Source organism: Heloderma suspectum, chromosome 5, assembly GCF_057233095.1.
Source record: "Heloderma suspectum isolate Gila_16-S chromosome 5, 16-S_ref, whole genome shotgun sequence".
Classification (NCBI taxonomy): domain Eukaryota; kingdom Metazoa; phylum Chordata; class Lepidosauria; order Squamata; family Helodermatidae; genus Heloderma; species Heloderma suspectum.
Window position 1 is genome coordinate 32,571,999 of NC_139462.1, and position 72,089 is coordinate 32,644,087.

Below are 72,089 nucleotides of genomic sequence, written 5' to 3' on the forward strand. Positions count from 1 at the left end.
AGAAAATCCAGCCTGATAAATTACCACAGCAATGAATGTTTCCACAAGTGTTTTCCGCCACTTTTTATCATATTTTGCAAAACGTGAATTGAACCAATAAAAAATCCCTTACAGAGAGGAGAGGCCTGTTTTCAAAAGTCTTGGCAAAAGCCAGTGATGTAAAACAGAAGCATATTTTACATCACTGTTAAGTCTTTCCTTCCATTTGCTAATTCATCATTTAATGAGAATGTTTTTGCACGCTGTGATTGGTAAAGTGAAAAGAAGGCGAGAACATGAGGGAAAGTTTTGGGCAGCCACTCAGGGTGCAATCCTATGCATGTTTAGACAAAAAAAGGTCCTACAACTCCCAGCATTCCACAGCCAGCTGTAGGATGTTTTTCTGTCTAAGTATGCATAGGATTCTACCCTTAGAGAGGGAAACATTCAGACTGTTGTCAGGTCTCAGGCTTTGGCCCTGAGAATCAGGCTTTGGGATGCAGTCTTAGGGCAGAAAATTACATCTCAGGATCATAAGCTAATTTGGCACACTGGCACACTTGATGGCTGCTTCTAAATGCACAGGCATGCCAGGCTAGTTAATGCTAAGGATGTACTGATTGTGTGAAATCTGTTCTGTCTGTGTTTCATGGATTGTCAGGCATGTTTCGTTCCATCCTCTGCCCATCACCAAAATTGATTTTTTTGTTTCCAAATTTGTACACATGCACATTAGCACAATTTTGCATATAAAAATGCGCAAATTTCCCCCAAACGTGCATTTTCATGCCTTAGCCTATGGGGGAAATATGCATTTTTGGCTGGTTTTTTTATTTTGAGTATTTTTCTACAACAGAACTTGCACAAATTTGGCAAAGTTAGAAAAATGGTCCACAAGTCTGCAGAATTCACCCAACAGGGGAAAAGCCAGTCCACTGCAGAATCCGCAGGTTAGATTCATGAAAATCATTTGGTTCCATTGTGGATTTCTCCAACATCCCTAGTTGATGCATGCCTACATCTGGTAATTATTGTACATGTGACCTGCACATGACACACCAACTGTTATATAAATAAGTAATGTTTTTCTCCTGATGACCCCATTTTTCTGGTCCTTGATATCTCTAGCCCTAACCATGTTCTTGAAGTAGGATGTGTCCTGCTCTAGACTGAGTCATGGCTCTTTGCAAGCAAACACAGGGAGCTATGCAATAAAATAGTCAATTTAGCAAGCAAATGGTCAAGCACACAGGTTTCAGTCCAGTTAGGGTTAGGCTAAGGCAGAAGTGGTCAAAATCCAGGCAGAAGTCAGAATATAAGGATAAAGCAACAACAGGCATGGTCAAGGAACAAACAAGAGGTCAAACACAGTAAATCAGCCAGGTATCTTACTCAGTACAGAAGCAAGGTCAAGAAATAGCCCAAGGGTCAGTAACACAGAGTATCCATCACAGGGCAAGATAGCAAAGGTATTATTTCCAGCAGCTCTCAAGTTATCAGTGAAAGGCAAGCTGATATAGCAGAAGCTATTAGAGCTCCACCCAGTGTTCAGCTGCTTGCTGTTAAGAGGCTTGTCAGATGCCCTCCTCATGAGGAGGGCCCAACACATGAGTAGCCCTCTTCAGTAAGCGAGTGCTCCTTCAACTGGCAACCAAAATCATGGACCTTAAAGCGCTGATGTTCTCAGGAGCTATGTGGCGGCCCGGCATCTTCCTCTGCCTTAGACGCTGAACTCTCTACCCCTCTTGGAGGCAGATTCAAAGGCATCACCCCCTGGGGGTTCCAGACTGTCTTGGTTAGGGCCAGGGTCCTAGGCACATTTAGACAGAAAAAAGTCCTAAACATGAAATATTATTTATTTCATTTCTATATCGCCCAATAGCCGAAGCTCTCTGGGGGTTCACAAAAGTTAAGATGGGGACCAACTTCAATTACTATATAAATGCAACACATCCAACTAGCCAAAAGGAACATGCATAGGATTGTCCTTTTAAGCAGAAAGACACTACATCATACCATAAGACTGTGACCAAGTGACATGTGTACCTGTTCAGTCTGCTGCCCAGGTGAGGGGCAACTTGAAGGACTCTGCTCTCCCTTTTTGTGGTTCATTATCCTTAAACCAGACTTGGGATGGACACCCCTTGAAATGTAAGACACCTTCAAAGCCAGGACTATCAACTGATACCCCTTCAAATGGAGTACTGTCCTCTAAAAAGTTGGACACGTGGCCACCCTATGACTTGATGGCTGTGGGCAGGGCAGGGCTATTCGCATTGCGATGCTACTCCATGCATAAGAGCCTCTAAACACGCTGTATGCATAGAAAACCAACCCTAGGGGTGCCATTTTTGGTGGCTTCATTGTATCAAGGGTAATGTGCCAGCGGCCCTGAATCAAAATGGCCCCTGCAGTTCTCTCGTGAAGAGACATTGGCTTAACAAACACACACCCAATAGTTTCATTATCCCAGTTGGTTGAAATGCAGCTGGGTCACTTGGCTGTAGGATGTATGACATTCATTACCTTCATGTATCTGAATACATAGTATCAAAGTGTAACATGAGCTCATTAATGTATGGCTAAATCAATTATCCACCCTGAGCCATTTCTCCCCAGTAATGGGACTTGCTCAACTATGTACACTATGTGAGTGCCAAAAAGTGGGGGGGAGGGGAGCTTCTCTCTAAACAAGTCTTTAAAAAAATAAAAAGTCAATGTCTGATTTAATTTTATTTTTTAATTTTTTTGCTTATTTGCCTTAAAATATACATACAGGCAAGGCATGTATAACTTGGCTGGCCTTGAGTATGATGTACTTTGGTGCCAGTGGGGGGAGAGGTCGGTTTGTCTTTTGCTGATCCACCTCAGGCAGCAAAAATGTCTTTGACCAGCCTGGTATTCTATAATCTCTTTAACCCAGATGTGTTGAAACTCCTTCAACCCAAGGGCCAAATTCAGAGAAGCTCTTTGGGGTAAGGGTGGGCAGGACTTAGAGCAAAAGGGACGGGGGCAAATTGCCAGCATATTTCAGCTTAAAGCTCTTACCGCCAGGACCTAAACTTTAGGAGGGGCATTTCAACCTTTTAGAATGGGGAAAAACCTGCACAGAAGCAGGGAAACTACCAAACATTTGGTGGTTGGAGGGGAGAGGGGTGGTATCAGGGGGAACCCCTGAAGGGCCAGATTAAGATCCTAGGCAAGCCGGACTTCTCCTCTTGGCTTGAGGTTCTGCTTTAACTGAACTGGAACCTGAAATGGTAACCCTGCACATTAGTCCAGGAAGTGGCAGTCACATTATGCAGCAATTATTAAAATATGCCTGTGTACTCTTCTCAGTGGAGCCATACAGTGGAGCTTCGGGGCCTCCAGCTGCTTTCCCCAACTGGTTAATGACTGCAGGCTTTCTCTTGAATGGCTCTCAGCCCTGATTTCTATTTGTTTTCTCCTTGTGTAAGCAAGTTCATTGCCTGTAACAGTCTGCAATCTTTGCACAGCCTCTTGGTCGCTTGCAGAATGCTTGCTCAATAGATCAGGTGTTACTATAATGAAATTTAATACACATACACGAGTTTGACATTTCGAATCAGCTCGGTAGATTATACATTGTTTTGGGGGGTGGGGTGGGGGGAGAGATTGCTCCAGATTTTCTATATTTTTATGACCACAACACGTATTTTCTTGGGCTACCACAGCCTACAAGACTTTGGGTAGCGGAGTGCAAGCACCCATACTCTTTTCCTGGGCTGAATCCGTCCATTTAAATGTGGCATACACAGTATATTCTCACACAGGTTCTGTTAAAAGGAATGGAATCTGCACTGAAACAATACAACCAACAGGTGGGTATGAATGGGCAGGGCAAAAACAAAGAATGGCAGCACTGGATTCCCTGAATAGCATTTGATACCCCTCCTAACAGTTGTGAATTTTTCATTCAAAAGTCATGGAGCTGAGTCTTCCACGTCGCTAGCCAAGAACAGTGGAGGCGGGCGGCTCCGATGTCACTGGGATAGTGAAGCCACTGCAGGTTTCAGTCAGAACCCCAAAGGAGCTATGGACAGCGCCTTTAGAATTCTGACTGAAAACCGGAGCAGATTCACCACCCCGCTGACATCAGAGTCACCAGCCTACACTTGTCAAGAAGTGACAGCTGCCCTGCTCATGATTCCACATTTACAGCAGTTTGCTGGTCCTTTACATAACATCCTCTTCCACGGCCTCTCCCATGCTTTGCGACCATTTTAGCAGGGGGGGGGGCGAGGAAAGTTAATAGGGCAGCAAGATTGTTAATAGGGACTGGCCAACAAGATCACATTATGCCAGTCCATTTCCAGGTCCGATTCATAGCGCTGGAATTAACATTCAAAGCCCTAAACGGCTTGGGGCCAGGTTATCTGAAGGATTGCCTCCTCCCATATGTGCCTGCCCATACCCTAAGATCATCCTCAGGGGTTCTTCCCTGGGAACCCCCATCAAAGGAAGCAAGGCCGGTGGTTACCAGGAGGAGGGCCTTTTCTGCTGCCGCCCCCCCCCCCCCCGGCTGTGGAATGAGTTCCCTAGAGAGGTTCACCTGGTGCCTACATTGCTCTCCTTCCCAAGCCAGGTGAAGACCTTTTTATTCTCCCAGTTTTTTATCATTTTAGCTTCTTGATCTTTTAGCACTGAAGTTTTAAATCTGTATTTTAAACCTCTGCATTTCTGCTAGCTTTTACTCTGGTTGTACTGTTATATTGTGCTTTTAAGCTTTTATATTTTATATTGTTTTATGCTGCACTCTGTGGTTTTAATTTTCGTAAACTGTCCAGAGAGCTTGGGCTATTGGGCAGTATAGAGAAAAAATAAATAAATAAGTCTGGCTTTATTTGTGAATGCTGGGAGAAAACCTAGTGTGTAACTGTGCAATTGCATTATACTGCAGCGCCCCCTAGCGCTTGTGTAACAGAACATAATAAACGGAAGAGAAAAAAAAACCCTGGGGAAAAACACACATAAAGGAGCCAATCTTAAGCCTGCAAAGAATCCAAAACAGAAGCATCGGGCGGGTTAAAAGCCTCATGTAGAAAAGCCCTATGACTTGCTTGAAGTCAACAGGAAAAGTGGAACAATGATGCTTTCTAAAGGCTGCTGCCGGAAGAAACATATGAATTAAATAAGTGAGCATACGCACTCTACCCAACAATATCCCGGTGTGAAACACACAGTGGCACTAACTCTAAAAGAGCTATCCAAGATGCTGAACCTATTTTGGGGATGGGGTTCAGCACCTTGGGTAGCTCCTTTAGAGTTCTGCCTCGTTCTGACTGAAACACAGGATGAATTTACAGCCCCACCAAAATTGGAGCCACCAGCCTCTACTGGACCCTAGCAACATCTTTCTACTTCTGTGTTTTTTAAAAAAGAAAGAAGAACAACCTTTCCAGGGCAGGTGTACTGCTGCAGAGCAAAGCTCCACAGTCACGCCAACCACCTTCAATTCCTACTCCCAGAGTGCCTCTACAAACCATTTGGGACCCAAAGAGGCACTCTGGGAAATGCAGATGCTCGGCACAACTGAGGAGCTGTCAAAAGTAAAAGGGGGGCAGGGGGAGAGACAGAAGGAGAAAAGACGGCCACTTCTGCCACCACCAGTGTCCCTGTAAACCAGTGGTGGAGATGGCAAGATTAACAGGTCCTTCTTTCTTCCTCCGTTTAAAAGGAGGAGTGGCTCCCAATAACCTGTGTAAAGAATTCAGAAGAAAGAAAGAGGAATTCCTTCCATCTTCCTGTGGGCTGCCACAGACCACAAGGCAATGTAATGAAACAAGCAACGGTCAAAGCACAGGCAATCAGTCAGACACATGGGGTCAGGCTAAGGCAAGAGCGGGCAAGATAGCAGGCGATCAAAACCCGGTTACATCGCTCGATAGATTACACAGTTTAGAAGCAGAGTCAAGGAGGCGGCCAAGGTCAGGAGCACTGAGGTTCAACCATAAGGCAAGGCCAGGGAAACCAGATGTGAGGCAGTAGGAGCTGATAGAATGTGGTTTCCAGTCCTGGCTGAACCGACACTGAAAGCTTTTATCACCAGAGCCACCCAGGCCCAGCTGCATCTTGTTCCTCAGGGACATTTGGCTCAGAAGGTTCCAGATCATCACTTGAGAACGTTTCCTCCAGACAGAGCATGACACAATTCTTCCTGCTGCCTGCAGGGGCGGGGGGAGGCACAGAGGGATCAGACGACACCTTCTTTCCTTCTTTTTTGTTAAAACAAACAAAAAAAGACCTATTTGTCCCGTTTCCCCCCCCCCCATCTGCTTACCAGGCAGCAGGAAGAGAACAGACTGGAGGAGGAGGGACTGTAGAGAGATGGTGGTGCAGGTGGCCCCAAAGGAGACCCTGCCCAGGCCCCCTCAGCCGTAGCAGCACCACTGGAAATGCATTCACCATAATCCAATAGTACCAGTGTGCAACCTGATGCATGCATGGTCCTTTCTGCACAAACAGAAGCTGACCTGTCCGTTTCAGTGTCTGGGAATACTTCCTGCAGGGAACAGGATGTTGTAACATCTAATCTTGTAACAAGAACAGGAATGTGTTGCTGGAGGGGGGGGGGAATAGCAAGAGTCCAACCCCCCTTTTTTTCTTTTCTTCTGGCCCTCAGTTTTGTTAGTGGATGAGCCTGCTGGGTGGATGAAAGGTTAGTGGTGAACAAAGCATGCTTGGATTCCATATGGGGGAATATTTGGCTGGTGGGTTTGCTAAAGTCAGCATTTGTCAGGGGTGTGTTTGAACTTTAAAGTAATAACACGTCTCTAAGATAAGCTATCCTATCCAGTTGGCCTGTGAATATAACATGTTGAGTGAGGACAATGGGACTGTTTGTACAGGCTCTCATGCTATATTTCCTCACTAGTGGGAGTGGAAAATCCATGTTGTGGGCAACAGGACAAATTCGCAGGCAAGTTACAATAGTTCTGCTCAAGGCACTTTGCTATAATGTGGATTTTCCATTTTTAGACAACATTTTTACTTTATCCAACAACAGGAAGAATTCCCAAACACTCCTATGGAGAGAAAAGTGCTACATCGGAATCTTTCCTAAAACGTTGGGAGACGACAATGTTGCTGCCTCCTCCTTTTGCTTATCTTATAAATGCAATATCATAGTGGCAATCAAGGCTGTAATCTATGCTTCATTACTCTCATACAGAAAGTCAAAGCTGACCAGAGTCTTAGGATCATTAGGAGAAATATTAAAGTAACAAAGAGGGAAAGACATAATAGCTGTACAATGGGGGCTTCCAGACAGATGGCTCCTAGCGCTACCTGTCAAACCAGTGCACTCCCATTGTGCAGCTCTTCTGTCTTTCCATCCTTAACAGATTTTCTGTGGTAAGAAAAAAGAAGAAGCGGTGGGGAAACACAGGAGGGTTACAAAGAAGAGCCATCTGGTCCCGCCGTAAAATTCCGTGAATGGGGCTGGGCAACTGTATAATAGCAGCGTCTTCCATAAACACCCAGTGTCTTTGGATTGGTATTGCTAGGAACTGTCCCTCTGGAAGCATCCTCAGAGAGGATGGGCCATTGGGGGTAAATTAATAGAGCAAGCGCATAGCCTCCAGCCCCTGGGAGAATAGCAGTGCACAAGAACAGGGAAATAGTCATGATCTGTGAATTGTTGCAGGATATGAAACAGCACCATCTAGTGGTACACAGGATGATACTGTGGTACACTGAGTTATATATTCCAATTACTTGTATTTCCCCTATCCAAAACAGAGCTGTAAAATGAATGTTTTTCAAAACAGATTGAATGAATAGATCTGTGAGATGTTGTGGGAACTTTGGAAATGCCCCTATCAAACACTGCCAAGTTGAAGGATACTGAGAAGAGGCTCAAGGAGTGATCCATCCTGGATCAAATTCTCTCCCCTTCTCTCGGACTGCTCCAGTGTTTCTGTACCAAGAAAAGCAATTTCATCAAAAACTATGGGCTTCTTCACACAGAGCTTTTATCCTGCTATTGAGACAGGTTACTCACGGAGGTTTGCGGGCCCTCACTGTCAATCTCCAGGGCGTCTCCCTCACTAAATTACCTTTATTCCATTTTTTAAAAGTTCGGCGATAATGAGCTATCAAATTACCGTGCTTGAGTTCCACTTCAGTTCCCTTGTGAATAAGGAAAAGCCGCAATAAGAGGAGCTAGACTGCAGTGTCATCTAGTGGCTGTATAATGAAACATATGGAAGATTCAGATAAGGGGTTAGGGTTGGGGTTAGGGTTGTGATCCTGCATCTAAAACAGAAGCAGAAAGCCCTGTTTAAATGCAGGATTTTAGGGTGGTGTAGAGATGCCCTGGAGCTCCTGTTGTCATTGCAAGACTTTGGATACAGATCACTTCTCACAGGGCTGGCTCAAGCCATTTTCCTGCTGGACACGTTGGCCCTCCACCCATTCCATGTACAAAAGCCGACCAGACTGCACTTATGGGTGGGTAGTTGAATCTTACTTGTTGTTGTTGTTGTTGTTCAGTCGTTCAGTCGTGTCCGACTCTTCGTGACCCCATGGACCATAGCACGCCAGGCCTTCCTGTCCTGCGCTCTCTCCCGGAGCGTGCTCAAGTTCGTATTTATTGCATCGGTGATGCTATCCAGCCATCTCATCCTCTGCCGTCCCCTTCTCCTTTTGCCTTCAATCTTTCCCAGCATCAGGGTCTTTTCCAGTGAAACTTACTTACTGTCAATTTAATCTCCCTTTCTTTTTACTGATGACAGGACAATATCCTCCACTGCACCCAAGGGCAGCAGGCTTGCTTAGGTCATGGGTAGGAAGAAGGCAGATCTGATCTACTGGCAGATCTCTGGATGAGTTGCAGTAGATGGGCAAGGATTTCTGGCTCCCAATTGTTTAGCTATAGCCAGTGTCAACTCCAAGTTTTTGAGGAGACATGGGCAAGACATCCTTTGTGCCCCTCCTCCCTCAGCAAGTCTACCTTCTACCTAAATGCAGGATTTTAGGCTGGTGCAGAGATGCTCCAAGTCAGAGCATCCATTCTTCTCCTTCTTCCCTCCAGCTTTTTAACCAGTTACTATAGCACTGATAACTATTTGTTATAGGGTCGAATGAATTTGACTCCTGCAAACCCTTGCTTTTATGTTCAGTTATTATCAGCTGCCTAGAGAATTTGATGCTATGGGGCGACATACAAATACTGTAAATAAATAAACCCCGAAAAACCTTCATTCATGTCAGAATGAACAGAAGCGATTCCTCCTGTCATCCCTCTCTCTCTCTCTGCCCTGCCATTCACTTCATCTAGACCAGAGCCGCTGCTGGTTTAGGGTTCACACAAAAGTTGCCCATGCAACATGTTTTGCTGGTTGCTCTTGTAATGAGATGCACAAGACGCCTCTACTATACTAGTGCTTGTTTCCTTGGGTAGTCATATAGCAAATCCTCACTATTGTACTTTTGCTGCCATTGTTTATACAAGGCATACATGCAACAGCGAGATAAAGACTCGTCTCTTCTTGGCTGGTTCCTGAGTTGAACAGAAGCAACATTTTACCTAGAGGCTTATTTAAGAAGAGACGGAGAAAAGTACCTGCATCACCATCAGCAGCAGGTTCAGGGGTGGCTAGCCCCTTCCAGTGTGGTGTAGTGGCAAGAGTGTTGGACTGGGAGCTGGGACATCTGGGTTCTAGTCCCCACTCGGCCATGGAAGCTCACTGGGTGACTTTGGGCCAGTCACACACTCTCAGCCCAACCTACCTCACAGGGTTGTTGTTGTGGGGAAAAAATGGAGAGGAGGAGGATAATGTAAGCCACCTTGGGTTCCTTGCAAGAGGAAAACCAGTGCAGTTCCTTGCACTGGTTACCAGTTGTTTTCCGGGCCAAATTCAAGGTGTTGGTTTTGACCTTTAAAACCCTATATGGTTCCGGCCCAGCCTATCTTAAGGAGCGCCTCCAGCAACACCAGACAGGCCGCTTAACAAGATCAGCCTCGGATGGCCTTCTCTCTGTCCCATCAGCCAGGACAGCTAGACTGGTGGGGACGAGGGAGAGGGCCTTCTCTGTGGTGGCCCCCACTCTGTGGAACTCCCTCCCTAGGGAACTCCGTCATGCCCCCTCTTTAATGAGCTTCCATCGTGCATTAAAAACGTGGTTGTTCAGGCAGGCATTTGGGGTGGGTTAGGGTATTTAAAAAAAAAAAAAATTATGGTAAAATTTTATTGTTTTAAATTGTTTTATGGTGGGTTGTACATCGCCCAGAGTGGCTGGGTGACCAGTCAGATGGGCGATTAATAAATGTAATAAATAAATAAATAAATAAATAAGGCAGGATATAAATGCAATGAATGAATGAATAAATAAATAAATAAATTGTTGGTGTTGGCTCTTTCTGTATGACCATCAAGGATTAATGACACAGGGAGCTGTCTCAGAGCATTGGTGCATCTTGTTCAGTATTGTCTTACTGACTGGTCTAGCTAAGGGCACAATCCTCTGCATGTTTAGACAGAGAAAAAGCCTACAACTCCCAGCATGCCCCAGCCAACCAAGGCCCCAGCCTTTTCTCTGTCTAAACATGCAGAGGATTGTGCCCTAAGTAACTTAGGAACTTGTCCAGTATTGTCTAACTAACCAAGCTCTCCAGAGTTGTAGACACCTAACTGGAGATGCTGCTGGTGGAGTCTGGGACCTTTTGCATGAAAAGCAGGTGTTGTTCTGCTAAGAACAGCCCTTCTGCTAAGGCAGGGGTGCACAGGCCCCGTTTCTTGCATTCAGTCCCTGGGTGTGTGTTGCAGGGCCCATATCCTCCCGCATGCTGCTGCTGCTACCAACCCTCCTCCCCCCGCCAGGCTGCTGATCGGCATCACTGCCTCCATGCTGCTAATGGCAGTGCAAAAGCAGCCCTGCCCCCTGGCGACCCTGCAGCAGCCAGTATCACAGCTTTCATGCCTCCATTAGTGGTGTGAAGCACCAATGCTGGTCAGGGTTGCCAGGAAAGGAAAAGGCTAATAGGGATGGCGGACAATTCTGCCACGGATTCCAGTGATTCCCCTGGAATCCATGGCGGAACGGCCTCCTGCCCCCCCGCCCCCCCCCGCGGAATCCCCCCGGGACGGCACTTACCTGGGGTGGATTCGGCGGCAGCTCTGGCTGGTCTCCTGGCTGGCTGCGGCAGGGCTGCTGCCGCCGCCATTGCCGTCCTTGGACCGTGATAGGCTACGTAAGAATTTACATAGCCTATCACGGCTAACCTCAAAAAACCCCAAAACACCGCAGCGTACGCAAATGGCGGCGGCTACAGCGGCTGCCATTTGCGTTCCCTGTTTTTCACTGATTTATCTTACGTAAATATTTACATAAGATAAAACGGCCAAAAAATAGGGGGAACGCAAATAGCGTAGTGGACGCTATTTGCGTTCCTTTATTTTTCGCCATTCTAGCCTACTTAAATATTTACGTATAGCAGACGTAAGAGCAGAGCAGAGAGAGACAGGGATGAGAGGAGGAATCGCTTCTGTTTATTCTGACATGAATGAAGGTTTTTTCGGGGTTTATTTATTTACAGTATTTGTATGTCGCCCCATAGCATCAAATTCTCTAGGCAGCTGATAATAATTGAACATAAAAGCAAGGGTTTGCAGGAGTCAAATTCATTCGACCCTATAACAAATAGTTATCAGTGCTATAGTAACTGGTTAAAAAGCTGGAGGGAAGAAGGAGAAGAATGGATGCTCTGCGGGTTTTTTTTTTTTTTTTTTTGAGGTTAGTCGTGATAGGCTACGTAAATTCTTATGTAGCCTATCACAGTTGTCTGGCTGGATGCAAATGGCAGCTGCTACGGCAGCCGCCATTTGCGTTCCCTGTTTTTCACTGATTTATCTTACGTAAATATTTACATAAGATAAAACGGCCAAAAAAAAGGGGGAACGCAAATAGCGTAGTGGACGCTATTTGCGTTCCTTTATTTTTCGCCGTTCTAGCCTACTTAAATATTTACGTATAGCAGACGTAAGAGCAGAGCAGAGAGAGACAGGGATGAGAGGAGGAATCGCTTCTGTTCATTCTGACATGAATGAAGGTTTTTCGGGGTTTATTTATTTACAGTATTTGTATGTCGCCCCATAGCATCAAATTCTCTAGGCAGCTGATAATAATTGAACATAAAAGCATGGGTTTGCAGGAGTCAAATTCATTCGACCCTATAACAAATAGTTATCAGTGCTATAGTAACTGGTTAAAAAGCTGGAGGGAAGAAGGAGAAGAATGGATGCTCTGCGGGTTTTTTTTTTTTTTTTGAGGTTAGCCGTGATAGGCTACGTAAATTCTTATGTAGCCTATCACAGTTGTCTGGCTGGACGCAAATGGCAGCTGCTACGGCAGCCGCCATTTGGGTCCGCACCAGGCCGTCCGCGGCTGGAAATCCAGCTGCGGACGGCCCTGGCCAGCTGCTCCGCGGCCTGGCCGTGGAGCGGAGCCAGGCATCGAGGATTCCGGGGGGGAGGACTGGATCGCCTCCCCCCCCCCGTCGAGGATTCCGCGGGGAGGGACGGAGCAAAGGTGAGTTTCGTACATCCCTAAAGGCTAAAGGCTTCGCCTCCCACCCCCACCCCCCAGTGACCCAGAAACAACTGGCATAAATTTTTCAGCACCACAGAAGCAGCAGTGCCCTTTGGGGTTGCTAGGGGTGGTGGTGGCTTTAGCCTTCCTCTCCCTCAAAACCCCCCAGACAGCCCACTCCATCTCAGTAGTGTATCTCTCTGTGTGTATGTGCAAGCACATATGCAACCCTGCTTCTGCCTGATGTGGCCCTTGGGTCCATAAAGGTTTCCTGTCCTAAAGGAATCTTGCCAGAGATAATATAGGACTGAATCCAGACTAAGAGCTTCTCCACACTGGGCTTTTTATCCCACACCTTTAGAGGGGCTTCTGCTTCTGAATCCTTTGTGAGATTAAGATCAGCTCCTTCACACTCTTTTTTTTCCTGGGGCTGCAAGTCCTATATGTTTCATTATACAGCCACTAGATGGCACTGCAGAGCCTCTTGTGGCGCAGAGTGATAGGTGGCAGTATTGCAACCGAAATGCTCCCCACGTCCTGAGTTCGATCCCAGTACCCAGCTTGCTGGGGGAAAGGTAGTCACGACTGGGGAAGGCAATGGCAAACCACCCCGCTATAGTCTGCCATGAAAAGGCCAGCATAAGCGGCGTCCCTCTAGGGGTCAGTAATGACCCAGTGCTTTCACGGGAGGAACCTTTTCCCTTTCAGATGACACTGCTGTTATAGCACAACTCCCTCTTTATATGGACAAATTCAATCCGGTTTTTTATTACCTCATTATCTCTGTTTCAAATAAAGCTGTGGAAATGGTCAGAAAGCACAGGAGAGGTGCTGGAGGTTGATGACGTCATGTAAAGGACCCATATATGTCTGTGAGTAACCAATCTCTATCCCAGGATAAAAGCCCCGTGTGGAGAAGCCCTATTAAACAGAGTGAGGCAATGACCCCAGGTGGCAAATGCTAGGAGAGGGCTTGCAGCGAGTTGTGGGAGCACATAGCTGCGTGTGCCGCCCGGCCTGCCTTGCACCCCCAAAGCTAGCCTGCTGCCCTCAAGTGTGATAGAGGACATTGTCTCATTGCCAGTGTTGAAGTTAGATTCAAAATGGGGCTTTTTTTGGGGGGGGTGGCCCCTTGGCTGCACCAGCCTGGAGCTGGCATAGTGAAAAAAGAACACTGCTCCCCCCTTCTGCCCTGGATGACATGAGCTGGCAAAGTTTATGATGCAACAGTCAATCTGCTGCTCTGCTCCTCCTTGAACCCACTTTGGATTGCTCTGCCTGTTAGCTGCATTCAGTTTCCACTGAAATCAATGGGGCTTAATTTAGCCATGACTAACTTTGCATGTTGGTTTCAATGGGACTTACATTTGACTGACTTTGTCTGGATCTAACTCATAATATGTAAATGGGAATTCAAGCCATTCTTGTCTCATCAGATCATTGCTGCTCAGGGAATCTTTATAGGTGATGTTCTTTCTACATGGGGAGTGTTTTCCATGCAGGAAATAAAATGCAACTGCTATTCAGAATCGTTGTTACTCACAAATGGTGATCAGCTTGCAAATTTCAGAGCGCAGAATGGTATCACTTGTGGCATTTTACATTCTGGACATGGTATATGTAACATAATTGTCCTAGTTACTAGTATAAGAAATACATGTAGGTTGAAGCTCTAATTCTGCAGTGGACTCGCTGAGATATAATTACCACTGCAGCATGTCAGAACAAGAGATATTTTAAAGGTATTCAGTAAAGCCAACAGATTTTCACAGCACAGAAAATCATTTACTGTATTATTTAAAGGTGATCTCAAGTCATTTTCGCTTCTTTTACAACTGGTCTCTTTTTATTGTGCCTGATTTGTTCTTAATGTGAAGTTATGCAAAATGAGTACAATTTAATGTATGAATCACACATTAGCCAATCTATGATCTCTTTACTTTCTTGGGTTCTGCTTGATGTCAATCCGATGTTCAACTCCTTATTTAGGAATGGTTGTAATTTGTGTTATATTTGATATCCATTTCATTATCCTGTATGCAGGCCTTCTATATAAATATGTATCTTTCCAGTGGTGAGGAATATAATATGCTTTCTTGCTTTCTCTACAGTATGCAAGAAATGATGTGCTTACTTTACAAACATATGAGGTTGGAAGATGTCATAAAAGAAGTGATGTATGCAGAATGCTGGAGAGGAAAGATTCTTGGGTTCCAAACTGGGGTGGCTGCTGCCTCTTTCTTGCTTTTTCCTGAGATGTTCAGTGATGAGAGGAGCCAGTGAGGAGAAAGAAAGCAAATACAGGCTGAAAAGTCTGACAGTCTCAAACTGGCTGAGTCAAGGCCTTGATATACCATTGCAAAAACTGCTTTGTCTTTTCAGGTAAAAAATATTTTAAATCCAGAAAAGCAAAAGCGTCTGATTCTACCGAAGATAGTGCAACCCAGTAGAAAAGACTCCACAAACTTTGCACTGTTGAGGAAAGTATCTCTTCTCATGGCTGTTCAGCAGGTACTGCCTTTGTACCACATATTTTTCTAAGGGTTCCTATATTGTTTTGCTTTGCTTCATCATCTAATTAAAGTAAAAATGGGTGTAATCCAGCCAGTTAAGCATTTCTAGGTCCAATGGATGAACTGGTTCTTTGCCCCTCTTTCCATTTGTGTTAAGGAGGCTGGCACCGTGAACTTTGAAATATATCCCATTCATTTCAATGGAACGGATTTTCTCTCTGTGTGTATACAAGGCCACAGGCTGCACTCCTAAGCACACTTGGGCACAATCCCACGCATGTTTAGACAGGAAAAAAGTTCTACAATTCCCAGCATGCCCTAGCCAGCCATGCTGGATGAGGCATGCTGGGTGTTGTAGGACTTTTTTCTGTCTAAATATGCATAGGATTGTGCCCTTAATTAGAAATAAAGTTCCACTGAAATCAATGGGACTGGGTGCCAAACACTCAACACGGCTGTGATCGAACAATACTTTCAAGAGGAGAGGAAGAGCTTACACACATGTAGCGGGGCATCTCTGACTCTCTCTTTTGTTCCCTCCACTTCCCAAAACTGCTTTTGAAATTGCCCTGGTGCACTCTGGGCCTGATAGCTGGACATAGAGCCCAGCCACATCTGGGAGTGGCCGTAGATCAGTGGTGGAGCATGTGCTTTGTATGCCAGGTTCAATCCCTGGCATCTCCAGCTAAAAGAATCAGGTAGCAGATGGAGAAAGACCTTTACCTAAGATCATAGAGAACCACTGTCAGTCAGATAGGGCTGGCCCTACCGTTAGGCAAACTGAGGCAGTCACCTCAGGCAGCAGTTGCCGGAAGGTGGCAGCAAAGTGTTGGAGGAGAGAGCTGTGGCCCACATGACCTGTTCTATGTCCCCTAAGTTAGCCTGCTGCCTTCTGGTGTGATGGAGGATGCTATCCCATCACCAGTGTTGAATAAAGATTCAACTTTCAGCCCAGTCAGCCGTTGTACATGGAATGGCGCCATCTTGTCCTTCGTCTCAGGCAGCAAAATGTCTTGGGCTGGCTCTGCCATCAGAGAAGATGCTATGGGCTAGATGAACCAAAGGACTGAGTCAATATCAGGCAGCCTCATATGTTCAGTTTCTAACATGCACTAGGACATAATTTGTGCACTGATGAAAGAATTGTGCACTGGGAACTATGTTTTTTGTATAGTTGGGAATATGGGGTTTAAACAAGGAGCTGGATAGTTTCTTAGAAAGAGGAGAAAAAATGAAGATAAAAAGAAATGGAAAACGAGGAAGACTACTGTTTTATTTCAGTCTTCCTAATCTTATACTAATAGAATAAATTATAAATTTGGGGAGGGGGGAGAGCTTCCCCTTACCCCTCCATCTTTCCAAGACATGTTTTTCTTCTTCTTTCCCCTCTGCCTTTTACTTTCTTATTTTCCTTTCCTTCCTGTTTACTTTTCTTTCCTTCTTTCAATGCTGTTTCCCCTGACTCTCCTTTGTCTTCCCTTCTCCATTCATTCTCACTTTCCTTTTCATTATCATCTTTCCTTCCTCTCTGGTAGAAAAAGTTCCAAGGTGGTGGTGGTGGTGGTGGTAGTGGTCACAGATTGGGGTGAGATGAGTGTGCACAGGCTTCCGGTTCCGTGTCAGTTTATACAAACAAACCCTGGTAGTCTGGGGGCACAATTCACCTGGAGTGTCTATTTATCTAAGGCAGGGGTGCAGAACCTGTTGTATAGGTAGAGGGAATGACTATAAGACTCAGCAGGCCTCAGCACAAATGTCCTTTATTTATCACACAGAGAATTTAGCAGAAGCTCCACCCACTGCTGCTACTCCCAATTCTACAGGAGCTGCCCCCCCCCCCGAATACATAACAGAACCTCAGGCCTGGGGGCCAAATCCAGCCCTCCTCGGGTTCAAATGCAGACCTCTGGGGTTTTCCAGATGACCATGCCGTCTTCCCTTGCACCCACCACTTTCCTCTGACCACAGATCATTTGGTGATTTCATGGCTTTTGTGCAATCCCCCCCCCCCCCCGCTTGAAATGCCCCTGCTCAGGCTTAGTTATTGGCAGTAGGAGCTTTGAAGCTACAATATGCTGGTATCCTGGCTCTACCCCTTTTGCCCCATCCACCGCTGCAATGTGATCCCTGAGAGTTCATTCAAAACGGAATTCAGTCCTCAAGCTGAAAGCAGTTCAACACCCCTGGCCTAAAGTATATGGTGGGTTTTTTAAAAAAAATGAGGGAGGGAAAAAAAACTGGCCTTGCTCTTTGCTTTTCTGACAGTTAACCTAAAAGCAGAAACCCTCTAATTGGGATGTTTTTCTTGGTCAACCGACTTACACTAGTCTCATTTAGAATGTTTGTTTTTAACCCTTTTGTTGTTGTTCAGTCGTTCAGTCGTGTCCGACTCTTCGTGACCCCATGGACCATAGCACGCCAGGCCTTCCTGTCCTGCGCTCTCTCCCGGAGCGTGCTCAAGTTCATATTCATTGCATCCGTGATGCTATCTAGCCATCTCATCCTCTGCCGTCCCCTTCTCCTTTGGCCTTCAGTCTTTCCCAGCATCAGGGTCTTTTCCAGGGAGTTTTCTCTTCGCATTAGGTGGCCAAAATATTGGAGCTTCAGCTTCATTATCTGTCCTTCCAATGAGCACTCAGGGTTGATTTCCTTTAGGATGGACTGATTTGACCTCCTTGCAGTCCAGGGGACTCGTAAGAGTCTTCTCTACTTCTATACTATTAATCCTTTAATTTGGTAAGCAGCCATATTCATGGCCTAGGTTCCTTGTACGCTATTCTCTTGCTTAGGTATCAGGCACTTGAAGATTCAGGACAGACATTTCTCCCTAATGTGGTAAACTGAGTAGGAAGGCAGAGAAAAGAAGTTTCAGCAGGGTCAGGAAGCAGGGTATCATCATGTCCTTTACAGTTACATATACTCACGTTATCACAGGGCATTTCTACACAAGGCTTTTATTGTGCTCGCGATTGGTCACTCACGGTTTTTTGCAGGTCCTTTATATGACATTGTCAACCTCCAGCCCCCCCCCCATGCTTTCTTGCCATTATAGCAGCATAATTCTCAATGGGGATAACGTGATAAGAGATTTTATCAAGCTTTGAAGCTCGATAAATTTTCAGTGAATTTCCAGAATCCTGCTTTATCGCAGTGCCATCTAGTAGCTGTATAATGAAACATATAGAACATGCCCAGAAAGAAAACTCCCTGAAACAACCATGTGTAAAGGAGGTGATCTTAATCCCGCAAGGAATCTGGAAGCAGAAGCCCCGGTAAGTGTTCGGGATTTTAACCTTGTGTGGAGAAGCTCACAGTATACTATAGTTTCAGATCACATTCAACTACTCCTCAGGAGGCATTTAAAAAGTAGCTGTCATAAAAGCTCTTTAAATGCACATTCTTATCCCCCCCCCCCCCCGCACCATTCAAACCTGAATATGTCCAAAATCAGCCTCAAAAGCTCTATTTGGGCATTCTTCTCTCAGCATGATTGCTGTGTGGAGAGACAGCACAGCTGGCACACTAACCATGCTGTCTCCACACACCCACTGTCTACATATTGGGGACACATCTGCAGAGGAGAAGCATGCTAAATGCATGCAAGCTGGCCCCACAAGCTGCAACCCTGATCATGCAGGGTTCCAGCTCTTGGGAAGAGCCTCTACACATTTGGCAGGCTTCCCCTTTTTAATTTTGTTTTAATTATTACATTTCTATACTACCCTAAAAGTTAAAACATTAAAATACAATAGACAAAGTTTAAAAGCTATTTACATAAAAGCATACGGACACTACATACACATAACATATAACTAAAAACAACTTTTAACTAAAAACATTTTTTTTAAATCCAACAATCAAACAACACAGCTTAAAAATAGTATACAAAAGTGAGCAAAAGGAACAAGAGTTCTCAAAAGGGAAGGCCTGCCAGAATAATAGAGTCTTTAATGTCTTTAATGCCATTCCACAACTGAGGGGCAGCAAAGGAAAAGGTCCTCTTGTGCGTGGCTGGCAATCTCATAATAGTCAGCCGCAGCAGAGAGCCCTCAGTGGCCCTTAGGTGGTGGACTGGGACGTAGGGAGAAGGCGCTCCCTTCAGTCATGCTGCAGCGTATGGACAGCCTAGGGCCAAGGACCAGGCCTGGACTGCAGGGGACATGATGGCAGGGGCAGGGCTGGTGCCTAGGGCCCTGCTTACTCCATGTGGACGTTAACTGTGTGGACAGAAGAACATCTGAACAGAACATGCGCAGTGGATGGTGGGGGAGGGTTCCCACCAAAACATTCCTCAGCTTTTGAGACTTTTGAGTCTCAAAAGGTTCAGCACAGGCACAGAGCCCACAAAGAAGAAGTAAATCAATCTTTACAGAGATTATAGCCCAGTGTCTAGAACCGGGGTGTTGAACCGCAGGCCCACAGGTGAAATCTGGCTCTAAAGGGTTTCCCAGGTGGCCACACCTTCTTCCCTGGCCACACCCCTTTCCCTCAGCTGTCAATTGTTTGGCAGTCTCCTGGCTTTTGTGTGGTGTTTTTCCCATTCTAACAGGTTGAAAAGTCTCTCCTAAGAGTTTTAAGCAACAATATGCTGGTGTTTTGGCCACACCCTCTTTTGCTTTTGGCCCCGCCCAGCACTGGAATGTGGTTCCTGAGAACTTCTCCAACATGGAATTCAGCCCTCTGGTAGAAAGAAGTTCACACCCCTGGTCCAAAAGGAATGACAAAACACAGCATGCTTTTCATGATAATCATCTATATAACTGCGAAGGTTGCCTGCCATACATGAACGTGTTTCATATGGAAAAGAAAATGGGAGAACACCATTTTTAGCCAAACGTATAATCTAGCCAAAATTGGCTTAATAATTCTATTACAATGTGATATATGGTCTGCTTAAAGGCCACAAGAGTACGAGCCAAGCAGAAACATTAAAGCCGTTTTTAAAATTCCGCCAAGCTTTTTATTGATTTTATTACTAGCCCCCCTATATAATTTTATTGGATGCTATTTTATTACATATTATTGATTCACTTGTTATATTGCTTTTATTTGTAAGCCAGCTTGTGAGGGCTTGCCCTAACAGGCCTGTAGAAATACAAGAACGAACAAAAGAAAGTCTGAAAATACCCTTGAAGAATATGTTACCTTCATGCAAATAACCATTATTTCTTCTCTGCCACCAGCATTAGAGCTGTCCTAATGAGGTGCTACCACTGCCTGTTGCAAGAAGAACTGCAAGGAAAATAGAAAAGCTTTAAGATGAATATCAATTTCAGACCACAACCTGAACCTCAGCTGATCCACAGAGAAGCCACGAGGCAAGGCCCAAGTGAGGTCCCATATGGGAAAGGAACTTACTTTGTTTGTAGACACTCCCCACATCCCAAGACTGTGTGCCACATCAAAGGTAAAGGTAAAGCCCCCTTGAAAGGCTAACATGGCCCATCTCGGCATTTGCTCTTGGTTTCCTGATTAGAAACATGTTTCATGCAATATTTGTTAGGAATGCATGTAGCACTGCAGGAAGTAAAGCAGCCACCATTTGTCTCCAGTTGCATGACAGATATTGCTTCGAAATATCATTGTATCAACATATGTGGAACTAGGCAGGAGAGCAGGGATAGCAGACAGGAAGAATAACTTAGTGACACAGAGGGAAGGTTTGAGAGAACAGCTACCAGGAAGTGACTAAGCATTAACAGTACACAGACAAAGCGGGAAGGACACAGAGAGTGAGGAGTTAGAAGGATTTTTAAATAAAAAACTTTATTTTACATCATTCTTGCCTGATTCTTAAGGAGTTGCAAACTACACCACTTGAAACAATCATGACAGCCCATTTGGTAGGACCAGCAAACACAGCATGTTGATTCCACTTTAGTTGGGCTCCTGCACCCCTAAATTCCCCATGTCAGTATAGGGCATTTCTAAGAATGGATAAAGGAAGAACTTAAGGAGAGAGGAAGTTAAACTGGGGGAAAGGCTAGTCCAGCTAGGCAAACAAAACTTCGGAACCAAGACCTTGCCTAACAAACAGATGCCTTTTTACTTATGTAGCCAGCTAGTGAATTACTACAGCTGTGAGTTTTGAACAGTAAGCATACATAGGACTGGGCTGCTCAATCCATCAGCTTAGAGATACTTAGTGTGTATCATTAAAAACATCGGGACAACCAAGGCACAATTAGCAATACTTAATGAACTTTAGGCTAGAAGATCTAGCAGCTTAATAGGCCACAGCAAGTCACCAGCAGCCAATTAATAGGTTAGTAAACTGGTGATTTAGCAGATCAGACTTCTCAAATGCAACTGGCTGTAGCTTCCTCTTTCTCTGGTTAGACTACTTAATTAGCATCTGGTAATGATGAAGATCCATCTCTGACTTGATCAGCCTCCAAGCTTTCATACTGACCAGTGTCAACTCACTGCAATACTTTTCAGTAGACTCAGATGGAGGGTTCCTAGTGCTACCAATTAGAAGACATTGTTCAGCTATTCCATCTTTGTTCCTTAATGGATTTTCTGTGGTAAAAAAAAAAGATGGAAGAAGTAATAAGAAAATACAGGAGGGTTACAAGTGCAAGATGTTGTCAAGACCCTCCATAAAATTATGTGAATGAGGTAGAGTGATGGCACAATAAAAGCCTCATCTGGAAGCACCCTCCGTTGTGAGTCATCAAGTGAGTCATCAAGTGTTGGTTCACACTTGTGAGTCATCAAGTGTTGGTTCACACTTGCAACTGCATCATTTTGTAACTCCCTTGTCATTTGATGACTGAAACCTTGTTTGTCTGTCTCTCCATGGACAGCACTGTATTTGAACAGTCAGCAAATCAAATGAAAGTTCTGGCTGTCATTACTCTCTGACGGCTCATTCACACATGTAAAATTATCACTTAATTTTACAGTCATGTGATGAACAAGTGTGGAAGAGCCCCAAGTGTTGCATAATCAAGTGTGCACATGTATGTGATCAGCTGTAGGAAATCAAGATGGCCTGGTTCAGGAACCACATTTGTCTTTTGTCCTTATATATAGCTAACAATACTAAAATACCGGTCCCACAACTGGAAACACATTAAAGGAATCCTTTCTTCCTCAGGATTAAATGATGTACCTGTTTGTGTTGTGAAAGATCGAGGATTCAATGAAGGACACTACATCATCACAGGCCCAGAACACAGTCAGTTTCATAAGAACGCTGGGATAGGTGCTAATATTTCTTTTCCCAACAATGCTCTGCCAAGCCTGGTACCAAACCCACCTAGACCGAGAGTTTCAGGTAAGTACCCATGGTTGCTAGCATACCAAGGTGTAAATCCTCTACCTCAAAATCACAATTTGAGTTTCTCCTTGTTGTTTATTCGTTCAATCGCTTCCGACTCTTCGTGACTTCATGGACCAGCCCACGCCAGAGCTTCCTGTCGGCTGTCGCCACCCCCAGCTCCCCCAAGGTCGAGTCCGTCACCTCCAGAATATCACTTATCCATCTTGCCCTTGGTGGACCCCTCTTCCTTTTGCCTTCCGCTTTCCCTAGCATCAGCATCTTCTCCAGGGTATCCTGTCTTCTCATGATGTGGCCAAAGTACTTCAGTTTTGCCTTTAATATCCTTCCCTCAAGTGAGCAGTCTGGCTTTATTTCCTGGAGTATGGACTGGTTTGATCTTCTTGCAGTCCAAGGCACTCTCAGAATTTTCCTCCAACACCACAGTTCAAAAGCATCTATCTTCCTTTGCTCAGCCTTCCTTACTGTCCAGCTCTCGTAGCCATAGGTTACTATGGGGAATACCATTGCTTTAACTATGCGGACCTTTGTTGTCAGTGTGATGTCTCTGCTCTTCACTATTTTATCAAGATTTGTCATTGCTCTCCTCCCAAGAAGTAAACGTCTTCTGATTTCCTGGCTGCAGTCAGCATCTGCATTAATCTTTGCGCCTAGAAAGACAAAGTCTGTCACTGCCTCCACGTTTTCTCCCTCTATTTGCCAGTTATCAATCAAGCTGGTTGCCATAATCTTAGTTTTTTTGAGGTTTAACAGCAACCCAGCTTTTGCACTTTCTTCTTTCACCTTCATCATGAGGTTCCTCAGCTACTCCTCGCTTTCAGCCATCAAAGTGGTATCATCTGCATATCTGAGATCGTTAATGTTTCTTCCAGCGATTTTAACTCCAGCCTTGGATTCATCAAGCCCAGCAAGTCACATGATGTGTTCTGCATACAGGTTGAATAGGTAGGGTGAGAGTATACAACCCTGCCGTACTCCTTTCCCAATCTTAAACCAGTCTGTTGTTCCGTGGTCTGTTCTTACCGTTGCTACTTGGTCGTTATACAGATTCCTCAGGAGGCATACAAGATGACTTGGTATCCCCATACCACCAAGAACTTGCCACAGTTTGTTATGATCCACACAGTCCAAGGCTTTAGAATAGTCAATAAAACAGAAATAGATGTTTTTCTGAAACTCCCTGGCTTTCTCCATTATCCAGCAGATATTGGCAATTTGGTCTCTAGTTCCCCTGCCTTTTCTAAACCCAGCTTGTACATCTGGCAGTTCTCGTTCCATGAATTGCTGGAGTCTACCTTGCAAGATCTTGAGCATTACCTTACTGGCATGTGAAATAAGTGCCACTGTTCGATAGTCTGAACATTCTTTAGTGTTTCCCTTTTTTGGTATGGGGATAGAAGTTGATTTTTCCCAATCTGTTGGCCATTCTTGTGTTTTCCAAATTTGCTGGCATATGGCATGCATCACCTTGACAGCATCATCTTGCAAGATTTTAAACAGTTCAGCTGGGATACCATCGTCTCCTGCTGCCTTGTTATTAGCAATGCTTCTTAAGGCCCATTCAACCTCAGTCTTCAGGATGTCTGGCACTAACTCACTGACCACACCATCAAATCTATCCCCGATATTATTATCCTTCCTATACAGATCTTCCGTATATTCTTGCCACCTTTTCTTGATCTCTTCTGCTTCTGTTAGGTCCTTGCCATCTTTGTTTTTGATCATACCCATTTTTGCCTCGAATTTACCTCCGATGTTTCTAATTTTCTGGAAGAGGTCTCTTGTCCTTCCTGTTCTATTATCTTCTTCCATTTCCGCGCATTTCTTGTTTAAAAACAATTCTTTATCTCTACTGGCTAACCTCTGGAATTTTGCATTTAATTGGGCATATCTCCCCCTATCACTGTTGCCTTTTGCTTTCCTTCTTTCTTGGGCTGCTTCCAGTGTCTCAGCATACAACCATCTTGCCTCCTTGGTTTTCTTTTTCTTTGGGACGTTTTTTGTTGCTACGCCACCTCCTGAACAATGTTGCAAACTTCTGACCATAGTTCTTCTGGGGCCCTATCTACTAAATCTAATCCCTTAAATCTATTATTTGCCTCCACTGCATATTCATTAGGAATATTAGTGAGCTCATATCTGACTGATCTGTGGGTCTTCGCTATTCTCTTTAGTCCGATTCTAAATTGTGCAAGAAGAAGTTCCTGAACTGAACTACAATCAGCTCCAGGTCTTGTTTTTACTGACTGTATAGATGTCTGCCACCTTTGGCTACAAAGGATGTAGTCAATCTGATTTCGGTGTCGACCATCTGATGAAGTCCATGTATAAAGTCGTCTCATAGGTTGTTGGAAGACAGTGTTTGTTATGCACAGTGAGTTGTCTTGGCAAAATTCTATCAGCCTATGTCCCGCTTCATTTTGTTCTCCCAGACCATGCTTGCCTGTAATTCCGGGTGCCGCTTGACTACCCACCTTAGCATTCCAGTCTCCTGTAATGAAAATAACATCTCTTTTTGGCGTATTATCCAGTAGGTGCTGCAGATCCTCATAGAACTGATCTACTTCTGCTTCTTCAGCATCTGTGGTTGGGGCGTATATTTGGATCACTGTGATGTTAAATGGCTTGCCCTGAATTCAAATTGGGATCATTCTATTGTTTTTTGGATTGTATCCAAGCACTGCTTTAGCCACTTTATTATTAATTATGAAGGCTACTCCATTTCTTCTGTGGTCCTCTTGTCCACAGTAGTAGATCTGGTGGTCATCTGATGTGAAGTGTCCCATTCCAGTCCATTTTAGTTCACTGACACCCAAAATGTCTATATTTAATCTTGACATCTCCCCAATAACCACATCCAATTTGCCCTGGCTCATAGATCTTACATTCCAGGTTCCTATGGTGTGTTGATCTTTAGAACATTGGATTCGTCGTTCACCACCAGCACTGTTGGTTGCTAGCCGTCCTTTTGGCTTTGAGCTATCTGCATCATCACATCTGGGGCTAGTTGAACTTGTCCTCTGTTCCTCCCCAGTAGCATTTTGACCATCTTCCAACCTGGGAGTCCCATCTTCCGATGGTATACTGACATATCTCTGGTGGTACTGATCCATTTAGTTTTCACAGCAAGAATACTGGGGTGTTCTTGCTGTTACCTTCCCCAGGGATCGTATTTAGTCTGACCTCTCTGCCATGACCTTCCCATCTTGGGTGTCCCTTCACGGTTTAGCTCATGGCGTTCTTGAGGTGCTCAAGCTCCAGCACCATGACAAGGTAACGATCTCCTTTGCTGGAGGAGTTTCTCCTATGAGACATCAAACTAGGGCAATGGTCAAGTTCAATTATTGCTCCAGAGTTCTCAGATCTTCAAATCTTTTTTTTTTTATTATTATCTCCTCATGCTTTAAAGGAGGGATCAACAGCTAAAAGTCTTATGACCAAATTGAGCCCGCATTGAAATGTCTACTGCCTCTGGGTGGGTCCTAACTGGAGAGCCAAGAGAAGTGCCTAGAGAGAGTGTGGTAAAGGGCTAGGTTGGCAATCCACTTTAAAGATGCCCACCACTCTTTACGAGGGTCAAGAAGCAACAGTAAGAACCGGACATGGAACAATTGATTGGTTCAAAATTGAGAAAGGAGTACGACAAGGCTGTATATTGTCGCCCTGCTTATTTAACTTTTATGCAGAGTACATCATGAGAAACACCGGGTTGGATGAATCACAGGTCAGAATTAAGATTGCTGGGAGAATTATCAACAACCTCAGATACGCAGATGATAGCACCCTAATGGCAGAAAGTGAAGAGGATCTAAAGAGCCTCTTGCTGAGGGTGAAAGTGGAGAGTGCAAAAGCTGGTTTGAAACTCAACATTAAAAAAACGAAGATCATGGCATCCAGCCCCATCACTTCCTGGCATATAGAAGGGGAAGAAATGGAAGCAGTGACAGATTTTATTTTCTTGGACTCCAAGATCACCACAGACAGTGACTGCAGCCATGAAATTAAAAGACGCTTGCTCCTTGGGAGGAAAGCTATGGCAAACCTAGACAGCATAGTAAGAAGCAGAGACATCACCTTGCCGACAAAGGTTCGTCTAATCAAAGCTATGGTTTTCCCAGTAGTAATGTATGGCTGTGAGAGCTGGACTGTAAGGAAGGCTGAGCGCCGAAGAATTGATGCTTTCGAATTGTGGTGCTGGAGAAGACTCTTACGAGTCCCCTGGACTGCAAGGAGGTCAAATCAGTCCATCCTAAAGGAAATCAACCCTGAGCGCTCATTGGAAGGACAGATACTGAAGCTGAAGCTCAAATATTTTGGCCACCTAATGCGAAGAGAAAAGTCACTGGAAAAGACCCTGAAGCTGGGAAAGATTGAAGGCAAAAGGAGAAGGGGACGGCAGAGGATGAGATGGCTAGATAACATCACTGATGCAATGAATATGGACTTGAGCACACTCTGGGAAAGAGTGGAGGACAGGAAGGCCTGGTGTGCTATGGTCCATGGGGTCATGAAGAGTCGGACACGACTTAACTACTGAACAACAAGTGAATCCTTCACTAAAACTAGCTGCTGATGGAGATTTTGCAGTGTTCTGTGAATGAAAATACCATACTGTACATTGTTTGCAAAAATATTTATACGCTAGTGTACATGCTTACCACAATATCCCATATCTGGAGATGTTCTTTCACACTTAAACACTGCATCGAATTACTGTGTGTCTTTTCAAACCGTCTCCTCAACCTTTAATACTCATTAAAAACCCATCTATTGTATTCCAGAGTTTATGAGAGATGAAATTACAGAGCTCACAAAAAGAGCAGGAAACACCCCACTTTTAAAGAGAAAGGTAATGAGAGAGATCTCTATAGCCATTTATATTTCAAACAATCAAGACAGTTTGTCTTGAAACTTGCTCCTCTAACTGCTGCATGGGCAAATATGTATGGGACATCAGCATGCTTGCATATCTCACACTCATTTCAAGCCTTGTTTTAATTTAGAGTAGACCATGTAAGGCCTGCGGACTGTAGCAACACACCAAGACTCTCCCAGCATCCTGAACAGGAACACTTCATGTAGCAAAAGGTGGTGTGCTGCAAGTCCTTAATTGTATGTACAGCCCTGTTTTCAACTTCCCTTCCCTGTGTGCCTGAACACATGAAGGACGAGTGGAACTGTATCCCTCGACCTCTCTGTGTTTGCTAGTCCAACTCCCTACTTCCCATCAAAGTTGAATCCCTAATTAGCCATTCAGTATCCATGCATACTGATCATGGTATGGTAAGCTCCAACCCCAATCTACCCCCTTTGAACCAAATGTGTCAAAAGGTCTCCTGTGGTCTTGATTTATGGGATCCTGATTAACTCAGGTCCCAATCAAACCAGATTTGTGGGTGCTGAAGCGAGACAAATCACAAATGGATCGGTTTAACAGTTTATGAAGTACACAAAGATGATATATGGAGGCAGAAAATATACAAAGAAAGCTCATGTCCCTTCAGTTGATAAAGGAGGCACCTTTACTGTAGCTGATAAGTATATCTGGGTCCTCCAGACATACGAGACGCTCCCCTCAGGTCCAACAAAGTTCTCCAGGCTGGCAATGCAATTCCCTCTTGGAGCAAGACCAAACTGGATCACTTTGTTCTCCAGCTTAGGTAGCCCTTTCTCATACTCTTGAAGGTTCTCGAAGCACCCCAGCCTGGTAAATTAATTGCCTTTCCTAAGAGAGAGAGGCCCCAACATTCCTGCTTAGGAGGGAGAGCCTCTCAGCTCATGAGTGAGATAAGATGCTACTCCCTATCTCTGAGTGGTGAAGTAACCAGGCATATGTACGCTTGTTGACATATGGAGCTGACTTGCTTGGTACCAATCAAAACTATGTGAAAGGCCCAATGTAGAAGCTGCCCATCAAGGGGCCTACCTTTGTTAGCTAAAGCCTGCTAAAATCTACTGACTGTGTTAGGCTACACAGGTCTCTATGCATTCAGCCCACTGTACAGGACACAACTGTGGGAGCTCGCTAAACCTCCTGGTCAGTTCTTCCGGTATCAAATCCACTACACCGGTGTATAAAACTGTATGTACAATCATGTAGATAGAGCTTTCAACTTCTACAGCTGTACACAGGGGGGACCCCTACAGGTGTTCAAATGGATGGGCCTAGATTGGGGGAAGAGCTTGCTTCACCTGATCTACATGCATTCAAGGGCTTAAGAATTGGAGTTTATGTGTAGGGCACTTCCGAGTGAATCGGGCACCCTGTGTGGTCAAGATTCCTGATTGTACTTAGAGCTGTAAAGCCTCAGTTTCACCTTCTGCTGAATATGGGGTCACAAGATGTACAGTCCCCTAACTTATTGGTGTTGGGGGACTTCAACGTACATTCGGAGGCCATCCTCACAGGAGCACCTCGGGACTTCATGGAGACCATGGCCTCCTGGGAGCTGCTCCATATTCTAACTGGGCCCACCCATGTAGCCGGTCATGCACTAGACCTTGTGTTTGTTTCTGGAGAAGCGGGGAGTGATCTGGAAGTCGGGGGTATATCCACCACCCCCTTGTCATGGTCAGATCACTATCTGGTGACGTTGGACTTCTCAGTTCCACAACCCCTTCGCAGGGGTGGAGGACCCATTAAAATGGTCCGCCCCAGGCATCTTATGGATCCAAATGGATTCCTGAACGCGCTTGGGGATTCTCTGGGGCACGCCAACGGCCACTCAGTCGAGACCCTGGTGGGTGGCTGGAATGCCGCAATCACTGGGACATTAGATCAGGTGGCTCCGAAACGCCCTCTCCCCCTGAACAGGGCTCGGACTGCACCATGGTTCAATCCACGGTTACGAGCTCTGAAACAGGAGGTGAGACGGCTAGAGCGCTGGTGGCGGAAGTCTCGCTCCAAAGACAATCAGACACGGGCTAGAGCTGTATCTTCAGCCTATCACGTGGTGGTGAAGGCAGCAAAAAAGGAATATTATGCTTCCTCTATCGCGTCTGCAGAGTGCTGTCCCAGGAGGCTGTTCCAAGTGGTCCGGAGCCTGGTCGGTCCTGTGGCTCCGGAACCACTGGAGCATTCTAAGGCCTCCTGTGAGGCCTTGGCAAGGCACTTTGCAGATAAAATTGATCAGATTAGGTGTGTTACTCTGCACACTGTGGATACAGTTAGTGAGCAAGAGGCGGCCTGTGGCAAACCGGTTTTGTGGGATCGGTTCCAGCTTCTTCCTCCTGATGAAGTGGACAAGGTGCTTTCATCTGTACTGCCGACCACCTGCTTACTTGATCCTTGCCCATCTTGGCTCATTATGGGCTGCAGAGAGAGACTGGGTGAGGGGATCAGGGTGATGGTGAACACCTCCCTTGAGGAGGGTGTGATGCCATCAGCCCTCAAGGAGGCAGTGATAAGACCGCTCTTAAAGAAGCCCTCCTTGGATCCTCAAGTTCTGAACAACTTTCGCCCAGTCTCAAATCTGCCATTTTTGGGCAAAGTGATTGAGCGGGTGGTGGTGATGCAGTTGAAGGCACACTTGGAAGAAACTGATTATCTAGACCCATTTCGGTCGGGCTTCAGGCTTGGGCATGGGACAGAAACGGCCTTGGTTGCCTTGGTAGATGATATGAGGAGGGCTCTGGATAAGGGTGAATGCTCCTTCCTTGTTCTCCTTGACCTCTCAGCGGCTTTTGATACCGTTGACCACGGTATCCTCCTGGACCGCCTGGAGGGGTTGGACATTGGAGACACCGTATTGCGGTGGTTCCAGTCCTTCCTCTCCGGCAGGTACCAGAGGGTAGCACTGGGAGAGGAGGTTTCGGACCCGTGGTCACTTACCTGTGGGGTGCCACAGGGTTCCATCTTCTCCCCGATGCTATTTAACATCTACGTGAAGCCGCTGGGGGCTATCATCAGGAGGTTTGGGGTGCAGTGTCATCAATATGCGGATGACATGCAGCTCTACCTCTCGTTCAAATCTTCACCAAGGTTGGCCATAGAACCCCTGTCCAAATGTCTGGAGACGGTGAGTGGCTGGATGGGGAGGAATAAGCTGAAGCTGAACCCTGAGAAGACCGAGGTACTTTTGGTGGGAGACAAGAGGAGGCTAGGGGATGTTGACCTGGTGTTGAATGGGGTACGGCTACCCTTGAAAGACCAGGTCCGCACCCTGGGAGTCATTTTGGACTCCCAGCTGTCCATGGAGGCTCAGGTATCAGCTGTGAGCCGGACAGCGCTGTATCAACTCCATCTGATATGGCGGCTCCGCCCCTTCCTTCCAGACCATCTGCTCCCATCGGTAGTACATGCCCTGGTCTCCTCTCGTTTAGACTACTGTAATGCGCTCTATGTGAGGTTACCCTTGAAGACGGTTCGGAAACTGCAGCTGGTACAGAACGCGGCGGCTCGCCTGATTAAAGGCAGCCGCCGGCGAGATCACATCACTCCAGTGCTGAAGGAGTTGCACTGGTTACCAGTTGTTTTCCAGGCCAAATTCAAGGTGTTGGTTTTGACCTTTAAAACCCTATATGGTTCTGGCCCAGCCTATCTTAAGGAGCCCTCCAGCAGCACCAGATAAGGCCACTTAACAAGATCAGCCTCAGATGGCCTTCTCTCTGTCACTTCAGCCAGGACAGCTAGACTGGTGGGGACGAGGGAGAGGGCCTTTTCTGTGGTGGCCCCCACTCTGTGGAACTCCCTCCCTAGGGAACTCTGTCATGCCCCCTCTTTAATGAGCTTCCGTCGTGCATTAAAAACGTGGTTGTTCAGGCAGGCATTTGGGGTGGGTTAGGGTATTTTAGAAAATGTTTTTATTGTAGAATTTTATTGTTTTAAACTGTTTTATTATATGCTGTACATTGCCCAGAGTGGCTGGGTGACTAGCCAGATGGGCGATTAATAAATTTAATAATAAATAAATAAACAAACAAACAAACAAGATGGGGCCAGTCAAGGGGAACAAACCTGCTTCCCTCCATGTGCTCAGACAGTGGATGGAAGGGAAGGTGGCAATAGCCACTGACTGGCCTGCCTGTACCTCTAGAAAGAAGCCTGAAGAAGCCATGGCAGGGAGGCGTACATTTCATTGCCTGCTCCTGCTTTAATATATCAGGTGGCTAACCATCAATGAGCCATAACCTATGCCAGGGTGTTTTAATGATAATTTAACGATAGCAAGTAAGACTGCAAGTAAAAAAATCACCCTCTGCCTCTGTGTTCCTCATCTGTAAAATAGGAGCATGACCTGGTTGCTTTTGACGAAGTCTTTGCACAGCTCTGTTGGCCACGTTGAGAATTTTTGTTAGAACACCTGACCTATAGTAACACTGATATAAATGTGTATTTGTATATACAGTGTGTGGCTCATGGGTGCTTTGGATAATTTACTCATCTTCCTAAGCCCCCATTTTGTGTCTGGCTCTGGTTGATAGACCTCAAGGGACTAGAAAAAATAAAATAGATCCCACAAGCTTAATTAAAAAAAAAAATGAAATAGCAGGTACAGGATGGTGCGGGGTTTTTTTACCCTTCCCTCTCCAATGGCTATCCTAAAAAAGATGGGGGGCCCTTTGCTATTATCCCAGGAGCACAGCAGGGGTGGAAAGGGTTAAACCCTCCCTCCACACCTGCTCTGCTCCTGTTAATGATCACCCCCCATGATAATTTGCAATTTGCATTTTTAAGAACTTGCACATTAGATGCAAATAGGTGTTTAACTTTGTTTGTAGTGCTGGGCTATTTGTTATACTAACCAGGGGAGGCTGGTGGATCTGATTTTGGTAGGGCAAAAATTCCATTTGGGTTTTACTTACAACTATCTAGGAGGCTAAAGGAGCTATCTAAGGTGCTGGACCCTATCCCCCAAAAGGGGCTAGCAGCTTGGATAGCTCCTTTAGACTCCTGGCTAGTTGTAAGTAAAACCCCAAATGGAATCTTCACCCCACCGAAATCAGATCCACCAGCCTCCCTGATATTAACTAATGCTATAATGACTACAGCTTTATAACTAATGCTAATATAGTTAACATAATAAAATAGTCCACCACTACAGGGCGCACTGGAGGCAACTATTTAATGTCAGACTCAAACCCCAAGTTTTTGGCAATGTACTCAAATGCTGCCATGCCTCAACAGAAGCAAAGGGAGCATAGGAAGTTTTATTTTGTGTCCATCTGCATTTGTTGAATCTGTTTATATGCTGCTTCATTATCAGGATGATCCCTTGAGGAATTATCTTGGAGACCGGCCACAGAGTAGGACTGCCCAGGAGCTCCGTCTTTCATCTGGCCAAGGAATGCGTTACAGACCAGAAATCATGGAGAATATTCATTATACCCCAACTTACCTGGAGCAAGAAATAAAAGTAAGAAACAATCAGTAAGTGATTGTTTCATATATTACATGCTTCCACCAAGATAAAACAGGATGAGGACGTTTAATATCTTCAGACTACAATCCTACCCACTCTTACAAGCAAGCAAGTCGCATCGAAATTAATGGGATTTCATTCTGAGTAAACATGCTTAGGATTGTACCATTAGTTTGAAATCAACTAATTTGCTTACATGATGAAAGTGTGGGTGGCAAGGATGGCCTGATGAAAAAAAGGGGAGACAGATTTTGATGTTGCAAGCTTTTGAGATTCATAGAATTCTTCATCAAGCCAGATGAGCATTTGGAGCACAAAAAAGGCAGAATGAGTTCTTATATGCCCCTTTCAAGGTTCAGTGTGAGCATCCTCTGCAGACAAAAAGGTATGCCTGGCTCTTGATTTGATTTCTTGTTGGCCAAAGATGAGTGATTATTAAATTACAGAATGGAGGAATGCTGAAATAAAACAATGGAATATGTATTGATTTTCTTGTTAACTTTTCAGAAAGTGGTCTGCAATAGACTTACATTGGCCCTTGAATCATTTTGTATTCTCACGATCCAACTGGAATTATAAATTAAAGCTGCAGATAGTAACTGAAATTAGTGGTATCCAAAATGATTTTAGACATGACATCATCTCTCACAATTTGTGTAAAAAAACTGGCAATACTCTCCCATTGTCAATAGTTTGAAAAAAATCAGCTTTCAATATTTCAGAATAGTAAAGCATCTAGTTCTCATGGTTGAAATTCTAATCTTGGATTACAGAACCAAAAGTTCCAAGAAATATCCAAAAGGAAGTAAAGACTGATATTTTAAAATTCCAAGTTGGACCTTGGTTAATTACAATGAATAAATTACAGTAATGCACTCGTAGAGCTGGAAAATTCCACCGCTCTGGAATCTGTTTAGATTTTACAGTTTACATAAATGCTGTAAATAAATAAAACAAAATAAATTAAAATGTGCAGAAAAGGGCAACCAAAACCATCAGAGGGCTGGACCAATTTCCCTACGAGGAAAGGTTGCAATGTTTGGGGTTATGTAGTTTACCAAAAAAGTATGTAATTGTGGGTACATGGTAGAGACACAGTATATACAATTGTTCATGATGTTGAGAAAGTGGATACAGAGAAATTTCTGTCTGTCTCATAATACTAGAACCCAAGGTCATCCCATGAAACTGAATGGTTGGAGATTCAGGACAGATAAAAGGAAGCACTTTGTCATACAGCGCATAGTTAAACTATGGAATTCGCTACCACAAGATGTAGAATAAGGCTGTCAGTGGCTACCAGTTGTTATGGCGATTAGGGATGGATGGACTCACCTCCATCTGTGTTGCGTGCAACTCGCTGAACCCCTGCCTGCCAGCTGCCTCTGTTCACTGCGGTCTGTGGGCACCTGGTGAGCAGCGTGCCATGGCGGCTTGTGTTTTGTTGTACATGTAATGTTGCATAAATGGCGGCCGTAACAGGGCCATTTATGCAACATTACAGGATTAAATGGACCATTTATGCAACATTATATTTACAAAAAAACCCAAGCTACCATTTTTTTTGCAAAATGGTGGCTTGGCGGATCAGTGGGGACCATTGCACTTGCCTGACTCGGTGCTCACCGAGTCAGGCAAGCATGGAGGTCCGCAGACTGGAGTCCAGGAGGCTGAGCTGGGGGGAGGCCACCGGATTCGACCCCCCCTCCATCCCTAATGGCTATATACTACCTCCAGGGTCAGAGGCAGTATGCCTATGTACACCAGTTCCTGGGGGACAACAGTGGGAGAGCGCTATTGCCCTCATGTCCTGCTCATGGGTTTCCCTTGGGTACCTGTTTGGCTACTGTGGGAATGCTAGACCAGACCAAGGTGCTGGTCTAGACAGGTCTTCTGTCTGACCCAACAGAGCTTTTCTTACGTTTTGTTCTCCTGCTTTATTTTTAAATTCATTTTGCCTTACTTAAACGTTCAACACGTCTAGAGATCAGGACACATTTTCTTTTCTCTGTTATGCTATTTACATGGTACAAATATTGGTCAACACAGACGGGGTCATTCCTATTCTGTGTATCATTTTCTCTCTTGCTGTTGCAAGGAAAGTTTCAACATGTCTGATTTCTGAATACTCAGAGGGGGTTCCAAATTCTAATGGCTCTCCTGACCTTTTAGAGCATGTTCATATGGTTTTAATCAAGATTAGATGGGTTGTGCCACCAAATTTGATCCCTGAAATACAAGCTGACAGCGGGCTTCAGCAAATGTGCCAGTCCCTCCATGGTTCATGCAGCAGATAGGCATTTACAGGAAATGTTGTCTGCGGTGCACAAATGGTTTCCCACTTCAAGCACTTTTCCTTTGCCCAAGAAAAAGATATTTTGCTTTGCCAGAGTCACACTTCCTGTGCTCCCACTTCTGTGCAAGAGCATCAAACAATGTATGGAAGGTGCTGTATAAATGCATCCTGTCTCCTCTTACATACATTCTCTCTCTCTCTCTCTCTGTCTCTCTCTCACACACACACACACACCTGGCTTTGCTTCCTTGATTTCAAACAGATTAGATCCAAACATTTGAAATCCTAGGAAAATAAAAGGTTGCATCCTGAACACATTATGTGTATTGAGTAAAATGTTTTAAACTGTTATGCCCAGTATAAGAATGTATGTTAGGTGCAATTTTAATTGATGTTTTGACTCAGCCTAGGTCCAATCATAGCCAGAGCCAAGAGAATTCTAACAAAATTTGGTTTCATTCTGCAAATATAGTTTTACTTTGTCCTGTAATATCAAACTTTGGCCTAACTTGAACTGAAACTTATAAAAATGAGACAGATTTGTACAATAAATCTGCCTAATCTACTGCAATGCCTCATTTGACCAGTGTGTCCTTCCTCTAGGTCCTGGAAAAGCTTCGTGATATTTTACAGACAGACTCCCTTGCAGAGATCCAACGATGGTTGGCAAAGGCAAGTCTAAAAGGTAAGAATATAAATGTAAAGTTGCACACACTTTAGAATATCAACTGATTTTTTTCCTTTACCAATTATAAAATGTGTGTGTAAAAACAAATCCTTTAATTCATTTTATATCTCAAGATGCCCACAAATTACATTAGGCATTCTGATCAGATCATCACAGCCTCTGACAGCAAACTCAGGTGGTTGAGTGCTTTTCAGTTTGGAAGTGAAACAGGGCAATCCAATAATAGAGTAGCGGTTCCTTATTTATATTTGAGGGACTAGGTATGCAGAAGTATATTCATTTGTGAATTAAACTTTCTTTTAAAAAGAAAATAAAAATGACCTGCCAAGAACCTGTGAGCGTCGGCAATGTACAGAATATTGAGAGATCCATTGGGGAAGAGGGAGGAAGGTGGGAGATATAGAGGAGAAATAGGGAACTGGCTTGCTCAAGCCCCTAACAGCTTACAGGTAGTAAGCAGGACAGTAGGGTGGGGGCAGAAGGTTTATGGTTAGGGAAAAGTATTATACATGGTTCCTTTCTGCACTAAACAAGGATGTTTCAGGGAGGAAGGAAAGAAAGGAGGATTCTATCCATCCAGCCACTAAAATGTTCAAGTTCTGGGTTGGTAGCCCCAACCCTAAGCCTTTTACTGCTATAGGAACATAGGAAGGTGCTGTATGCAATGTCAGACTACTTGGGGATGGGTATAGCTCAGGGGGTAGTGCTGCTCTGTGTGCAGCTCACAGGTTGAATCTCTGACATCTCTAGTTAAACAGGTCAAGTAGCAGGTAATGTCTCTTTGCATCTCACTTCCGGAGAGCCAAGTAGACAATACTGAGCGGGATGGACTGACCTGGTATATGGCAGTTTTTTATATGTGTCTCTGGGGTCTCCAGTGTGGTGCTTGTGGACGCCTGTCTTGGTGCCTGCCAGGCTCCCTGCCCCTCCTGATATTTATTATTTCTTAAGATTTTATTTTTTAAAAAACTGGGAGGCTGGCATGCTGCAAAGCGACGTTCTGCCCTCCAGTGCCGTCTTTATGTTTTGGAGCTCAGACCCCACTTCTGCCTTGTACTTAATACTTGGACAAGTTATTTTTCTTTTAGTTTCGCCAATTTGGCTTCTGGGAAATGAGTATTTTGTGACTGGACATGCCCATCATGGTAGCCATTTTATGAATGGGCAAGCCCCCCTAGCATTCCACAGATTCCACAGCTGTTGAGTCAGAAAAATCCATTATTTATTCAGGAGTATTCTATTTCCCTAATAATCCCTAACCTTTTATTTAGGGCCAAACAAAACTTCTGGCTTATCACATATAGCTCTGCTATGTGTGATTGGCTTACTTACTTTAGTGTAAGCATGCACAGGCCCAATTTGGATTGGGACTATGGCAATTCGGGAGGGGGGATTTAAGCTTCCCCCCTCCTATTTTTGGTCAGAAATTCTACCCTGCCCCCATGGGGGGCAGGGGGAGAAAACCCATCTCCATTAGAATTTCTCCCAAATCTCCATGGTCCTAATCCAAATCAAGTCCGTGCATTCATACTAAAGTAAGTAAGCCAATCAAGTGTAGCAGAGCTATGTGTAATTAGCAGAATGTTTTGTTTGGCCCTTAAATGTATAAATAATACCAACAATAATAGGTTGGTATTTTATTTTATTTATTTATTTATTAAATTTATTAATCACCCATCTGGCTGGTCACCCAGACACTCTGGGCAATGTACAACGATAAAAAGAGTTCAAAACAATAACATTCAACATTAAAAATATCACATTTCTAAAATTACCCTAGCCCACCCCAAATGCCTGCCTGAACAACCATGTTTTTAATGCGTGGCGGAAGGTCATTAAAGAAGGGGCATGGTGGAGTTCCCTAGGGAGGGAGTTCCACAGAGTGGAGGCCACCACAGAGAAGGCCCTCTCCCTCATCCCCACCAGCCTAGCTGTCCTGGCTGATGGCACAGAGAGAAGGCCATCCGAGGCTGATCTTGTTGAGCGGCCTATCTGGTGTTGCTAGAGGCGCTCCTTGAGATAGGCTGGGCCAGAACTGTATAGGGTTTTAAAGGTCAAAACCAACATCTTGAATTTGGCCCGGAAAACAACTTTTCAGAAAGTTCTCTAGTGATTCCAGTCTCTTCTAAATGATAGCAGCTATTTTAGAAGTTGGGGTCAAGCAATAAAACCACCAGTTTCCCTGTGCACCTGCTTTCCACATGAGAATTTGTCTCCCAATGATGTGATAATTTAATAACACAGATGTGTTATGTTCATTTAAAGAAATATTAAAGCACAAGGAAGTGAATGGAAAAATCTGGAATGGGTTTTATTTCTATCAGAGGGGAGAAGGCAACTCACTCTTACATCCTTGTTAGAATTACCAGTACGGATATCAGCTAATTTATTACAAGGCATGTTCACCCTGAACCAGTGAGGCTACTACACATTTAGGGGCACTGATATGCACTGACAGCCTGCGTCATTCTTTCTATTTTGGGGAATGCTCTGCCTATGGAGATTTATGCCGAGCATTCCCTGTTACTGGAAGAGAATGTGGAGTAGCCCTTCCATTTACACCAGGTGTGCAAAAAGTGTGGCTTGCAGATGGCCCCCAGAAAAAAACACCCAGAAGGGAACAAGGAAAAAAAACACCCTAGTAACAGGCTCTGTGGTTCCTGCCATAGAAGACTCATTCCTAGAACATCCTAGGAAGGGGTACTCAAGGCTCCTGCCTGCTTCTTAGAAATGGAGTTGCTATGGCAAGATCCATAGGGCCTGGTTCTTGTGGGGGTTTGCCTGAAAAATTCCAGTTAACAGAGTGTGGGATGGCAGGATGCTTCAGCAAGAGAGTGAATTAGAGGAGGGAGAAGGGCTGGGAGCCAGGATACCTGGGTAGTTTGAGAACTGAGGTTTCTGGGAGGAATGTTGGTTTTATCTTTTTCAAGAAGGTGCCAGGCCTCTGAGGCAGTCTTGAACAAGAGTTGGTGAGAGAGTGGTATGTATGTGTATATGCATGAGTTATATGTTGCAGTGTGCACATGCACAAGTGTGCAGCCCCCAACCATCCCGGAAAACACCTATGAGGTATCTCCACGACAACTGAAGGAGAAGTCAATGGTGGCTTTCCCGGATTTTTCCCATGAACGAGTGCACCACACCATTCTAAGTCCCTTCACAGGAACATACTTCCAGGTGGGGTGGGGGATTGGAATGAATGTGTTCAACCAATGCGAGAGACTCCCCCCCCCCCCGCCAATGCAAGAGGCTTCCCCAGTCCTTCCTTAGAGCTGACAAAGCTGCGAACAATCAACATTTCGCAGCTTCACATTAACTACTCCCTTACAGCTGAGAAAGCATCTTCGACATAGCGCTTCACAACCTTTAGGAGAGTCAACCCTCTGAATACTTGAAGCACTGTGGCCCCAACTAGCCCCCTTTCTCCTTTCCGCTGAAGCTCCAGAGGCTGCAAAAGATCAAAGCTGCACATTACTTATTTCTGAAAAGCAAGGAAGCAAGCATCGAAGACACAGCTTCAACATTAAGGCTCTTAAATGCATTATTTGGATGCATGGGAATCTCAGTAACTTCTGGAGTGTGCATTTCGGGAACAAGACTCATTGACCACAATAGGAGTTACTTTTGAGTAGACACACATGTTTGTGCTGGGAAAAATAGGGACAGGAAACCAGCCCCCTTTCTAACCCGATGCAGCAAAGGGTTGAAGGTGTGAATTAGTTACTTCCGAATGGCAATAAACCAAACAACAGAGAATCGCAGCTTCGAGATAGCGCTTTACAGCCTTTAGGGAAGTAGTGCTTTAAAATGTGCTATTTCGATTGAGGAGGATCCCTGTAAATTCGGAAGTAGGCATTCAAGGGACAAGCCTCATTGACCACAATGGGAGTTACTTCTGAGTAGACCCTAATTGGTTTGTGCTGGGAAACACAGAGACAGGAAACACCCCTTAACTGGGGTCATGGTGAAAGGCACACCTCTGGGCAGGGCTAGCATACCCAAAGTAAATGCGGGGGTCAGGGTACAGAGCAACTATACCAGGGAAAACCCGACTTAAGGAAAAGAATCAGACGTTAAGCAGTCTCAGGAAATCTGTTTTTTTCCGAAATAAGCTCTGGGGTGCCTGTTGGATGGCCACAATGTCATGTATCCCTAATGACCTCAAAACGAAACCAGCTCGCAGCAAATCGATTGTGGAGACACCGCCCTAGTGTGGCCCTTGGGGCTGAAAAGGTTATGTATCCCTGATGCACAAAGAAGAGACCTATATGCCATTTTCTTATTATGATGCAGCATTATTGTACCTATTTAGAGTTGCAAAGCATCTCTTTTAAACATAAACTGTTTCCATATTCTTGATGTTTCAGAGAAGGAGTTCGTATCAAACTTCATACACTCAGATATGACTAGCCGAGATCTGCTGAATTATCAGCAAAAGGCACAGGATAAAAATGAAGCAGACAATATGAATTTGCAGGCTATGTTGAAGGTCCAAAAAGCAATTCCTAAAAGATCACCAGAGGAAGGCAACCAGCTCAGGTATATTCATAGAATTGCTAGGAATAGAGCTAAATGGAAAACTACTGCATATCAGTTGTTGGCATTGTCTAAGCACCTACCTTACCCCAAAACCTTCTATGCAGCTTATCACCGAATTCTGCAGGAACAGTTCAGCTACCCACTATCTGAGGGGGAGCACCTGGGCTTTAAGAGATTATTTACGACTAGTGGCTTTGTTTACCACTGATGATAATGTTGGGATCTTAAGTTCACCTGACACAGCAGTAACTCCCATGATTTATTCTTCCAGAAGTGTGGATACACAAGCAAAGAACTTCAAGTATAAGCTGGTGGGATCTGAGGTAGCTAAGAAAGAGACTGTCCAAGAAAGAGATTTGGGGGTTGTGGTGGACAGCGTGATGAAAACGTCAGCCCAGAGTGCGGCTGCTATGAAAAAAGGCAAATTCCATGGCAGGCATAATTAGGGAAGGAACTGAGAATTAAACAGCCAATATCGTTTATACAAATGCCTTTATACAAATCTATGGTGCAGCCACACTTGGAATACTGTGTACAGCTCTGGTCACCGCACCTAAAAAAAGATATCGTATGGTTGGGAAAAGTGCAGAAAGGGGTAACTAAAATGATCAAGGGGCTGGAGCAACTCCCCTATGAGGGAAGGGTACAACAGCTGGGATTGTTTAGCTTGGAGAAAAGGCACGTAAGGGGAGACATGATAGAGGGTGTACAAAATTATGCATGGTGTGGAGAAAGTGGATAGGGAGACATTATTCTCCCTCTCTCAAACTATTAGAATCCGGGGTCATCCTATGAAGCTGATTGGTAGGAGATTCAGGACAGATAAAAGGAAGTACTTCTTCACACAGCGCATAGTCAAACTATGGAATTCATTTCTGCAAGACATAGAGATGGCCATCAATTTGGATGGCTTTAGAAGGGGATTAGACAAATTCCTGGAGAAGGCTACCGATGGCTACTAGTCCTGATGGCTATGTGCTACCTCCATTGTCAGGGGCAGTATGCCTGTGTACACCAGTTGCTGGGGAACACAGGCAGGAGGGTGGTGTTGTACTCAAGTCCTGCTTGTGGGTTTCCCACGGGCAGTTGGTTGGCCACTGCGTGAACAGAATGCTGGACTAGATGGACCCTTGGTCTGACCCAGCAGGGCTTTTATGTTCTTATGACCAGCAGCAATTCTCCAGGGTTTCAGGCAGGAATTTTTCCAGCCCTACCTGGAGATGCTGGGATTGAACCTGGGACCTTCTGCATGCAAAGCCTGTGCTCTGCCACTGAGCCACAGCCCCTCTCCAACAAATTAGTGACTTGGTAACTTCACTAGAATAAAAAGAAAAAAGTGTAATAGCAGGATCATTGTGTTAAATGTGTCCTTCTGATTATCTACATATGTTGAATTTTCTCTTGTCCCCTTGTCTTAAGAAAGCTGTGCTGTACCTAAAATTGTACTCTAGGTTTTTATATGTGCATAAGCCCTCTTTCTTTTTTTAAGGACTTCAAGCAAAGGATCACTAGCCAGTAAAGGATCAAGGCTAGGTATGTGCTGCATATTTTAACTTTCAGAAAAATGAGACTGTGCTTTAAAGCAGCCCTCCCCAACCTGGTGCCCTCCAGATATTTTGGACTACAATTCCAATCAGGCTCTGCTAGCATGGGCAACCATCAGGGAAGATAATTCAAATCCTCTGGAGGGCACCAGTTTGGGGAAGTCTGCTTTAAAGAGACTGAGCTCGTAAGTACTTTAATGTAAGAAAATTGAGGGAAACCTCCATCGGTTGGGCACTTGGCACCCCCCATAATTGCTTTCACAGTGGTATAAATCATGGCAGCTGTGTCATCAGGTGCATAGGGGAGAAATCCAGCTCCAACTCTCAGTGTGTAATATAGCTTTGCTTTCAAAATTTTTCAGAAAGGGATCATTCACTCATAGGAAGAGAGAAAATTAGAATCCCAACTTCTGACAATCTGCTATTAGAGCATTCTCCCAGCAAGCATGCGATTCGGGGAAGTAGCCCCCACTCTCCTGCATCAGGACAAACCAGCAGCCAGTTGCTGTACAGCAAGTCTCGCTCGAAGCGATCCCATCGTAGCTAGAGAGAAGTGGCCCATCTTCAAAACCGTCTTCAGAGCCTGTGGAAAGCCAGCGTGACATTCCCTTGGAAGATAGTATGTACTGTACGAACCACAGAATTAAATCCAAACTCCCAAGCTGCCATTTCAAAAATAAATAAATCTGTGGCCACACAATTTAGGCCTAGAGTTTTTACCTGCTGAGAAGTTATATGTAAACAAACACACAGAAAATCTCATCCCAAATCTTGGATGTTGGTACACCAAAATGATAAACAAAATGCTAAATAAACATATTTTGTTCCTCTTTGTAAGAGGTCATCACACGTGTCTGATATTTGATATGAAAAGTAATCACTGCTATTTTCATTATTTCAGACTACAAATGCTAAAAACAATGTATTTCTTCATAACCTTTAGACTTTTGAATATATTTTACAATTAATACACCACAAGTCAACTCTGAGAAATTCAAGCCAACAGTTTACATCTTAGTACAGCTACCCTGGGCTTAATTCAAATATGTAACGCTTAAAGTGACCATAGTGCAATCTTTTGGTACCATGCCAACCCACTGATTCTACTGGAGTTCACATCCACATAGTTGATTAGGGCTGGGCAAAGAGTGTAAAGGAAGTCCCAAGATAATTCAGCTATTTACTTGGATTAACCCAGTGAATACCCAGAATGAAAGGGAATGCAATGTGCTATTACTGGTTTGCACTCTTCCCTCCTCCTTGGAATAGATGGGTGCTTGTCAGTAGGCATATGACCACCAGCTGAATACAGCCTTCCATGCACATATTTTGCAGTTTGCAAACGAAAACAAGCATTTCATGATGTGTGCCATTTTGATAAATACTGCACATGAAGTCTGTTTCTGACAGAATGTCAGCAGTGCTCTTCTTCAGGCAAAAGATAGTAAAAAATGAGGAAGTGAAGTGCTTTAATGAAGCTTCCACAGTAAATCAAATTGCACTGAAATATTTGCATTGTTCAGCTGATAGCATGGAAGCACAGGCACGTTTTACATTTCTGACATGAGGAATGGTCCAAGACTCAAAACAGCATTTTCTTTCAACTAGAGAACTTGGCCCAATAAAAGGCTTTCAAACTCTTCAGTGAACTGCAGCACAGAATTATTATCTGTCTAGAGTGTGCAAATCAAGTAATAGCAGCATTCTTTAAAAGCTATTTTACAAATTTGAACTCACTGTGTTAAGTTAGAAACAAAACAAAGTTGCCTGACAAATAGATTCACAGAAATAAGAAAATGAAGGCTTTCCTCCTGATTCCGTTACTGACCAGAGGTTAGATAAGTCCAGGGCAGACGTCTGTTCTCTTCCAGATACCATTTGTTGTTCAGTCGTTCAGTCGTGTCCGACTCTTCGTGACCCCATGGACCATAGCACGCCAGGCCTTCCTGTCCTGCGCTCTCTCCCGGAGCGTGCTCAAGTTCATATTCATTGCATCGGTGATGCTATCTAGCCATCTCATCCTCTGCTGTCCCCTTCTCCTTTTGCCTTCAGTCTTTCCCAGCATCAGGGTCTTTTCCAGATACCATACATAGATGTTTTTTGGAAGGGTTTGCTGATGTTCAGCCATTTAAATGAGCTGAACACAAATTTTTAAAAAACCCTCTCTTTTGAAAATCTGCCAAAGCAACAACAGTATTCTGCCTACTTATTTTTTCACAGAACAGGTAGATACTATTACAGGCATAGCATCCTGCTTCACTATTCAGTTGATTTGTACCCTACTGTTCTTCCAAGAAAAATGGCACTAAAGGCAGCTTGCAACTATTCAATTGAAAATGTCAAGACTTACTTTATTTGAGAATTTAATTGGTGTTCACTTCACAAAATAGATAGTAGCCTAGAATAGACAGATGTGACACTGGACCAATTTGTTCATGGAAATGCAAATAAACAACCCCAGCTGCCACAGCCAAATACTACAGATAAATGTTACAAGATAGCACATACACACACTGTATTAAAACTACAACATAGCCATTTTGAAGTAATTTTTGCATACTTTCCTGTGCAGCTTTCAAGACATCTATACTGGGGCCCAAAGAGTACTATGCACAAATAGGTGATTGTGCATGGGGTGTGGAGGGTAACATGCCGATATCTCTTTCTGGCTACAGCTCCTTGTGCACATAGGACACTGCTGTAGATGGTCCCCCAAACTTCAGAAGCGGCATTGGGTTCATGCACAAGGGGCTGCAGCGGGATGGGGGCCAAATAAAGCCCCATTGCCCTTTGAATCCTGGCCCTGGCCTTGAATGTTCCAAACGAATGCATAGCAATCTGTTTATTTACCCTAGCATAAAGATGTATGAGAGCCTTGTGTGGTGCAGAGTGGTAGGCGGCAGTATTGCAACCGAAACTCTCCCCATGACCTGAGTTCGATCCCAGCAGAAGCTGGGTCTCAGGTAGCCGGCTCAGGTCAACTCAGCCTTCCATCCTCCCAAGGCCAGTAAAATGAGTACCCAGCTTGCTGGGGGAAAGGTAGTCACGACTGGGGAAGGCGATGGCAAACCACCCCGCTACAGTCTGCCATGAAAATGCCAGTGCAAGTGGCGTCCCTCTAGGAGTCAGTAATGACCCGGTACTTGCACAGGAGGAACCTTTCCTTTAAAGATGTATGAGGAAAAGTAATGCCTATGCCCTCCAATTCCCCTTCCACCCAATACCCATCTGCACCTGCTCTTTTGCTGACTTGTTTTCCACCAAAAGAAGCACAACCAAAACAAGTCAGCGCACAGAAATGAGAGATACCCAAGACTATTCTGGTGAGGTAGTCACATTTCATTGTACTATAATAAAGTGATATGGCCCATCTTCAAACTCTTTCCCCCAGACACTAACAGCTGAGTCTGCAGTCTTCAGGATCCTGTCTGTCTGGGGCTACTGAAAAGACTCAGATACACTAATTTAAACAGTCATACATCTACGTCAAACACTTCATAAAAGTGCTCAGACTGCAACCTAATATTCCTGGGCACATATTTATACAACTTACTCTAGGGAGCTGTTAGAGATACCATTGGCGGTTTGGCTCAGGTTGTTAAAAAGCACAATAAACATTTACAGGGTTCTGGCAGTTTCACATAATCAACTATCCTTTAAAAGGCAGACAATGCTACAGTATCGAGAATGAAAATAATTTCCAGGAGCATTTCATCATTACTTTTAAAAAACAAATGATAGACCATAGTTTAATGATTGCCAGTGTGAAAAAGCCAAAAGTGGAACTGGTTTATTGTGTTATGGATGTAGCTGCCATCAACTAGGCAGGGATGTTCTGTATCTCTTAGCAACATTGGTGGTATTCTTTTACAGAAAAAGATGGGCCAATCACAGAAGGTGGGCAACATGTATTTACATCCCCCACCTACATGAAAGATTTGTGCAAGGCTTTTTATAAAGGAAAGCCAGTGTTGTTGAGGATAGTGTTAGACTTAGAATGGGAAGACCGTGGTTCAAATCACTGCTCAGTCATGGAGCTCAAAAGGTGACTATATAGACCAGTCATTTACTCTTAGCCTAAGTAAAGTAGGCACCATCATTCTTAAGATGCATATCTAGAAAACAAAAAGGATTCAGGAGATGGCACTGGAAGTGTCCCCCTTAGCAACTCTGTTACCTCACTCTCTTTACAGCAATACAGAGGAGAAAAGTATTTTACTATGGATCTAGATTTAGTCATGCTTAGAGTAGATCCAATGAAATAGTCATGCAAATTTAGTCATGCTTAGAGTAGATCCAATGAAATAAATGGGACAAGCTAGTCATGACTAACTTGTCCCATTAGTTTCAGTGTTTCAGTAATTCTATTCTAAGCATGACTAAGTTTGAATTCATATACAGTCAGGGCCAGAAATATTGGAACAAGGATAACTGTTTTGGCAGTTGGCCTCTGTACACCACCACACTGAAGTTGAAAGGAAACACACCCAGATGGGAGCGAATTCAGGACTTTCAGCTGTAATTCAAGGGGTTTGACAAAAGTGGGGCACTAACCATTCACGAAGGACAGCCAGTGGCGTACACCCCCCCCCATCGTTGGGGGCTCATAAGTAATGGAACAAACCAACATCATTTCAAGCTTAAGGATCGCCTTTAATACCTGGATGAAAATCCTTTGCAGTCAATGACTGTCTGAAGTCTGGAACCCATGGACATGACCAAATGCTGAGTTTCCTCCCTCGAGATGCTTTGCCAGGCCTTTACTGCAGCTGCCTTCAGCTGCTGCTTGTTTGTGGGTCTTTCTGCCTTCAGTCTTGTCTTCAGGAAGTGAAAAGCATGCTCTATTGGACTGAGATCAGGTGACTTACTTGGCCATTGAAGAACATCCCACTTCTTTGCCTGGAGAAACTCTTGGGTAGCTTTTGCTGTATGTTTTGGGTCATGATCCATCTGCAATATGAAGCAGCGTCCTATCAGTTTGGCAGCATTCGGCTGAATCTGAGCAGAAAGTATAGCCCTATACACTTCAGAATTCATCCTGCTGCTTTTATCAGCAGTCAGGTCATCAATAAACACCAATGACCCAGCTCCATTGGCAGCCATACATGCCCATGCCATAACACTGCCTCCACCATGTTTGACAGATGATATGGTATGCTTTGGATCATGAGTTGTTCCTTTCCTTCTCCATGCTTTTCTCTTCCCATCATTCTGGTACAAGTTAATCTTGGTTTCATCAGTCCAAAGAATCTTATTCCAGAACTGGGCAGGCTTTTTAAGGTGCTTGCTGGCAAAGGCTAATCTGGCCTGTCTGTTCTTGAGTGTTACCAGTGGTTGCACCTTGTTGTGAAGCCTCTGTATTTACATTCATAAAGCTGTCTGTTGACTGTAGATGTTGACAATGATATGCCTACCTCCGCAAGAGCATTCTTGACCTGGCTAGATGTTGTGAAAGGGTTCACCATGAGCAGAATTCTGCGGTCATCCACTTTAGTTGTCTTCTGTGGTCTTCCAGGCCTTTTGCTGTTGCTGAACTTGCCAGTTAATTCCTTCTTTTTCAGGATGTTCCAAACTGTTGTGTTGGCCACTCCCACTGTTTTTGCGATCTCTCTGATGGGTTTATGTTGTTTCCTCAGTCTTATGATGGCCTCCTTCACTCGCATGGACACTTCTTTGGACCTCATGTTGGGGGTTCCAGTGAACAGCTACCAAATGCAAATGTAACACTCCGAACCACCTCCAGGCCTTTTCTCTGCTTGATTGGTCATGGGGTGCCCAGGAAACAGGCCACCCCTGGCCAAGCAGCTGCTTGTCAGCCATTCGTTCCATTACTTATGAGCCACCAATGATGGAGGTGTGCATATGCCACTGGCTGTCCTTCCTGAATGGTTAGTGCCCCACTTTGGTCAAACTCCTTAAATTACAGCTGAAAGTCCTGACTTCGCTCCCATCTGCGTGTGTTTCCTTTCACCTTCAATGTGGTGGTGTACAGAGGCCAACTGCCAAAACAGTTATCCTTGTTCCAATATTTCTGGCCCTGACTACATGCACACAAACACTTATACATACATACACACATACACGAAGAGTGCTAACACAAACAGGACTGTACAAATCATGATCTGCTTTGTTTTTTAAAGGTCCTGAAAAAAATAGCATTTTATGTTAGCCATACCTAACCCTGATAAGACCAGCATAGAAATGCTTATGATTTGCATACCAAAATACCATCACAAAGGGCAAATTAATGTGTTACTGAAGCAGCTTGCATGTAGCTGGATTTCATGCTGTACCTGTAACTTCCCATAACAGCACTGCTGGGGATATTATATTGACAGACCATGCAGAGTAATGGAACAATATGATTGTTCTATAAGAACAATGTGATTTATTTGCATTAAAAGCTATATTACTGTAGAATTACTGTTAGACTGCTAAAATGGGTAGAAAACTACCTTTACATATTCTTATCGCTATTTGACTAACTACAAAATACAGAATGAATGCACATAAATAGAAGTAAATTATTCACTTGGAGGATGTGTGAATCATAGTTAAACACTGAATTGACAGTGATACTACACTTTCCAAAACCAGCTTGATTTCAGCAAAGCATTTAACAAAGTTCTGCAAAATGGTTAAACATGGGCTAGATGATAATACTGTCAGGTAGATTCTCAGCTGGATGGAAAACTGTAAGAGTGCTCAAGAATGGAAAACTGGGCTGAAACTAAGAAAATGAAATTCCACAGAGACAACGTTTGGCATTGGGGGTGGGGGGGAATCAAATTGACAAGGATACGATAGGGGATCTTTGCTTGGCAGTAGCACTTGTGAAAAGGATGCTGGCACTGTAATCAATCACAAGCTGAACATGATGAGTCAGCTGTATCATGCAACTGCAAAAAAAAGCTAATGTGATTTTAGACTGCATTAACAGAACTATAGGTTCCAAATCCTGAGAAATAACAGTTCCACTTTATTCTGCACTAGTCAGACCTCATCTGAAGTACAGTTCTGGGCACCATCCTTAAAAAGAATGTAGTCAAATTGGAATGGTCAGTAGTATGGTAACACAACCTATTAGGAAAAATTGAAGAAACATTTAGCCTGGAAAAGAAGTCTGAGGGCAGGATTAGATCCAACTGGCATAAGCTGCTTAGACTTCAATTGAACATCAGAAGACACCTTTTAATAGGTTTAACATTTTACAACAGAACCAATTACCTAGGGGGATGGTGACTCTCCCTTGCTGGTGATCTTTAGGCAGAGGCTGGACAGCCATCTGTCTTGTAGTGCTGCTATTTGGTGCCAGATCGGTCTGCAAGAAAACCACACTCATCCATGACCTAATCATGGATGAGAAGGCCGATCTGGTGTGTATTACTGAGACCTGGGTGAAGTGGTGTAGTGGAGGCAGGGCTTGCAGGGATGCAGCCCCAGCACTTTTTCATAAGCAGGGACTCTGAAGTCATCTGCCACCCCCCTCAGAATTCCCTGTTTCCTCTGAGCTTAGCTGCGATCCTCACTGCAGCTGTGGGGGGAATGAATTTTCCAAGCATCAATATATTGTTCCATGTTGGAATGCAAAGTATTTGGGATGACTTGGTCTGGAATGGGCAATTAAGACCTATTCACTTTACCAAAGATGTGCTCCTGGTGGAGATGAAAACTCCTAGAATTGGTTTGTTGATATGGATCGACTCAGCTGCCTGAAAATTTTGGACTGACCTTGGAGATTGTCACAATGAGCTCCTGCATTTCCAAATTTACCACTACATGTTTGTTTGTGTGTGTGTGTGTGTGTGTGTGTGCGTGTTTCAATCCAGCTGGGTGTGTGGACATTTCTGTTGGAGGGGGAGGGGGGAGATATAATGAAGGAGCTTAGGGAAGGCTAATGGGGAATGTTGGGATGCTAAGGGAGTGTGCAAGGGGGCTGTTTAAATGAGAAGGGATCTGTCCATGAGGGCTGAGTTGAGAAGGTGAAGCTTCCATAGAGTATCATGTTTTGAAAACCTAAAATGTTTGTGACTGTGTGTGAGTGAGTGGATCGGTGGGTGGGTGGGTGGGTGGGTGGGTGAAAAAGATTTCAACACCCCTGCCTTTTTTCTCACACATCTAATTGAAATACCACTGCCTTACTCTCAGTGGCACAGTTTTTGGATCCCAGTTGAAGGCTGTATATCTTACAAGGTTGTATAATCTTAAAAGGGGGCATTGCTGTGACTGTCACGAAGGGACCCTGCACTTCTGAATTTGCCACTACACTACTTCCTGGGTGAGTGAGCTAGGTGGAGTTGACCTGACTCAGCTCTGCCTACCTGGGTACTAGGTGTAGCACCAACATAGGTTGGAGGGCTGGGGGTGGGGTGGGGGGGTGGAGTCACCGTGGTTCATAGAACCTCCATCTGTATCCCTAGGAAACCACTCCTCCTTGGAGCAGGCCTTGAGGGGCTGCACCTGGTGTTGGGCCATAGACAGATTGGGGATGCTGCTGGTGCTTTATTTATTTATTTATTTATTTATATCCCACCTTTTTCCCTCCTTAAGGAACCCAAGACGGCATACATAATCCTCCTCCATTTTATCCTCACAACAACCCTGTGAGGTGGGTTGGGCTGAGAGTCTGTGACTGGCCCAAAGTCACCCAGTGAGCTTCCATGGCCAAGTAGAGACTAGAACCCGGATCTCCCGACTGCCAGTCCAAAACTCTACCCACTACACCACACTGGTGTACCGCCCACCCTGCTGCCCAATAGCCTCCCTGACTGAGGTGGTCTCAAGTGTGTGGTTGGAGGAACCCAGGATGGTAGTTTGGGGTGACTTCAACTTCCATGCGGAAGCTGTCACTGGAGCTCTAGCTCTGGACTTCATGGCGTCCAGAGGGGCTGTCTCAGTTTGTCATTGGCCCAACACATGAAGCAGGGCATCCCTTTGATTTGGTTTTTGCTCCAAGCTGTGAGATGAGTAATCTGAAAATTGGGGTGGGTGGGTCCAAGTAATGCCATTGTCATGGTCAGATCATTTGCTGGTGAGACCTGAACTCATGGCATTACTTCCCTCCTGCAGGGGTGGGGAACCCATTCGGATGGTCCGCCCCAGGAGACTGATGGAATCTGATGGATTTCTGAATGCTCTTGGGGATTTTCCAGTGGAGAAAGCTGGTGATCCAGTCAAGGCCCTAGCCTCACTGTGGAACGGTGAGATGCAGAGGGCCATCCACTTGATTGCTCCAGAGTGCCCTCTGCTCCCTGGTATACTGGGGAGCTACAGGCAATGAAACAGGCTGGATGTCGGCTAGAGCGCAAATGGTGCAAGTCTCAAAGCGAAGATGACCGAGCATGCTCTAGAGCAGGGGTCCCCAACCCTGGGCCACGGACCAGTACCGGTCCATGGCCCATTAGGGACTGGGCTGCGGTAGGGTGTCGGAACCCTCCCTTACCTTGGGTCCGCAGGGGGGGGGAGGCGATCTGTCCCTCCCCCCGTCCCGGAATCCTCGCTGGCCCTGGCTGGCTTCGCTCCGTGGCGAGTCCGCGGAGCTGCCGGCCTGCTCCGGCCCTGTTCTTTGCAGTAATAGCCTATTACTGCAAAGAACAGGGATGTAAATGGTGTCCACTACGTGGACGCCATTTGCGCCCCAGCGGCTGGAAGTCCGCCCCCGGCTGGGGCCGGCTGGCAGCTCCGTGGCGAGTCCAGGTCTGACGAGGATTCCGGGGGGGGGAGGGACGGATTGCCCCCCCCGTGGACCCAAGGTAAGGGGGGCTCCCACACCCCTACTGCGGCCCAGTCCTATCCCCCCCCCCGGTCCGTGGAAAAATTGTCTTCCATGGACCAGTCCCTGGTCCCAAAAAGGTTGTGGACCACTGCTCTAGAGCACATAATCGTGCCTATTGTGTAGCGGTGCGGGTAGAAAAGGCTTACTTTGCTGCCTCCATTGCGTCCTCAAGTAGCCATCCAGCAGAGCTCTTTCAGGTGGTCCGGGGATGTTAACACTCTCCCCAGCGAATGAGGCTCTGGTCCCCTCAAGGACCCGCTGTGACCTTTTTGTGTAGCACTTTGAGGACAAAATCTCGTCTCCACAGTGAACTTAATGCTGTTAACACAGTTCCAGTCGAGGTGTCTGACACCACCATCTGCCCAGTTTTGTGGGATGTTTCAGTTGTTGCAGCCTGATGATGTAGACTAGGTACTTGCAGCAATGCCATTGGCCACATGCCCTCTCGATCCTTGCCCCTCCTAGCTAATAAAAGCTAGGTGAGGGGGTATGACTGACTGGGTCCAGGGTGCAGTGAATGCTTCCCTTCGGGAAGGGGTGGTCCCTCCTGTCCTTAAGGAGGCAGTAGTGCAACCACCCCTGAAGAAGCCTACTCTGGACCCAATGGTAATAGACAACTTCCGCCCAGTTGCAAATACCCCTTTCTTAGGGAAAGCTCTGGAGAGGGTAATGGCAGAACTGCAGGCACTCTTGGAGAATACTGATTATCTAGACCCATTTCAATCTGAGATTAGTCCTGGTTACGGGACTGAATCAGCCTTGGTCGCTCTGATAGATGACCTTTATTGAGAGAGGGACAGGGGGAGTGTAACCCTGTTAATTCTGCTTGATCTCTCATCGGTTTTTGATACCATTGACTATGCTATCCTCCTGGATTGACTCCGTGGGATGGGTATCGGAGGCACTGTGTTACAGCGATTCCGGTCCTACCTGTGGGGCCTATTACAGAGAGTAACATTGGGTGACCATTCCTCGTCCCCTTGGCAATTGAGCTATGGGGTGCTGCAGGATACCATCTTGTCCCCAATGTTATTTAACATCTATATGAAGCCGCTGGGAATGGTCATTAGGGGATTTGGAGCCAAGTGCCATCAGTATGCTGATGACACAGAGATCTATCTCCCTGTGACATCTGAGTCAGGAGAGGCTGTGCAAGTCCTGGACCAGTGCCTAGACCCAGTAAAGAGCTGGATAAGGGCCAATAAACTGAATCCTGGCAAGACGAAAGCCCTGTGGGTAAATGGTTCCTGAGTTCAGGAGATAGGCTCGTTGCTTGTTCTGGATGGGGCTGCGCTCCCTCTGAAAGATCAGGTCTGTAATTTGGGGGTACTCCTAGGTCCGTCACTGTTGCTGGAGGCCGAAGTGCTCATGACAGCTCAGAGTACCTTTTACCAGCTTCAGCTGGTTCCTGGCAGGGATAGCTTGGCCACAGTGGCACAGGCGCTGGTAAGCTCAAGACTGGATTACTGCAATGCACTTTATGTGGGGCTACCCTTAAGGCTGCTCCAGAAGCTGGAGCTAGTGCAGAATGCAGCAGCTCAGCTCTTGTCGGGAGCTGCCCCTTTTCAGCATATAACTCCTTTGCTGAGGGAACTGGCTGCCTATTTGCTACCAGGCCAGGTTTAAGGTTTTGGTACTAGTGTACAAAGCCCTAAACAACTTGGGAACAGGGTACCTGAGAGAGCACCTTCTCCCTTACCAACCTGCTCCGCCACTGAGATCATCTGAGGGCACGCTCCTGGTGGTTCCACATGGACCTATGGCCCTGCTTGGAGTCCACCAGGAGAAGAGCCTTCAATGTGGCAACCCCCTTCCTTTGGAATTCCCTGCCCCTGGAGGTCAGGCGGGCACCAGCACTGTGCTGTTTCTGGCACCTCCGGAAAACAGCACTGTTCCAGGATGCATTCCTTAATTGACCAGTCACGGTTTTTATTGCTATCCTGTTTTTAAAAATAGCATAATTTTAATCTGGTGTTTTAATCTTTTTATCCTTTTACTGCTTTATCTCTTGTGTTCACCACTTTGAAACCTGTTCTAGATATGGAGCGGTATAGAAATATTGTAAATAAATACTCTGTTGGGGATGCTCTGGATTTCCTGCATTGAGCAGAGGTTGGATGAGGTGCCCTAAAAGTCCCCTTCCAATTCTAGTTCTAATATTTTAGTTGTTTATGGGAAGTTGCCAATGCATTTTGTTTCATTTTTACTGCTGCCTGTTGAAAACTATTGCATTTGAGAGTCTAGATGTATTGTTTTATTTATACCACTATTTACAAGCTATTTGAATTGAAAAAATCCAAGTACTGCAAGAATCGGTGTCATTTCCTAATGATGTTTCTGTATAAAATATAATCGTTTAAAAATATCTACTGAAGCTATATACAAGCAAAGAAAATAGTTTGGAAAGTTAGATATCATTCACTTCAATAAAATTTTCACCTTCAGAAAGTTGAAAGGATTTTAATTTCAGGGAGGAAACAAAATATGCAGATGATACACAATTTTACTGAATTTGCAAATTCGTTCATCAGGTTAAATATTACAGTTCCAACAATTGCATATTTGCTGCTCAAGATATTGGTTCATTTATTAGCAAAAGGAGGAGCTAATACAGTACATTTCTTTGCTCTTTTAAGATTAGCACCCACTTGAATCATCTAAGAGTGAGACAAAAAGCTACTATTCAACTCCATTAGAACACTACATAGTCCATAGTATTTTATCTGGCCAGCTATTTGAATTGTGGTTACAATGCAGCCAAAGTTAAGCACTTTTAATTTCAGCACATCCTTAACTCTTCCTCATAGATATTAATGGGGCTTGAAGGCGCTTACCTCTGTCTAGATAGTGTCAAGATTTGTAACATACAGACCTTTACAATTAATTCTGAACTCCTGAAAACTGAAACCCTCTGCTTGCATCTGGCCCTGTAACACTGTAAACCTACTGGAATCGTCCATCTAAACATACTGTAGTTTAACACACTGCCTAAGGAGGAAGCGAAGGCAAATTGCCTATTTTCTAAAGATAAAACTTTATTCTATCATATATCTTTCATTCAAACTGCAGTGGAACTTAAGGCCACTTCTTGCATGACATTTGCAACATGACATTTGCAACATTCCAGCTCCTTCCCTCACTGTGAAACTAACAAGCGAAACTACCATGAAAAGACCTAAGCCATGTTGGAGAAGCATACACTGTGGCATTTGGGTAATACTGGTGCAGTGAAAAGCTGCAGCATGGGCTGGGGTTTTGACAGTACTTTCTTAGAGCAGGAAGGCACTTAACTATAGTGAGAAACAATCCTTAGACATGCTACCATACCAAAGTTGAAATGCAGAATTAATTTCAATTCTGACCCTACAAGCATATGAGCCATTTTACATCTATACCAAGAATTAGGAGAGAGTTATATAAAGATAAAAAGTAGAGCAGGCACTCAAAACTGAAATATTTACCTCCTCCCTGCCTAAAAATCAATGTTACAATTCCAGTTTGGATTTATCAGGCATTCACCAAAGAAACCCCCCAAACAATACAAAAATTACATGAAATGCAGAGCAGTGCAGATTTGAGAGCAGCAGGCAACATTGGAACAAATTAAACGTAAATTAAACGATATTAAAGTTTTTACCAGAATAAAAAGTTACCTTCTTGCAAATATTGAATAAAATATTTAAAATGGCAAATAAATATCAGCTTCCTTGGGAAACAAAGATATCTTCAACTGCACTTTTACTTACTAAAATTCAAGTATTTTATAAATGAATATACAGTCCAGATCTGGCAATGTAAATCTAGTGCTTGGAACCAATAGACAAGCTATGCACCACCCCATTAAAAACAAACAAACATCCAGCTTTCACCCCATGCCATCTGCGACCCTTTTACACAGATGAACATCTCCTGGGCCTTAGCCGCTATCTGAGACATCATCTTGAACCCTTTCTGATTCTTGCAGATTGCATGTGGAGGCATCAGTTGTCCCGTTTAGTGGTTTGGCTCCTTTCCGTTGTGGCAAGACAGTGAAGAATGCTTCTTCCCAGTCTCTCTTTTCCAAGTATGCAAGAATGATCTCAAACACTACAACCAAAAGAAGATCACATGTCCTTAAAAAAAAACCCAATGGGAATGTCTGACAGAAACTGATTTAAGTTATGAAACAAGATTTAGTTATTATACCCTCTGGAATATCCACAAAGATAGTTGATCATACACAACAAGGTTCAAGAACTAAAGCCATGCACACTCAGGTCGATATTTGATGTATAGCACATCTGGTCACTGTTAACACAAGAGGTTAGCATGAGGTTTCTGTAGGAAGTAACTACCAGATTTCCCTAATATTTCCCAGCTGTACTGAATTCTATCATTTGATAGAGCATTTAAAACTACATTTCCATGAACATACAATTAATTCATTTTTAAAAGCAAAAACATTAAAAAAAATCTTCCTGGAGAGAAAGAAAAAAAAAAGTACCAACAATACTAAACACATAGGGACAGGTTCAATACAATTAAGGGAAAAATCAGTAAATAAGAGACATTATGTTTTAAAAATCTACTGTCTAATGGTTTATTTATAGAAATGGCAATTAAGCACTGGGGAGAGCAATTCTATGGCCCCTAGACATCTAAGGAGAGCAGTCCTATGGCCCCTCATAGGATATTCTGGATTCCTGGAACCAAGGTCGGAGACAGCGCTCTAACCTCAGAGCCAAGAATCTGTGCTCTCCATCCGCTCCCTCTTGCAGCTGGCATGGAAAAAAAATGCACCAGCTACCTCTCTGAGGTTATAAAGGGGGTGTTCTGTGGGTGGGGAGGCTACTGGAGAGGCAGGGTTACGCTCTATCCCCAGGCCTTTCCTGCCTCCTTCCCCCCCTCTCTAACGCACCCCAGCTAGATGGCCGAAAAAGCCCATCTGGCTAAAATACAGAGTGGGAGGACTGGGGAGGGGAAGATCGCTTCTGCTGCTCCTCCCGCTCTGCACTGGATGGCTGTAAGCCTCTGAATTTGGAGGCATATGGCTATCCCAATCAGATTGCACCCTAATTATTTTAACTGGAACTCTAATCAGTTAGACATTATAACTAACATTAACTAGTATAAAAAGTGTAATATAGTAGTGTGCATTGCACATGTGATTTGTTAAACTGATATATACAAGTATTATAACTGAAATCCAGTGAACAGGATATTTAACTTGCTATCGAAATAGTATACATCATAGGTAGTGAACGTATTTGCTTCTGACATTTATGAACACGTATAGAGATTAACTTGCAAAATTTGCAAATGTCCAGATATTAATGAGAATTAAGTCACTTATAAATCACTAAATATCCATCACACGGATTACCTACATCACCAGTGTTACTTGTAGCAGCTGCCATAGGATGCTACTGTATTTACTCCTACATACCGCTATGAAGTGATTCAGTAGAGATAATCAAGAATGTATGGATAGTAAGTCAAAAATGTATCTAGCATAATGATGGAACAATTGTAATTTTCCCAAATAAATACTACAATCATAGGCACAAATGCACCAAGCTCCTGTCACAAACCTGCCAATTTAAAAGGGGGTAAGTGAATAAAAACCAAGAGTCCTGCATGGTGACCTTTGAATACATACAAATCATGTGTTCTGCAACATTTACTTTTTTTCAACTTCATCCTTACCATGATTGACTGCCAGAACCTTCCTGCTGTTCATTTTCACAAAGATTCCTAGTGGAAGCTGTGCGTGACTTATACCCTGTTCTTGTGCTCTTTTGTATGTGATTCCCTGCAAGCAAGACACAGAGAAAAAGTAATCAGATTTGTACACTGCCAGAGAGTTTGAGAATTTTAAGAGTTCTTACTATCTTCTCCTTACTCTTTTACAGCATTATATGCATATAAAAAGTCATACTGCATGAGTTAAAGAAGTTTCATATTGTAGCAGCCATATTGGGGGTCAGACTAAGTAGCCTCATGCAGTCTCATGCTTCATGTTCTTGCTGAGCTCTTGCTCTCTGAAATATATGTTTGTAAGCTGATGAGACGCAGGAATCTCTTAACTTGTCACCAAGGCTAAGGTCATAGTGATATGTATATCATGTTCTCTGCTGTTCTCTGCTTATCACGGCTACCCTATAACCCATTTCTTGTATTATAAACAATGGTGCTAGGAGAGGAAATGCTGAATACTGCAAACCCATGCAGAAAGGGGCGGGGGAGATTTTGCATATGTGTCATAATGTCTATAAAAACAATTTGCTGATGTAAATCGGGGCTTTTGGCTCTTTGGAAGTGATTCCAGCCATAAAGCCCGCACGTTAAATAAAGAAAAACTCTTTTTCCTTCACTCCGTGGTCTCTCTGACTCTGAGTTCTGCAACAATATTGCTTATAGACCATATATTTATAGCTGATTTCAATTAGTAAAATGTTTTGTAACTATAATCTAAAAGGCCAAGAGGCTGAACATTTACTGTTTGTGCCTTGTATATGTGATCAAATAGTCTGAACTTGTCGGCCAAACTAGCAGGAGCCAAAACAACTCAGAGACTGTTAATCATGTCTTTTTCCTGAAAATAATCTGTGTACACATGGATAAGTTGTATGACCCAACTCCATTTTATGCTGCCTTCTAACTGCTGCCTCCATTAGACACACTTCCTTCATCAATGTTCCTAAATCTTAATAAATATGTAGAACCAGCTACTCATACAGAAAAGGTTAAAAAAGAAATAAAAACAAAACAATAGTTATTAAACACACGCACAATCAAAGTTTTTAAAAAAACTGTCCTGGTGAGACTACGGAGATACCGCCTTTGTAACATATGCATAGTAATGTAAATGTCTGTGTTTGAGTTGTAGAATGTTATTCAGGTAAGTTAGGGCTAATAGAACGTTGGTGTGTGAGGGAAAGGTGGAGGGACCTGTGAGTGAGTGGAATTCTAGAGTTTAAAAAAGAGAGACTTGGCAGTTGCACAGTCAGATAATATTTAGGCATCCAGTTAATGTACGTCTACTGAGATTAGTTTGGGCGATGGGTTTAGGAGGGATAGGTAGGTTAGGAATATGTATAAGATGATTAAATAATAACCTTTATGAACTTCCTTGTAAATAATAAAATAGTTTTATTATTTATATAATTCCCTGTGTCAGCTTGATTTGTTAACACTGCCAAATTAGAAAAATATGTCTTCCTGTTAGTTCTCCTATATCAGTTAAAGGAAACCAGTTAACCTAGTGGGTGTCTCCCTGACACAAGCTAAAAGGGCTGAAGCTTTGGAATTCAGTGAGGACAACTGGCCAAAGCTGAGGCAGATATCCTGGGGTTATTTTTCAGTTTTGAGCATGTGGAAATGGGAGGGAGAATAACCTGGAGATAGGAATGTCACAGCCCTCATCTATGCCTGGGTAGCAGACTGCTGGGAACCCTATGCAAACCACTCAGCTTTCTAAAGGAAGAGGTGGATGGATGATAATAATAAACATACCAACCATTCAACAGTTTGCCCTATTTGCACATTCGAAGCATTTTCTCTTAAGCTCGCATCTAGCTTGTCTACTTATGTTATAAACACTTCAGTTAGGGACTATGTTACTTGGGAGTCTACTATGGGTTAGTTACTATCAATACTACAATAAACGTGATTAAAAATAGCAGAATCACAAAGGATGATCTGTTAATAGCTCTGGCAGCCACAGATACATTGCTGACACTGGGATCATAATGCAACATGAGCAGTGAATAAAGAATTATCAAGTTCATGTAGGGAATGGTGTTGGAGGGGGGGAAAAACCATCACTGAAAATTGTATACTCCTCTCAAGCTTTTTCATGAGACCCTTTGCATAGGCAGTTAAACACATTCTAAGAACGTCATACCATGCTTTATTATATACCAGTTCTGGCTTTTTAACACCTCTGCTTTCCCAATATTTCCCCTTTTTCTCTTCTCTCCTCATGTTCAGAGAAAAGGATGTCTCTGGCAACTGAAGTTTGTTTGTTTGTTTGTTTATTTATTAAATTTATTAATAGCCCATCTGACTGGTCACCCAGCCACTCTGGGTGATGTACAACCCCCATAAAACAATTTAAAACAATAAAATTTTACCATAATTTTTTTTTTTAAATACCCTAACCCACCCCAAATGCCTGCCTGAACAACCACGTTTTTAATGTACGACGGAAGCTCATTAAAGAGGGGGCATGACGGAGTTCCCTAGGGAGGGAGTTCCACAGAGTGGGGGCCACCACAGAAAAGGCCCTTTCCCTCGTCCCCACCAGTCTAGCTGTCCTGGCTGATGGGACAGAGAGAAGGCCATCTGAGGCTGATCTTGTTAAGCGGCCTGTCTGGTGTTGCTGGAGGCGCTCCTTAAGATAGGCTGGGCCGGAACCATATAGGGTTTTAAAGGTCAAAACCAACACCTTGAAATTGGCCCGGAAAACAACTGGCAACCAGTGCAACTCCTTCAGCACTGGAGTGATGTGATCTCGCCGGCGGCTGCCTTTAATCAGGCGAGCCGCCGCGTTCTGTACCAGCTGCAGCTTCCGAACCGTCTTCAAGGGTAACCCCACGTAGAGCGCATTACAGTAGTCTAAACGAGAAGAGACCAGGGCATGTACTACCGATGGGAGCAGATGGTCTGGAAGGAAGGGGCGCAGCCGCCGTATCAGATGGAGTTGATACAGCGCTGTCCGGCTCACAGCTGACACCTGAGCCTCCATGGACAGCTGGGAGTCCAAAATGACCCCCAGGCTGCGGACCTGGTCTTTCAAGGGTAGCCGTACCCCATTCAACACCAGGTCAACATCCCCCAGCCTCCTCTTGTCTCCCACCAAAAGTACCTCGGTCTTCTCAGGGTTCAGCTTCAGCTTATTCCTCCCCATCCAGCCACTCACCGTCTCCAGACATTTGGACAGGGATTCTACGGCCAACCTTGGTGAAGATTTGAATGAGAGGTAGAGCTGCGTGTCATCCGCATATTGATAACACTGCACCCCAAACCTCCTGATGATAGCCCCCAGTGGCTTCACATAGATGTTAAATAGCATCGGGGAGAGGATGGAACCCTGTGGCACCCCACAGGTAAGTGACCACGGGTCCGAAACCTCCTCTCCCAGTGCTACCCTCTGGTACCTGCCGGAGAGGAAGGACCGGAACCACTGCAATACAGTGTCTCCAATGCCCATCCCCTCCAGGCGGTTCAGGAGGATACCGTGGTCAATGGTATCAAAAGCCGCTGAGAGGTCGAGGAGAACAAGGAAGGAGCATTCACCCCTATCCAGAGCCCTCCTCATATCATCCACCAAGGCGACCAAGGCCGTTTCTGTCCCATGCCCAGGCCTGAAGCCCGACTGAAATGGGTCTAGATAATCAGTTTCTTCCAAGTGTGCCTTCAACTGCACCGCCACCACCCGCTCAATCACCTTTCCCAAAAATGGCAGATTTGAGACTGGGCGAAAGTTGTTCAGAACTTGAGGATCCAAGGAGGGCTTCTTTAAGAGTGGTCTTATAACTGCCTCCTTGAGGGCTGTTGGCATCACTCCCTCCTCAAGGGAGGCGTTCACCACCGCCCTGATCCCTTCACCCAGTCTCTCTCTGCAGCTCATAATGAGCCAAGATGGGCAAGGATCAAGTAAGCAGGTGGTCGGCAGTACAGATGAAAGCACCTTGTCCACTTCATCAGGAGGAAGAAGCTGGAACCGATCCCACAAAACCGGTTTGCCACAGGCCGCCTCTTGCTCACTAACTGTATCCACAGTGTGCAGAGTAACACACCTAATCTGATCAATTTTATCTGCAAAGTGCCTTGCCAAAGCCTCACAGGAAGCCTTAGAATGCTCCAGTGGTTCCGGAGCCACAGGACCGACTAGGCTCCGGACCACTTGGAACAGCCTCCTGGGGCAGCACTCTGCAGACGCGATGGAGGCAACATAATATTCCTTTTTTGCTGCCTTCACTGCCACATAATAGGCTGAAGATATAGCTCTAGCCCGTGTCTGATCGTCTTTGGAGCGAGACTTCCGCCACCGGCGCTCTAGCCGTCTCACCTCCTGTTTCAGAGCTCGTAACAGCAGATTGAACCATGGTGCAGACCGAGCCCTGTTCAGGGGGAGAGGGCGTTTCGGAGCCACCTGATCTAATGCCCCGGTGATTGCGGCATTCCAGCCACCCACCAGGGTCTCGACCGAGTGGCCGTTGGCATGCCCCAGAGAATCCCCAAGCGCGTTCAGGAATCCATTTGGATCCATAAGACACCTGGGGCGGACCATTTTAATGGGTCCTCCACCCCTGCGAAGGGGTTGTGGAACCGAGAAGTCCAACGTCACCAGATAGTGATCTGACCATGACAAGGGGGTGGTGGATATACCCCCGACTTCCAGATCACTCCCCGCTTCTCCAGAAACAAACACAAGGTCTAGTGCATGACCGGCTACATGGGTGGGCCCAGTTAGAATATGGTGCAGCTCCCAGGAGGCCATGGTCTCCATGAAGTCCCGAGGTGCTCCTGTGAGGATGGCCTCCGAATGTACGTTGAAGTCCCCCAACACCAGTAAGTTAGGGGACCGTACACGCACATCAGAGACCACCTCAAGCACCTCGGCCAGGGAGTCAGTTGTGCAGCGGGGTGGACGGTACACGAGCAGAATCCCCAGACTGCCCTTCGGGCCCAATCTCCAGTACATGCACTCAGCAACCTTGGTCTCCCGGAGAGGGGGTCTGGTGAAGACCAAGGACTCTCGGTAGATAACAGCCACTCCCCCTCCCCGATCCCCAGCCCTCGGCTGCTGTGCATACGAAAATCCAGCTGGACACATGGCTGCAAGGGTTGGAGCAGCAGCCTCTGCCAGCCAGGTCTCCGTAATACATGCCAGGTCTGCACCCTCATCCAGGATCATGTCATGGATGAGGGAGGTTTTCTGGGTAACAGACCTGGCATTGCAGAGCAGCAAACGAAGGCCAGAAGATGGGGTCACGCCTCCCCCAGCCATCCTCTGGCTCTGAACAGGCCCGGAGCAGGGGACAGATACTACACATCTCTCCCTTGTTCCCCTTACCTGGCATGGCCTGCCCCTAGCGCTCCGCCAGCGCCTGCCGCCCAGCCTCAGTATGTTCTGGCCCCCAACACTCCCCCCACTGCCTCCATCAGGTGGACACATGCCCCCTCGCTCCCGCCTATCAGGCAGGCTACCCACCCCTAAAAACACAACAAAATCCCCCCCAACAAAATAAAACAAACAAACAAAACAATTAAAATCCCCTTAAAAATGCCAGGCAGGAGTCCACAGGGAAGGCCTAGTGGCGGTGGTAGCGGCGGCGGCGGCGGCAGGCCCAGCAGCAGCAAGCACGCCTCTTCCCTGGTGGTGGTGGCTTCTCCTGCAGGCCCTGGCTCTCCCAGGCCACCTCAGCCAGCCAGCTTATGTAGCCCCTCCAGGGAGGGGCAGGTGGAGCAGCACAGCTGGCTCGGTACCTGGGGGCCTGGTCCTGCAGGGACTGGCGGTCTACCAGGCAGAAGTCCACAAGGAAGGCCTGGTGGTGGTGGCAGCGGCGGCAGCAGCAGGCCCAGCGGCGGCAGCAGCAGGCCCAGCGGCGGCAGCAGCAGGCCCAGCGGCGGCAGCAGCAGGCCCAGCGGCGGCAAGCACGCCTCTTCCCCGGTGGTGGTGGCTTCTCCTGCAGGCCCTGGCTCTCCCAGGCCACCTCAGCCAGCCAGCTTATGTAGCCCCTCCAGGGAGGGGCAGGTGGAGCAGCACAGCTGGCTCGGTACCTGGGGGCCTGGTCCTGCAGGGACTGGCGGTCTGCCAGGCAAAAGTCCACAAGGAAGGCCTGGTGGTGGTGGCAGCGGCGGCAGCAGCAGGCCCAGCGGCGGCAGCAGCTTTGCTGGCAAAGTTTGCTGGCAATGGCTTCTATTTTTCCTCCTCCTATACCATGGGCCAGGGAGGTGTGGGTCTGTCTCTCTCAGCTTATCTACCTTCAGTTTGATCTCTCTGGCTCTCCATATATCATCACTGTCACAAACTATTTGCATTCCAAGTGAGCATGCTAAAATGATTCGTTACTGAACAAGATAGACAAAAGAGGGCAGAAGCAAGCCCCTGCAAAGCTCCAAAAGAGCCTTGATGGAATGCTTGCCACTTGGCTTCAAAGCATTCAGTGAGGAAGTGACACAGATGAGAGATCAACTGCTTCAAGTAGATGTTACTATGCTGTCCAGGAGAGCAGCACTTTGCCTGTCTAATACAATGGAATTATAATGCAAAATAACAGCTTAAAATAATCATGTTCTACAGCATTCTATATATGGTTACTTAAAAGTAAGTCTCACTTAGTTCAATGGGACTTTTCCCCAAGCAAGTAGACATATGATTGCAGCCATTAATGGTCTACCTTGTGATGATTGTGATCCACCAAGCCTCCGATGACATAGGCTTTGGACTCATCAAGTTCATTCAGGACATCAGGAGAATCTGATGTAAGGTACACAAGGTCTTCCTTCTTCATCAGTTCACTATAATGCTCTGATTTAATATGGATATCCTTCAACACATAAATATATACAAAAATATTGACGGAATTATCTAAAAGACTGCAAAGACTTTGAACTGACTTAAGTGTGTATTTCATGGCTGCATTGGTTTTTAAACTAAGACCTGTGCTGGAGGGTAACTAATATGGGCAGGCTGAAGTACCAGTAAAATAGTATAACTACATTAACGCTGATACGTGGAGAGCATTTCTGAACAATTTCTAGTTTTAATGATTTTTACTCAGAGGACAGAATTAAATTATACATATGGTTACAAACAGTAACTACATTTGAGATTGTTAAAAACTATACCTGCCACATACCAACACACATAGTGACTGCAATGTTGTAAAGATTGTTGTAAGAGGCTGCACTGGTCAAAGCTGGTTAGAAAGGAGGAGCTAGCTTGTTAATTTTTAAGATGATTTATCATACTTGTATATGGCCCTTCTTCTAAAAGAACTCAGAATGGAATACATAGGTCTATCCCATTCAGTCCTTCCAACCACCTGTAGGTTAGGTTATGCTAAGAATCAATTACTTAAGGCTACCCAGTAAAAGCTTCATAGGTGAGTAGGGATCTGAATGCATCCCTCTCAGATCCAAGTTCAACTATCCATCCATTACATCATACTGGCTCTATTCAGAAGATTAGATGGAATTTCTTTCTCCATCTCTGAGGCAAAAGCCAATCTGTCTGTCTCAAGAAGAATCTGTAGACTACAACATATAAGCAGAACCAAGTCACATCCTGGTCAAGAAACCCATCCCAACCAGCCTAGAATTAGAGCAGCAAACTTGGTTGAAGACTAGCCTCCAAAACAGAAGTTTTTGAATCGGTAATTTTTAAAAAATGCAGCAAGGTCCTTTTGTAAATAACCTCATCCACCTTGGGATCATAAAACTCCTCTTCAGGTATGTCAACCTTTGCTGGTCATTTACAAACCTAGACATACGTTAAGTGATCTCACCCAGTAGACAGTTACCAGTTCCTAGCTGACTGGAGACAACGTTGTCAGATAGGGAAGCAAACTATCTGATGTGTCAGAAGTGAGGTGGCTGACAATATTAAAGAGAGACTCCCCAATCCATGTGATACAAACAACCTCTGCTCTTCATTTTTATTTTAAAAAAGGAACCACAAACTGTTCATGAAGAAACTGTTTCCATGGCAATAGTTGGTCAAATCAAATATTTAAATTGCTACTACCTTCCAGTTTATCCATCCTTTGTCAGAGTCATTCATGTTTTCCTTCAGCTGGCCTCCATGGCTGGTCAAGTAAAACTTTGGAAGACAAAAAGTTAAAGTGCACAATTGCTAACATCTAATACCTGATTAGATATCCACTCTCCTACAAGCAAATACTCTTTTAAAGGTGTTCAAATGTGTTTTCATTATTCTAGTTAATATCAAACAGGATGATTGCTTAGAATCAGAAACTCAAAGGGATTTTATATATTAGATATACTTTTGCCCAAGATACTCTTCAGGGGAAAACTGGCCATCAGTACTCTAAAATAGTAATAGCATGACAAGTTTATACTTAGATTTAGGCATACTTGGACATTGGTATTGTCATCTTTCCAGATGTAAACGTTAACAGCATGTTTAATGTAAATGTGACAAAAGTACTATCAAACTATGTCCGTGTTGGCTATTAAGACTGTATTTTTATTTTAGCAAGGAGTGGCCTTTCATTTTTCATGTATACCACTAAACAGTCAAAGTATAAGAACTGAAAAACTATTTGCGCCAACATACCTGTACAGGATGGAGCGCTTTGCGATTTTCTGCATAACATCTCTGAATTTGCTTGTGAAGTTTCTTGACATCCTGTATACAACACAATTTGTTTTTATATTGTCCTTCAGAGAAAGCACCACAAAATGCTTTAACCAAGAGATTCAGAGAGACGCTAAAGAAAGAGAAAGGAAACTTTTAACCAACAAAGGTTATTCATGAACAGAATATTTATCTTTGGGAGAGGTATGTTAAGTCACTGTAAAGAAACTAGGTAAACATTACAATTATAAAGGCTCCCCTCACCCAAAGATCTCACGTATCCAGTATTGGTTCATCGTTTTAAAAATCATAATTAAAACAAACTCAACCTAATCTACAAGCCCCTTCAAAAGAAATATCTAGGCTGGGATCCAATGCATGTTGACTTGAGAGTAAGCCCCACTACAATTAATGGGATTTTTTCTGAGTGTGTGTACAGGATGGCAACCCTGCTCCAGCTTCAATGGGAAGCTGGACAGGTTGTAGCTCAGTGGCAGAGTGCATGCTTTGCCTGTAGAAGGTCCCAGGTTCAATCCCTGCCATTGCCAGGTAGGGCTTGGAAAGACTCCTGCCTAAAACCCTGAAGAGCTGCTGCCGTTAAGAGTAGACAATACTGAGCTAGATGGACCAACAGTGTGAATCAATATAAACCAGCTTCTTATGTTCCTATAATAGTGATACATAATTCCGTGTTGCACTAGAATAGATCTCTTTACCACATGTTTTCAACCCCTATTTATTATTAAATACAGTAAAATTATGCAAGGATGGAAAATTCTATTCCTAGAAAAAGCTACAAGAACAATCCAAAAAACATATTTAGGAAAGCATGAGGCAAATCTCCCCAAGCCTACTGGATATCAGTTGTGTTCATCAAGCATCAGCGTTCTATGTTGCCCACATTACCTAAAATGGAAGGATTCTATATTTTTAACCTTATTTTGTTGCCATATAGCATAACATTAGCATAGACTTTCCATTAGCAGAAACTGAACAACCGCTTCCTGAAAACATTTTATATGAATTACATTGATTCAATATTACTTTCAGTTAAATCTTCCTAATTGCCAAAAATAACCAAAATAAAGTGCCATGAATAAATCACTTCTAAACATACTATTTCCATTTACCTTTAACTCCATTAAACTGTCAAAACTGCAGTCTATAATAAGGCGAAGTGTACTAGGAACAACATCCCTGCGCATACGCTTCCTGACACTTCCTTCATTGTTGGATTCCAAATGAGACTGGCGTTCCAGTTTTCTCTTCAAGCGCTTTTCTTTACGTTTCTGCCTGAAATATCATAATTTTAAATGGCATTATATAGTATAATAGTATATAACTATATTAATAGAGATAGCAGTAAATACAAAGACAGTAACTAGTTAATATGATTTCAAAGAAGTGGAGATGTGAAATTTTGTAGAAGTTTGGGAGCACCTTCCCCCCTGCCCTCCATTCTAAGCTTTGGAAAGCTATATTGGTTAGAGGGAAGAAGATGTGGGAGTGGTCCACCTCTGATAACAATGCTCCCCTTCTACTAGGACAATTGGGATTTAAATGTAGCTTCTTTCATATCTCTGCCTTGTCCACACATTCAGGTCTAGGATGTTTCAGAAATGCTTATTGGTGCATTTTTTATATGGGAACACAAACCAGTTGTCTGGCAAGTATGTTGTTAAATTTGCCAATCAGCTGTTGATGAGCAAGCATGCTATTTAAAAAAAATTAGGGTGGGTGGGGGAAGCTGGTTTTATCAAGGCAACAGCAAAAGCCAAGGGTGAAGGAAATAGAAAGTCTATTCACACATGCACCAGGGTAACTACGGTGGGGTGTAGTGAAACCATGACATGCAGGCCCTCCAGGCACTTGCAAAATCACATGGCGCAGCGTGGTTCCGCTACCACCACCACCCGCCCTCAGTAGTTAGCTGATATCTTCCTAGTATTTACTGTGTATCATGGGCACTTGGTGGCCGCTCCAGCGTCCCAAATGGCTGTGCAACCATAGAGGAAGTCCACAGCAGCTAGAGCATCACCCGCAGTGGTGGACGCTCTAGCCGGTGGACTCTATGGTCACAGCCTGAAAGTCCTTTGGAGGCCCTTTTAACTACCAGGGAGCCCACCAGATGACACAGTAAGCCACCCTGGGGCCCCTTAACCCTTTTGCAGGGGGGGCAGTTAGTGGGGGTGGCTTACTAACAACGGGGAACGTGGTTTTCACACCCCCCACGACACGCTAAGCCACCATGGTTAACAAAAAAAAAAAAGGCTAACCATCATACCTTAGCGTTACATGTGAACAGGGCCTCAGTCTTCTCACCAGCTCCATTTCCCTTCCCCTTGCCCAGCTCTCGTAATTCCTCCCCATGAACAACTCACAGTAGATTAACTCCCAAATTCAAGTTTAAATTATGAAATGGATGTGTGCCTGATCCCATTTAAATTATGAGATAGATGTACATATCTTCCCTGCTCCAGTTTCGAGTGAATTCAAAATTTTGCAGATCCTCAAAAATAATGTTGGGGGCAAAGGAAGAGGAGAGACTATTTATGGAATACATTACCATTTCAGGTAATGGGAATTTGCCTTTTCTGTACACCTGTGAACAACATATCAACAAGGAGTGCAGAAGATGCGATTATAATATAGCTGTCCTAACAGCTCTAAGAACTGTTCTCCCTTTGCAAGAGAAAGTAGTTTTACTCTCACTTCTATGCCTATTGCAGGGGTGAGCAGAAGGTAGATCTCCAGATGCTTTCGACATCAACTACTAGAAGTCCTGGCCAGCGTGGTCAATGGTCAGGAATGCTGGGAGTTGAAGTTCATAACTTCTAGATATCCATTTTCTCCCCACCCACCCTGGCATATTGCACACATGGGTGGCCTGTGGGCTGCATGTGGTATTCAGAGGCCTTCAGTGAAGCCCATGTGGGTGCCCAAGCCACTGCTGCATTTTACTACCACCTCTATCAAATTCTTCTGCAAATCATATGTACATGAGTTATCTGGCAGGCTGGGGTGGAGAGTGATTGTGATGGGGAGGAGGGCACACAGGAAAGTCCATCTGGGCATGCTGTCCTCATGGAAATAGTACTCCCCACAGTCCGCAAAACAGCTGGGAAAGTATGATTTAAATGAGGACAATGGTGCAAGTTCCCTGCCAGTGCTCCCCTTGAATGTTTATGTATGACCATGTGTGTTTATGTGAGAATGGGAAGGTTGTGTGTGTGTGTTTGTGTATGCATGTATGTATGTATGTATACGACACAGCATCACGGATGCAATGAATATGAACTTGAGCACACTCCGGGAGAGAGCGCAGGACAGGAAGGCCTGGTGTGCTATGGTCCATGGGGTCACGAAGAGTCGGACATGACTGAACGACTGAACAACAACATGTATACGACTGTGTTAGGAGTATATGTGAGAATATATATAAATGGGGAGAAGGCTGTGTGTGAAGGGGACGCCAGCCCCAGCCTTGGCCCACAGCTGGCACTGGCCGCATCCACCAGCAGCCTCAGCCCACTGCCACATGCTGCCCTAAGGAGCAAAAAAGTTGCCCACCCTGGGCCTATTGTAATCAGTCCCAAAGAAAGCACTCCTCAAGGAGAAAGTCAGTTACGAAAAGAGAGTTGCAAGTGTATTTATTATTCCTGCCATTGTCTTGGCTGCGCTAAAAGGGAAGTTTCACAGAGTAACGATAACAGAAGAGATGAAGGGATGGTTGGAGAGTGGCTTAAATCTCAAGAAATCAATTGCAACTGTATTAATCATGTTGTGGGGTAGAAGTGCCAAGGCCAAGAAGAGTAAATCTGTGATTTTCTTCTTCCATGTTTGAATGGTGGGAGATAAAGGCTAAAGCATGATAAACACGTTTAGAAGATATAAGAAAAATATAAGAAACTTGCTAGATCTCGGAATCTCACCTGTCACTAGGAACCATCAGGTGGGTAGACCACTTGCATACTGCAGTGCCAAATAGGCATGTTCATAGATGTTGCAGAAGCTTTTTAGCAGGATTTTTTAAAATCCTGCAGGCTCAAAAAGATCCTGTGTTCAAATAAACAAAGGTTCTCCCTAACATATTTGATCACTTCTTCCCACTGTGATGGAAACAGAGGAGAGGGCAGTGGAGAGGACATGCTATCCCCAAGTCCACCTCTCAACTATTCCTTGGTAGAGTGGGTGGGGTGGGGAAGGAGTATAACTTGAAACTGCTCAGAATTAACAACACACAAAACCCATCCTTGTAGGAAGAAGCAAGGCATACTTGCGCAAGTCTCTTTGTTCTTCCCATTTTTTCTGTTTCATTAGCTTCTTTCTTTGCCTCTTTGACATAGCTTCAATATTTTCCATCTTTTCCAGTGCTGACTCTTGGTTTTCTATCGGATCAATGCTGTATTTCACAGTTTCTTCCCCATCAGTAACCTTGGTTGCCACATGGTTTTCTGGTGGCATTCCTGACATGAGCTCTCTAATTATCTTAGGTTCTTCTCTGAAGGTGCTATAAATGGTGAGATCAATATTTTGTACAACTTCTACCTCCAACGCTGTGTACAAAATAGAACAATTAACGTCATTAAGAAAAGTGTGTCAAGAAATTAATGTCAGTTAAACTATAATCTCAGGCAGCTGGTCACCAGGAAATTTAAAACACTAATACTTAGGAATGTGAAGTATTTTTCCCACCTGAAGATTTATTTTTGTACTAAGGCTTAAAGCAGGAATCCACAACCTATGGCCCCACAACTGTGCCCCCTCCTCCCAGAAAATTACTTCCCCCAGCAATCTTAGTAGCAGCAGTGAAGAAAGCACTATCTGAATCAGGATAACTGGTGTGTGTGGGTGCACATCCATGCACGTATTTGTGTGCACGCGTGGCCCCCGAGCCTGAACCAACATCACATGTGACCCTCAGGGCTAAAAATGTTGTACACCCTTGCTTTAAACTAATGTATAGGTTACAGAGGACAAAATAATAACAAACATTAGTATATTTCTAGAATTAATAGGGTATAATGCAAATCAGCAAGAATGGTTTGTATCAGTTCAAGACCTGAGGCAAATTATGAGATGTCCTGAGCTGGAAGATAACTTGGGGAAGTATCTAAGACCATATGCATTGGTACACTGCAGCTTCTTTTGTATTTTACACATCGCACAAACTGCAGTTTGAAAATAATTGGGGCAATGCCTTTACTCTACTGGCTTTACTAGAGAAATAAGCAGCAGCATGGCTGGCTGGGGCATGCTGGTAGTTGTAGGACTTTTTTCTGTCTAAACATGCATAGGATTGCACCTTTACTAACTTTTGCAAAGAAAAGAATCTGGAACATGTTCTATAACAGGCCAACAAAAGATCTGAAACATTATAACAGGGTAGGCTGTCAGCTCATTTAGCTGCTCTCATAGTAACCTTATCTTCAATCATTGGCTATACTCACAGCTCGATGGTGATTGGCTTGCTAAGGAATATTTTCTTTTTGAAGACATTTACATGTAAGATACATGGACAGCAGGGGCTCATGATTATTAGCAGATGTGCACAAATAGGTAAGGGTAATCCTGCTTAAAATGAAAGCATTAAAAAGCCTTCAGGGTTAGGGTTAAAGCACCAACTAGCACCCCAAAACTGTGTAACAAAATGAATGTGTGCAGTATTAGCATTCCCACCAGATCTGACCAAAGCAAAGACCAGGAGAGGATGTTTATTTTCCTATGCTTTAGCAGAGCTAAATTTAACTGACTTTTCTATAGATCCAGTTTAAGAAGTTGCTTGACATCCCCATAAAGCTGCAGCTCTTCAACTTTCACAGGTTTCAGAAAAAGTGAAATATAAGAACTTCAGCTTAAAAAAATCAGAAAGAAAAATCACAGTAGTGAATCTGTTGTAAAATGTGACTGCAGAGTTAGGCTTGAAATTTTGTTGACGTCAATGAGATTTTCTTACTCCCTACTCAATGGCCCAAATTCTAAAAAAAAAAGTCACACAAAAGTCCAATTGACATTAATGGGACTTAAACTAGTCACGTCATATGTCTTACTAATTTCAAGGGGATTTACATATAATGTATTTCTCTGGATATGGGCTAATGCGTTTAGGACTCAAATGGAAATAGCTAAAGAAAGCAGTATTTTTAGAGTGCAGCTTTGTTTTATTTTCAGATTAAGTCTTGTAGAACCTTATTAAAGAATGAAGTTTTTGTTAGTCAGAGCTGGGATGTACTCAAACAAGTGACA

The 72,089-nt window shown here is 44.5% G+C and overlaps 2 protein-coding genes across 2 annotated transcripts in view; one reads left to right on the plus strand and one right to left on the minus strand.

Annotated features, from left to right (window-relative positions):
• Positions 1-6,613: 6,613 nt before the first annotated feature.
• Positions 6,614-42,604, plus strand: C5H4orf17 (chromosome 5 C4orf17 homolog). The gene is made up of 10 exons (XM_084855705.1): positions 6,614-6,658; positions 14,914-15,042; positions 20,228-20,451; positions 22,147-22,326; positions 27,111-27,178; positions 32,535-32,684; positions 35,590-35,671; positions 40,042-40,213; positions 41,703-41,746; positions 42,120-42,604. Exons 3-10 carry the CDS (start codon positions 20,304-20,306, stop codon positions 42,302-42,304), a joined length of 1,029 nt encoding a protein of 342 aa, XP_084711831.1. The 5' UTR covers positions 6,614-6,658; positions 14,914-15,042; positions 20,228-20,303; the 3' UTR covers positions 42,305-42,604.
• An 11,342-nt stretch (positions 42,605-53,946) lies between these two features.
• TRMT10A (tRNA methyltransferase 10A) overlaps positions 53,947-72,089 on the minus strand; it is a 19,770-nt gene continuing 1,627 nt past the window's right edge. The window contains exons 2-8 of the mRNA XM_084855706.1: positions 70,120-70,399; positions 66,974-67,136; positions 65,823-65,894; positions 65,271-65,345; positions 63,922-64,071; positions 57,218-57,323; positions 53,947-55,618 (exon numbers count right to left, since the gene is read on the minus strand). Coding sequence (XP_084711832.1) covers positions 55,449-55,618; positions 57,218-57,323; positions 63,922-64,071; positions 65,271-65,345; positions 65,823-65,894; positions 66,974-67,136; positions 70,120-70,316 — 933 coding nt within the window. The 5' untranslated portion in view covers positions 70,317-70,399 and the 3' untranslated portion in view covers positions 53,947-55,448. The remainder of the gene's footprint in view (positions 55,619-57,217; positions 57,324-63,921; positions 64,072-65,270; positions 65,346-65,822; positions 65,895-66,973; positions 67,137-70,119; positions 70,400-72,089) is intronic.

Bases quoted from the DNA above. Each gene is read 5' to 3' on its own strand.
- C5H4orf17 (XM_084855705.1), top strand. From the start codon at position 20,304: ATGAATATCAATTTCAGACCACAACCTGAACCTCAGCTGATCCACAGA. The intron at 20,452-22,146 runs GTAAAGGTAAAG...TTTCTTCCTCAG, and splicing joins GACTGTGTGCCACATCAAAG to GATTAAATGATGTACCTGTT. The intron at 41,747-42,119 runs GTATGTGCTGCA...AAAATTTTTCAG, and splicing joins CAGTAAAGGATCAAGGCTAG to AAAGGGATCATTCACTCATA.